Consider the following 60948-nt stretch of genomic DNA (forward strand, 5'->3'; position numbering starts at 1 on the left):
ACACACACACACTCACTGCATACTGGGGCAAGACAGATAGCCAGTTCCTAAATCATTCACACACAGCCAGTCAGCATAGTTCATGGACCCAGTTGGCTCTGAGCCAATAACACACCTGCTAGTTCAGAGACATTCAACATCAAACTTTCCTCCACTTGATGGAAGTTTGATGGCTGCATTCACACAGTCAGAGACTGACAACTATTTACTAACAGATGCAGCTCTCAAACTGTCCTGTTCTTCGTACAGCCTATACTGAAGCAGTATTTTTGTATAAATGAATAACCAAAGGCAAGCAACTTACGATAACTTACGATAATCGTAAATCATTTCTGTAACTATATCGCCAAAGAAAATAATACACAATGTGAAACTGTATCAAAATTGACAAAATATTTAATAAAAATTAGTTACAGGTTAATCTTTAGAGTAACCATCAGAGGCTGATAATAATAATATATCAATAATATATTAAAAACACAATTTTACTACCATTCAAAATAAGTTTGGGGTCAGTAAGATTTTAATTTTTTATTATTATTTTTCTTTGATCAAAAGTGACAATAAAGGCATTTATTATTTTACAGAGAAGCAGCCAGAGACTCAAAATAATCCAACTGAGGTGCGTAGACCAAAAAAAATTTCCCCAAAGGGGAAGAGCTTGAAAAAAGTCAGCACACTCAAACATCAAAGAGTCACAAGTGAGATGAAAGCAATATGAGCAATTTACTGAGTAAAAACAAGGCAAACGTTTCGGTCACATGTTGACCATTTTCAATAAAATTACATTTTAAAAAGTAAATTGCTCATATTGCATTTATTATTTTACAAAATAATTCTATTTGAAATCAGTTCTGTTCTCTTGAACTTTCTATTCAACAAGGAACCCTGGAAAAAATTTCCACAAAAACATTAAACATCACAACAGTTTTCAAAATTGATAATAATTAGAAATGTTTCTTAAAGGGGTCCTATTATGCTTTTAAATTTTTTAAATTTTAGTCAGTGTGTAGTGTGTTTGGGCATAATATGTTTGGGCATAAAAAAGATCTACAAAGTTACAAATCTCAAAGTCTACTCCAAAGGGAGATATTTAGTTTTTTAAAAAATCCCTTTGCAAGAACTACAACGAATGGCTCGTTTGGACTACAGTGTTTTTTTCCGGGTTTTGTGATGTCACAAAGCGGCCTATTCGAATATCATTAAAATAATTCCCGCCTACGGAAATTTGAATGGTTGAGGGTTGGAGAGGGGCGAGGTCGTGGTTCGAACGCTTGGTTGAGTGCATCAGACAAGACGATGATGAAGAAGAAGTGTTGGTGCATCAGAGAAAACGAAGAAGAAGAAGAGCTGCTATAGCGTCAAGTTTTTGCCATGTCGAAGAAACGCTGTTTTTTTCACCCCCGTGCCCAAACGTCTTTGTTTGGCATTCCTAAATCGGACGATGTTAGGAAACAGTGGTTGCAATTTATATTTAACTCTGTTCCTGAGCATTAAGCAGTTGTTGACATCGTATCTAAAATGTGATTTAGCCAAAAAAAAACAAAAAAAACAACAATAACGTTACCACTCTAATATGTCTTGCAATATCCGTGCGTGCAAAGGTTCTGCGATGGATTATTTTAACGATCTCCTTGCTATGTTTCTGGACCTTGATCGTGGTAATTACATTGCTGTCTATGGGAGGGCCAGAGAGCTCTCAGAATTCATCAAAAATATCTTTCTTAATTTGTGTTCCGAAGATGAACGAAGGTCTTACGGGTTTGGAACGACATGAGGGTGAGTAATTAATGACAGAATTTACATTTTTGGGTGAATTATCCCTTTAAGTTATATTTTTCATATATTTTAAAATAGAAGTTATTTTAAATATTATTTTAATGTTATTTTAATAATATTTCAAAATATTTCATGTATTTTCGATGATACTTCTTTGAAAAACATTTAACTTATTATTACAATTTTATTTATTTGTATTTGGCCCCCAGTTTGAAAACACCCTGACATATATTGTCCTAAACTCATTTCACAGTCATGTTTAAACAGGCTGAATCTTTACAGAAGGTCAAAGTGAACTAGAGATCTTAGCAAAAGTATCCAAATTGCTGATGAAGCCGGTGTTGGAGAGCACATTCATTTAAAACGATCGTCCAGAAGATACGATTTAACAAAGCTTGAAATTTTAATGCGCATTCCTTTAGCTTGGGCTGTAAATGTGGCCTGTAGAGTAAAGCTGGAGATAACTCTCTCTCATACCCTGATCTTTTGTCCTACTCTGTGCAATATCCAAACTATCTCCAGAGTAATACCCACTTATTTTTCTATAAGCCTTGGGATTTTATCGACGGATGAAAGAGAAAATATATCTTCCGTGCTCAATCGTGATATCAGGGTTTTTGATCCAAACAGGTACATTTCTTTATTATGTTCACAAATGTGCAGGATTGAAGTGAAAGATGAGATATGTGTTGTGAGAAAGCAGATACGTACACATCTGCACGCACACATGCACACAGCCCTGGTCCTCTTGTTCGTGGGTTTCACACCTGTCAACACTGCCAGTCCAGCCCTGAATCCTCCGTCTCAACTGAGAGTAGCATGAGACCTGTTGGTAAGGACCAAATATGGCATCATCTGTCTAAAGTTGCTGCAGGCAAAACATCCAAGAGAAACCCAGGGGCAATGATTAAATAAAGAATGGACCCTGCTGTAAATATCAGAGAAGCCTACAGGTACACACACACACAGTCCTGTATCCTGACGCTGTCTGTGGCCAGCCTGAGGGGAACCAATCATCAGCCAGCTTGCGGAGTACTGAATTAGTCGTATGTCAGTCACAAAATGACTTTAATTTGGCCTGTAATCCACAATGAGAAGAAAAGCAACTGAATAAAGACACAAGCTATGCATATACACACATATTTATTTTCCAAACTATGGAAGTCAATGTCTACCATCAACTGTTTATTATGCTTATTAAAATTCTTTAAAATATCTTCTTTGTGTTCAACAGATCAAAGAAAGTCATATAGGTGCCCTTTAATCCAAAATTCACTTTTACATGTTGTAACATAAATGTTTGAACATAAATGTGTGTTGACAGTGTGTACACAACCTATAATGATAAAAATCCACCCGCTCATTTTTTAATCCCCATAAATCATAAGCAGTGTCTCAGAACAAGCCCTTTGCAGAATCTGTCAAATGTGTCACCACATTTTACAGGCCCCGCCCACGACTGTTGACGGCATTTAAAAGCAGCATTCAAGTAAGAAATGTCTTCTTATTAGAGCTACAGAAATTATTAATTCAAGAGCAGTGAGTGATTTTCTGTTTTTATTTCATTGTTTGGGTCAGCATAGACAGCAGTACTGTATATTACGCTGCTATCACTTAATACACAGATCTAATATAAACATGCAATTTCTTTCCCAGCTGTTTACCCTCCCAGACATAACTGACTGTGTTTTTGTAACTTGTGTTTGTCTTTAACAAACTTGTGTGTATTTGACAGCTTAAGCGCAATAAGACATGAAAGAGAAACTTAGTTTAGTACTCACATGCTGTGTAACAGACGATTGTTTTTGTGCGTGCGTCGAATGTGTGCACTCAGAAAACCGTATAATCAGAAGTTCAAACTTATATGGCTTTAAAATGCATGATTTCAGCACGATAGACATGATAATCAAAACCAACCAGATGTTTTATTTTGTCAGTCAGAGTATCTGAGGTACCAGCTGTAAAGGCACATCCCTATTCTGGAAAAGGGGGCGGGGAGCAGCAGCTAATTTGCATTTAAAGAGACATGCATGAAAACAGCCTGTTTCTGCTTCCACTCAAAATAGGCATTTTCAAAATGATATAATAAATGATCTGTGGGGTATTTTGATTTGAAACTTTACAGACACATTCTAGGGGCACCTGATACTAATATTACATCTTGTAAAAACGGGCATAATAGGTGCCCTTTAACATTTTATTAATAATAACAAATTTTACATTTTACATTTTGGTCACTACATAATGCCAATATTTTCATTTGATTTACTTATTATTAATAATTTCTATGACTTTATTATTCACTTATTATTCACTTCTGGGTCAACATCAGCACACCTCCCACTCGCCTCCAATCATACACAAGCAAACATGCATACACACATCTAACACCATTACAGTTCATTTGTTCTTCAAGTGTGCTTAAAGCTGGTCAAGTGCACAGGACAGTCCCTATGGTCTATACTAAGTAAAGAACTAAAGGAATAGTTCACCCAAAAATGTACTCACCCTTCAGGCCATCCAAGCAGTAGATGAGCAATTTCTTCATTGGAACAGTCCTGGAGAAATTTAGCACTACATCACTTGCTCACCAATGGATCCTCTGCAGTGAATGGGTGCCGTCAGAATGAGTTCAAACAGCTGATCCACATGACTCCAGTCCTTCAACTGATGTCTTGTGAAGTGAAAAGCTGTGTATTTGTGCTAAACAAATCCATCATTAAAACATTTTTAACTTCAAACTGTTGCTTATGGCTATTCATAATGTTGCTTTCTAAAGGTAAAAAGTCATCTCATCTGAATCAGAAGAGAAATATGCACAGATCAAGTACCATTTATACTGTAAGCGAAAAGTTGTATAAATCATCATTAGTTACATCAATAAAAGTATACTTTTAAATTACAAAATGTATACATTACTAAACTATATTAATAAATGTCATAAAAGTTGTTCATTATTACACCAAATCCATGATAAAGTCATATAAGTTCCTTTAAACAGCGTAAGAAGCTACAGAATCTCAGTATAGTCAACTAGTGAAAGCTCTGAGACTACTATAAACACCCTGTTGAGTTTTCTCTGCGTTCAGTGCCCCGTGAGCACCACAGAGGTGTCAGGATATATTTGGATGTATTTAATAGCAGAGGTGGGTGTTTGATGAAGTGGTGGCCATTTTAAGAGATCAGGCCAGAACATTGGTGTGAACAAGCCACTCGTGCTTATGAAAAAAAGAGAACGAGAGCAGGTGGAAACCTCTGGTCAGCCCCATCATAAGCTCTCGGCTGCCGCTCCATATAGGCGAGTGGCCCATGCTCCAGTGCTTTTAAAACACTCTACCCGAGTCGGGCTGAAGAGGGCCGGGCAGACACGTGGCTCTCTAGCTGCTGTATTTACAATCAGCTCTCGTTAGCTTTGCACACCAGCTCTCTATATCTCACTGCCTCTCAGCCTGCCGGTCAATTATAATCAAATTGAACGAGCGGCTGAGGAGAGAGTTCAAATCTTGACCCCTTCTGTAGCACTGCCCGGAATCTTGATACGGGCGCTGGATTAAGAACACTACATGCATTGCTGAACAAGAGGATAGTTCATAGAGCAGTGGTTTTCAACTGGTGGGTCGTGACCTACAAATGGGTCACACAGGTCTGTTCTGATAGGGTCGATGGGGGGTGGGGAACAAATTGTAAATGAAAATAATAAATACTAATCATACAAAATAAACAGGCCTAGCCAGTTTTCAGTCTATTCCAAATCTAATACTATTCTGTTGATTCTAAGGTTTGCTTAAGATTACATTTAACGGTGTTATTGAATGAGGAGTATTTTTAAAGATTAACTTTGAGTGCTAGACGACAACAAAGGTCATCTAAATGTAAAATGAGCATATACAATTAAAAATACAATATTATTTGGAAAAAACACTATATGGTACCTTTAGAAAATTTATGGTTTCAGCATCACTATTTTAATTTTTTAACATAAAAGTTGAGTGCTAAACTCCCAAATTCATCTGTCAATAAGCAGAAGTTAATCAAATTAGACAAAGGGCAGTCAGTCAGATTATCTTTGGAGAAAAATTAAAACTAATGGATGAATTCATTTGATCAAAGTGAAAATAAAAGACATATTTAATGTTACAAAAGATTGCTATTTTAAAAAATGTACTTTTGTACTTAAGCAGTATGCATGATTTCAACATGCATAATAATGAGAAATATATATTAATATATATTTCTGAGACACTCAGGATACAAGTTATACCATCACAGGAATGTTAAATACATTAAAAACTAAAAATTAATAAAAACATTTTTTTTAATAATATTTCACAATATTACTGTTTTTACTGTATTTTTGATCAAATAAATACAGCCATTGTAAAAAAAAAAAGACTGCTGTGATTAGTTATCACAACTTAAAATTCAGCATTACATTATTACATTAATACATAAGTAATAATGTGTTGTTTCAACTTAAAAAATAAGCAGATAAATAAATAAGTGTTCATGCTTGACACTTGAGTTAAGTTGAGCTGGATATTCATAAAAAAATCATGAACAACACTATGCAAAGTAAAAGAAAATAGGACTCAGCTACGTTACATACATACATACTGTATATTGACTAACGAAACCATTAAAAGATATTTAGATATTTATAAAACTGGTAATTTTCCTTATTTTTTGCATATTGTTGTGCCTATGTAGTTAATGGCAATGTTAATTAATTTAAATGTTTGAAAATACATTGTTGTTACAGTTTTGGGTTGCCAACACCACCAAAAACCAACTGAGAACCACTGCCATAGAGTATCTGCTCAAAAAACCACAATCTCATAATATTGCAGGGTACGTACAGGGTTTCATCAACCGTCAACTACACAAGCGTGATGCCAAAAACATCTGGAGCATTCACGAAACACATTTCAGCTCACTCTCTTAAACACATCCTGGCATAACACGGAGCTAATTTCCTTTGGAATGAAATCGTCCCAGTGCCGAATCATTCAGAACCCTGTACAGCTGGAGGGCTGAGCTGGTATTGACGAGGCTGCTGTTACTTACAAAAGAAAACGCTTCTCTTGCATTCAGAGAAGCATCAGGCTCCAGTGCCGCTAACGCTGAGCACCGAGCATCTCATTCAGACCTTCACTTCAGCTCATGCCTTGCAAATGTAATCAAGATCCATTCGCTCGCTCCCTCGCTAGCTACTTCCTGCGCATACACAGACACATACGTGCAGAATCCAGCAGCCGATATATATCATCACACAGCAGTCGTCTTCGCAAGACAAACGGAGAAGCGCACAAGCCTATAAAAAAGTGTGTTAAAATAAGGGGAATGTGACTTTACGGTTGCGAGAAAACAGTCCGAATAAGGAACAAGTGCGAAAAAATCCTCATAGTACATTTTTAGTAATTCTTTTTTATGGTTATCTCAGTATCCCTGAATCTGGAAGGCATTTAGATCCAATTCACACATGCACAGCTCCCCGTTTTACATGCATGCACACAAACACACACACACACCCTCCTTTACAAATGGCAGGTGGAATTCTGCATGCATGGCTGGGCCTCTTGGCTGCAGCAGTGGTTGCTAGGCGACAACAGAGGGGAGCTGACATTAGGAAAAGCAAATTGACCACAGGAGGGCTAATCTAGCATGAAACAGCATCTGGCCAGCCACTCTCCATCACTGGGCCCCTGTCGGGGGAGACACACCCTGCTACCCCAGAATGCTAAAGCCTTTGCCGGAGAACAGTGAAAGAGTCCTTCCATATCACGTGATCTGAATCCATACTGGGCCGCGCGTCGACACCCCATTGCTAGACAGAGCCTTTCTGGACCAGGAATTCTCAGACGCGGATGATTTGAGTTTACAGTTTGTTGCTTCAAGATGTGCAGCTGAGCTGAAATGAGTCTGAATCTGTTGTGGCTGGCAGTGGAGCGCGGTTACATTCTGATCGTGCGTCTGTATGTGTATTAGGGTTACAGACAGCATTTACTGCAGTGCGATACAATCATTTAGCAAATTCTGATATCTGTCGTGGACAACAATGTGCTGCTGAGCACAGTTTGGCAGTACAGGTGTTATGCGTAGGACTCATTGAATGTGTTTTTTGACATAACAACTGTTCCATTCTGTCATTTATCTTATAAATCAAACCCAGATGGGATGTTTAACTAAATTGACAGTAAATGGTTTCTGTATACTGGGGATACACACATTTGGGTACTTGGCAGCATGTGACCTCAAGGTAAATGTTCTTATCTTCTAGATAATATTGATCGATTGATTGATTGATAAAGTGCAAACTGCAAAACTGAAAGCAATATTTTTAAAATAAACAATTATTTGAGTTTTGGAAAACTGCAGTAAATTAAATTTTCTCGGGTACTTCACGTTCCTTTCCTTCTGGGTTTAAGTCATTTGCAGAATTTAATTATCATCTAAGCTCAACAAGTATGAAACATGGGGAAGGAATATGAGAAACTGAACCAATTTGTGCATATATTCTGCTACATGTGTTGTCCAAATGAATTATTGAACCCAACATTTTTTTTCTTTCCTTAGACAATATACTCTTTATCTTGATTAATTCAGTTATTGAATCTATTGGCAGCCCTGTTATATAAATACATAAAGCAGGGGCGTAGGCAGCGGACGGGCCTGACAGGCACAGGCCCGCCCACTCTGATGAAAGGCCCCCCTAGTTTATTATACAAATATAATATTTGTTAAATAATTATTGTTTAATCTATTTTAACACAATTGGATCTCAAATAACTAAAATAAATAAAATATATTTTTGCATAATTCTAGATGAGTTTGATTGACAGCAGTGTTAGCCAATTGTTATCCAAGCTGTTTCGGGCATGTCGCGCATGTAAATTTGTGCGTGTTCACCCATTCAGATGGACTGTAATTTGCAGCTGTGTTAGAAAATGTTAGAAAAACAGCAGCAATGCATAATTCTGTAAAAAAAGACTTTTAAAAACTCACACTGACGATGGAGAGAGCCCCCCCCATCAGCCCACAAGTAACGGTAACTTTCAGTTCATTCTGTAAAGCCGGGTAACACTACTGTCAGGCCGATTATGAATGTCATTTGAGCTCAGTCAGCGTTTTCAGTCGGTGTTCAAAGTCGTTTGGTATGCAGTGTCTAAAGAATTTAAGACCAGCTGTTGCCAGTCGTCCTCAGATAGATTAGCCTATTTTTTATTTTTTATATATATATATCAATTTTGTGACTGACGCCGGCGATTAACTGCATCTGTTTCCTAATTTGTAGGCCTATTAATTTAAATAACGAATTAACAAATAAAATAAAAAATCACAAACATGACATTTCTGAATAACATAATTTTATACACTTTATATCTAATTTGGCATTTTCAATTAACATAGGCCTGTTACATTCTTCTTATTAGCATATTAGGCCTATTATTATTATTAAGTTACTTTTATTATTAAATTAATATAACAATTAATTTGCCCCGCAATAATTTTATAGCGCATCACCGCATAACTGACGCGCTGCGGGGATAATAAAAATTAGGCTATAGCCTACTCCTCATTGAAAATGTTTTTAAAAAGGTCTTTCAAAACAGGTTTATTATACAATGAATTATAGGCCTATAAATGATTAACACTGCAATCAGTGAAAAAGCTTTTTTTAGGCTATTTCAAGCACCGACTTTTTTAAAAAGAAAAAAACAACAACCTGTTTAACACGAAATAGCCTACGTTTCTTCTCTCTTTATTTATTTATTTTTCCCCACTTGCCTATGTTCGGGCCACAAGAGAAATATTAAGGGAGTAAATTAAAACATTGGTAACACTTTCTATGAAGCCCATATTTATAATACATTATAAGGGTATTCTTAAGGCATTATAATGCATGCATAATGCATTATAAAAAAAAACTTATAATATGTTGTATCATCTCATGAATATTCATAAGAACAGTTTTAATGTATTATAATATTTACTTATTTGTGGTTTTTTAAGAGTTTTAAGAGTATGATGATTTATAACACAATGAACACGTTGCATCCACTTTTGGATTATATTTCTCATAGTTATAATGTATTATAAGTCTCATATCTTGCTATTTTTCTTATGCTACTTTACTTAAAGCGGTAAAAGACCACTTATAAGTAGTAATAATAATAATAAAAAAAATTCTCTCAAACAGCTATAAGATCAGATATCAGATCAGATGAATGTGTAATATGACACATTTGCTTTGAACTATTTTTATTGTAATATCAGTTTGATTATTTTGATAGTACCCTTTAAACAGCTGTTGATAAGTGACTCTGCGACTACATATCAACTAGCGGTCATTAGAGTATTAGTATGTCTGCTACTGTAAATATTTGCTAACACTTTATTTTGATGGTCAACCAACAGATAAACTGACTATAAGTGTCTTTGCAAGTACGTCAACTTATTCTACCATACTAGATTCTACCATTCTTGAGCATACTAATACTCTAATGAGAGTTAGTTGGCATGTAGTTGCAAAGTTGCTTATAGTCGATTGATTAAGGGGACCATCAAAATAAAATGTAACCATATAAAACATTGCATTTTTTTCAGTTGGAGTATAAAGCTCACATCAATTAATTAACATTAGCTCCACAGGAAACACTCAAATAACACTCAACATCTAACCACTCACAAGCTGTAGTAAGATACTGTGCAGATCTTAAATAAACAATGTCAAGATATGATAGAGTCCATTATTCTGTAAATGAAGTAGATTTAATATGGTGTTCATTGTGTGTTATAAATAATCATACTCTTAAACTTATAACCACAAATACGTAAGTATTATGATGTATTATAACTGTTGTTATGATTATTCATGAGTTGATATAACATATTATTAGTTTTTTTATAATGCATTATGCATTCATTATAATGCCTTAAGGATACCCTTATAATGTATTATGAATACGGGCTTCATAGAAAGTGTTACCAAAATATTTAGCTATATAGGCTACCATTATCCGCATATGAAGTAGATTAGTCTCTCGTCATCTCTGAGAGAATATGTGCCGTTAATGCAGCGTCAGATGCCGAAAGCGCCATCAGTTTTTACTTTCACTTTCTAGTGAATCGACTGAGGTTCACCCAGGGCTGTCCGTAGCTGACGCGGGGCCCGGTGCGAGGTAGGGAGCGGGGCCCCCCTCGGTCCGTTCATGATCGCGTTCTGGGGGGGGGTTCTGGGGGGCCCCCTCGGTCCGTTAGCCGTGGGGCTCCCTCAAAGAGCGGTGCGACCGCACTAGTTGCACGGCCCTGGGTTCACCGCATAACTCTTGCGCAAAGTTTGCACGTTGCTTATGTGATATCCATCACACATCCATGGCTCGCCTTCCTGGTTTAAAACAAATATTTACAATATTACGATAGCCCCCCAACCCCCCCCTGAGTTCGCGGTTGGGGGCCGCGGATTTGCACAAAGCCACTGGACTCCGTCCGTTAGTTAGCCTACTGCCCGCTCACTTTTGCCCAGGCCCGCGCAAAAATAAAATTCTGGCTGCGCCACTGACAAAGTATTAGTCTCTCGTCATCTCTGAGAGAATATGTGCCGTTAATGCAGCGTCAGATGCCGAAAGCGCCATCAGTTTTTACTTTCACTTTCTAGTGAATCGACTGAGGTTCACCCAGGGCTGTCCGTAGCTGACGCGGGGCCCGGTGCGAGGTAGGGAGCGGGGCCCCCCTCGGTCCGTTCATGATCGCGTTCTGGGGGGGGGTTCTGGGGGGCCCCCTCGGTCCGTTAGCCGTGGGGCTCCCTCAAAGAGCGGTGCGACCGCACTAGTTGCACGGCCCTGGGTTCACCGCATAACTCTTGCGCAAAGTTTGCACGTTGCTTATGTGATATCCATCACACATCCATGGCTCGCCTTCCTGGTTTAAAACAAATATTTACAATATTACGATAGCCCCCCAACCCACCCCTGAGTTCGCGGTTGGGGGCCGCGGATTTGCACAAAGCCACTGGACTCCGTCCGTTAGTTAGCCTACTGCCCGCTCACTTTTGCCCAGGCCCGCGCAAAAATAAAATTCTGGCTGCGCCACTGACAAAGTATTTAAACATTCTTCCAACATTCACACTTTTGCCCTGTGTGAGTCCTATTTGATCCCAAATTAGTATTTGTCTCTGTTCTGCACATATTTACACAACTTCTCAACACCTAAGTTAACACCAAGTTCCCCATTAACATTCCTTTGCCACATTTTTTATTTTTTACATTCACATTTTTGCCTTTTCATCAAATAACCTTAACTAATTAAAAACTAACTCTGTCAAAGGATTCAAATAATTAACAGCAAATAATTAACTAAGGATTATGTATACATTATGTATACACACACACAAACATATATACAGTACATTTTTATATGTTGATATTTTGACTATGTATTTACAATTATTTATTTACTAATGAACTGTAGGACATGACATTCATATTTTGATGAATCAAGTGTAAAACTAAGAGATAAAATGTAATCTGTTTTCTGGTATATAATGCTAAATTGCTTTATTCAATCATTTTATCCACAGAAATGGGGGGGGGGGGGTTAGTTGAGGTATTAGTATTGTTACAGTATCCTTGACATTTCTTTATATGTACATTAATAAACATAAATTTTTTTTATTGGTATATTCTGGTAACAGGATTTCTCACATTCACACATTCAAAAACCCAATGCAAAAATAACTTTTACCATTGTGTTATATTTCAATCAGAATAACTGTTCAATGCATAGCCAAATGTTTTCAAAAAGCACATACCTTATATAATCAATGCAGCACTTTCCCGATCAGGTACAGTAAGTGACAGCTCCATGAACTGGCCTGAAACACTCTCATGCCATCCCTTACTGTTAAAAACAAAACTGACACAAAATATAACACAATATAAGTCATTCACTCTAAAAAATATAATCAAAAACTATATTTAAAAAACTGTAGTGTCTCTAGTAACGGATAGGTTATTTTTGGGCTTCCCAAAAGTATGTGTGTTTACTATCTACCTTTTTTGTTACAAGTGATTATTGATGTAGTAAGAGCATGCGCGTGTGTGGTTGAGTGGTTAAGGACTGCACTCTGAGCCACAGAGCTCACACAGTTCACAGACAGAGAGAGAAAGAGAGAAAGAGAAACAGAAAGGGAGGAAAGGCAGTCGTGAGAACGACTGGCTCTAATGAGGGACTAGCTCTACCTCCATGACAAAACAACTCACTGTAATGATGTGGTGGGCTTCCCTGGCTGCTGCCGCTGGGTAGGGGGTCTCCTTCCAGTCAACACACAGCCTGGATAATCACAGGTCATCACACCAACGCCCCACAGTCAAACAAAGCTCCCCAATCAGCCTCCCATTACCTCTATTAAAGGCCTTCTGTAATAACATTAGACAACGACTCTGAGCCTTATCTGCTCAACTTTGTATATCCAATAATTACAGCACGAGCAGGATTTCACAAGGGGATGGAAGGGGCAGGAATGCTTTAAGGGCACTTTTGGGTCAGTATGGTTACGTAATGTATATATTTTGTTACCAGTACAATGCAAAGTGCAAGACTCTAGCATATACAGTAGGCTAGCGAAAGTGACATTTACTAGGCTTAAGTAATCATTCTTAAGTAGCCAAACATTGCTGCTCATTCTGACCTATTTAGAAAAGAAACAGGCTGTTTAACCAACATTTAAATCCATGATCCTTTGGTAAGCGCTTATTGTAGTACCATATAGAGATGGCTGGTAGCATTTATTTTGTTTTCAAACTGATATCAAGCACTATCAATGATAATGTTACAATGCTCATATAACCCAATTTCTGTGGATAAAATTAGTCATTAAAGCTATGGACATATTTTAAAAACATGATTTTAAAGATTTTAGTAGACCTAAACTACAAAGCAGTATACATTTTAACTTTTAATTGTAAACTTTATTCATAAATTTTTTTTATAAAATGTTTTTATTACAATTTTTTTGTAAACAGCTATTTTTCATTTCATCAAAAAAGTTACATTAATTTTCATGCAAAAGAAACAATTCTTGGGTGCAAATGTAGCTACTCAGTTTATAGGCGTAAAACTTAGGAGAACATTTTTCAAGACACGAGTCGCTAAATATAGCTACTACAACAATGTGAGTTTATGTTGTTGTTGAATCAGACTGTTGTAGGTACAGTTTTCAAACCAATTTTGGGTATGCCTGCATGTAATTTATGTTTTATAACAAAAGTCTCATCATGTAATGTTAACCACAGGTATCATTTTATTAAAAAACCCAAAACCACTATTCTAAGAAAACATTAGAAAATCCTGATGAAGCTAATAGTGAATCAGTAAGACCAGATTCTATTAGAGGCTTCTGTTTCTGCCCAAGGCACATTATTCTGTTCAAGGCCACAACTACTACATTGCATCAACAACATTAATGAAACTGTGAGCTGAAATAAGGTGAACCTGCCAAACTGGAGCTCTTAGAGCAACAACACGTCAATACAACAACAGGACTCACCGCTGCCTTCAGAGGACATAGTGGATCTCGATCCAAACTCAGAACGGTAGCAATAGGATCCAATGGACTTGTCTCACATCCTGAGGTTTCTGTACTGCAAATGTCTAGTTATAAATAGGGTAACACTTTATTTCGATAGTCCACTTTAGACATTCTATTAACAGTAAGTAACTTTGCAACTACATGTCAACTAGCAATTAGTAGAGTATTAGTAGACTGTCTGCTTAATATCTTCTAACACGTTCTCAAATATGTGTAATGTATGTAAAATAGTTATGTATACTGTATAATGAAGAGAAGCAATTGATTAAGATGAAGATCATACCAGTTGGTGCTACTCCAGTGGCTGTTCTGAACAGTTTCCATGATCGGACTCCTTATTGATTCCCTCTTTAATTCGGATAGGATCCCAGCAGAACTGAAACCACAAACTGTTATTTTTACTCAGAGAATTGGCAAAAAAAAAAGTCAATCTATAAAGAAGGTTCAGATAGTTCTGTAAAAAATAAATAAAAAATTAGCTTCAATTGCAGTATTAAACAAAGATCAAAATAAAATAAATACATAAGAGAAAAACAAAACGAGGTAAATAAATGAAAAAGATAAATAGAAAAACAAGATAAATACAAAATAAATACAAATAAATAAATAATTAAAACAAACGTAAATAAATAAAAGAAAATATATAAAATAAAACAAGTAAATAAATCTATATGTGTGGGGAAAAAACTCATGTTTGATTTGGACAGAATTAAAAATCACTAAACATTTAAAAAAATTTACCTGAGCTCTTCCTACAAAAATGAGTCCATCCAAATAAGCCTTCAGATACCAAATTAGAGACCTGGTGAACATCATGCACTCGCTGCCATTTTCTCCTGTATTTCATAGCAGCACATCAACTTCGACCTACAGACAATATACAGTATATACAAGTGAAAATATGTGTAATGTATGTAAAATAGTTATGTATACTGTATAATGAAGAGAAGCAATTGATTAAGATGAAGATCATACCAGTCGGTGCTACTCCAGTGGCTGTTCTGAACAGTTTCCATGATCGGACTCCTTATTGATTCCCTCTTTAATTCGGATAGGATCCCAGCAGAACTGAAACCACAAACTGTTATTTTTACTCAGAGAATTGGCAAAAAAAAATGTCAATCTATAAAGAAGGTTCAGATAGTTCTGTAAAAAATAAATTAAAAATTAGCTTCAATTGCAGTATCAAACAAAGATCAAAATAAAATAAATACATAAGAGAAAAACAAAACGAGGTACATAAATGAAAAAGATAAATAGAAAAACAAGATAAATACAAAATAAATACAAATAAATAAATAATTAAAACAAACGTAAATAAATAAAAGAAAATATATAAAATAAAACAAGTAAATAAATCTATATGTGTGGGGAAAAAACTCATGTTTGATTTGGACAGAATTAAAAATCACTAAACATTTAAAAAAATTTACCTGAGCTCTTCCTACAAAAATGTTATTATCATATCAGTTCAATCTGTGAATGAAACAACCAATTAACTCAAAAGATTTGATGCAAGAGAATTTGTTCTTTTCACTAATTGGACATTGCTTTTTTTGCATCAAGGAGAACTACAGTAGGTCAGATTTCAACATATTCAAGACTGGAATGTAGCACACAGAACTACTTTTATGGTGGATTTTTGCCCATTTTAAAGCTTGAAATGCTCCAGACTCCATTAATTGTAAACTAATGAAAACAACAACCAGCACATATACGAGTTTGAAGGTGAGTAATGAGGATGAGTAAATGATAATAGTAGTTTCATTTTTGGTTAAACTATTCCTTTTACTTACAGTCTTTGTGGTATTTTGTTAACTTACAGTGGGGCCAATCAAGAGTTTTGCTCATTCGGGTGTTCTGTGACCGAATTACATAAGAGAATTACATTTTTAGATGTATAGGGCTAATCCATCAAAGAGACAGTCATGTGATCCTGCGTAATGGTGTTCAAATTACCCCTCCAAAACGCAGAGAAAAAAAGTGGACAATTTTGCAGATATTTCATTTTCCCGGTTCCAGCAGCTGTCATCTCTTTCACTCCATTACCCAGGCTTCCCTGTGCAAACCAATTCCCGCCATCCACCATTTAACCATACATTTGCAAGAAAGCGCCGTTCATCATGGTGCCTGGGAATAATACGGGATGTAAAAAAAGCTTTCGCACTGTACAGACGAAAGAAATTAACATTTCGATATAATTTGCCATGTCTGTTCCTCTCCAGGGATCTCTTGTGTGGAGGAAGAGACTAGAGTGGACTCAACAAGTCCCTCTGAAATCACCCCAGCTCTCGCACTCACCGTTTCTGCCTCCACCTCATCGATGTGCCTGCAGGGGAAGCGTGGAAAACAGCCAAAACGAGTATTTAATATTCACGCCCAGATTGAGAGACGTTGTGGGTATTAGTCGAAGAGAACTTTGATGTGGCATTAAGCATGTGCTGAAAAATACATAGCTAAATAAATAAAAAAGCACACATGGACTCTATTTTTGTCTCTGTTTCTGGCTTCTCCTGTGCGCACACCCTTCTTTGGAGAGGGAGTAAAAAGAAAAAGTCCCTTCACTCGACTTCTTTCCTCTTTTCAGGAATGTGCTGGGCCAGCTGGTGAGTTTTTTATGTGTTTCACTTTAATACCGACTCTGACTCCTCTCCTGGCTGAGATTCTCTCTCTTTCCTTCTCTTTATCTCTGGTGCTCTCTCTCTCTCTGTCTGTCTCCTTCTCTTTCTATCCATCTCTCTTCCTCAACGCCCAACAAAATCCTTCTGGGTCCCAATTAAGACTCAAAGCTGCTGTTCTCTGTATGATAACAACACCAAGCGCTGACAACATGCTACCTGTCAACGAGAGCATCAACACCCACCATCTGTTCCTGGGCAAATTGTCTTCATTATACACAAACTGCACAATACAACACACACACATTCACTCAATCATATATATATTTATATACCCTAACAGGAAAGCGCCTTCGATGTGCACAAATCTAATTACAAGATAATCTCACATAAATTACGCCACTATATGTCTCATTTGTATGTTTCGGTTCTGTTTATTTGTACAGTTTTTTTTTGTTGTTGTTTTGTTTTAGGTGTTGCGAACTATAGGAAAACCCCTCCTGATCTTGCTTCTCGATTGTTAATACAACAACTAATTAAAATACAGCCTGCTGTTGTAGGTAACCACATTTCCACTCACACCCCTGTTACTCATAATTGTTTTGTCAGTCGGAGCAAATTATCCTGAGGAGGTGATGATAGATTTTCTTTTCTAATTAAAACAAATTTTTTTCTCTCACCGGTCTATTAATCAGAGGATAAAACTGCTTTGTCAGGAAATATAGAGGTGCAGTCCTTTCCAAATGGGAACGTTCACCTAGAGAGCATTCGGAGCGTGCACAGACCGATTTTTTTCTTTCTCTTTTGCTAAAGATTATAGACTAAATTGGTTTCATAAGACTCGTTTTACTAAATTTTATCCCTCCGTTTACCATTTTACAGCACAAAAAGTGCTTACATATCCAATGGGACAGCGACACACTGTCTGCAATGAATTAGCTGGTTGCACTGCGCAGAAATGTGGGATGTGACGGTTATTGCGATTGTCAGCTTTGTCATTCAGGTCCATCTGTGTTGCTTTATGTTGTTTAGCTCAGGGCAGTGTGAGACGATAACAGAGTTAACTTCACCTTTACTACCGCTGTCACTCCACTCACAGATTCTCATTAGGTCTTATCTTAAGAGCTTCCAACACAGCAAACACAGCTTGTGTGTACGCGTGTGTGCTCCCTGTCGCACACACACTCGCTGGTAAAAGGCCCACAGGCATCTCTCATCCTGCGGCACTGACAGGAGGGCTAAATATAAACAGTGTGGGCAGCTTACCACACAGCGGCTTGTGCGACCATCTGAGGTGCATTATGGGTCTGATGGGCTGATGACAGGATCTCTGCTATCAGGCTGTGAGGGCCCACACTGTTTGAACGCGGTAACAGTGAGAGTCGGACGAGGGGAGTGGATGAGAGTGCTCTGGACTGTCTCACACTGAGAGAGTTAATGAGAACAGCACAGCCCCCAGCAGATGTGAGTTCAGCCGCTCAGTCATTTCTTCTCACTCGCTCGGTCAGCGCTGTTTAACCACCGTGTGTCTCGTCTGCGTTTAGCCCACACTAAAAAAATGCCCTCTACAAAAGCGGCTTGGCATGGCTGAATTGTGTCAGATCTGCTCCGATGACTTTTCTTTGCATTTAATGTCCAAGTGCAGTCATTACGCTCCCTCAAATGAAGCCCTCTAAATTGCTCGGTCGAAAAACTTATGAGCTGCCTATGGAGGCTACATATTAAGGAGAGGCACCAGGGGTGGGAATCAGCAGGGACCTGGCGATGCAAAATGATACTGTTATCTGGCTCATGATATAATAATACTGTGACTATCAGTTTAAAGTTATTCAAAACTGGGATATATTGTGATGTTTTACTCAGTTGTGTGTTTACAACAGTTACGTTTTGCATTCTCACGATCTGCACCAAATTATCTTTTTTTCTAAAAAAAAAAATATATATATATATTTCTGTGAAAAATGCAAAGAAAAAAACATAAAATAAAATAAAATGCGCAATTCAAAATAAAAATAAAAATCGTGCTGTCAAATGATTAATCGCATCCAAAATAAACGTTTTTATATATCTGAGTGTACTGTGTATATTTATTATGTATATATACATACAAACACATACAGTATATATTTAAAAATATTTACATGTACATATTTATATTCATATAATTTATACTATATATAAATATATTTAATATATAAACGTAAACTAAATAAATAAAATACAAAATAAAATGTATTATATAATCAAAAAATATAAAAATAATCTTGGCAGCAAAATACTGGTAAACATTGCAATACATCACCCCAATCATAGATGCACTCCCAACATGAAGCCTGCCCAAGATATTTCTTGGGGCCAAAATCTGAGGCAGTATTACATTTATCCCATGCTGAGAAGGCAAACCCAGAAGGCACTGCAACAGGCTCTGTGAAAAATAAATACAAGATGAATGATGTGAAAGAAAAGTTGCTAATATATAAAAAATAAAAGTTCAATGTGATTAAAAATGAATAATTTACCCAATATTTATGTTATGTATTTTATTTTACGTTGTTAGATTTGCAGCATGTCAAACTCAATTGAAATTTACTTTGAGTTAAGTGTCCCATGTGAAGCTGCTGCCTATGTATGTAAAGTGTTCCAAATCAATCACTGGTTCCATAATGTTCAGGATGCCACATTAGAAAGCAGCTGTCTAGACAGACAGTAGACGGCGAGGCAGCTCACTAAGTTTTGGAACAGATCTAATGTCTATAAGAAGGCAGAATCCATCAGAAACTGTCAACTCAGGAACAGATAACCATTTTCCTCAGGAGAATGCTGCAAGTCGATGACAATTTATGAGTCACCTCAGTCTTTTTTATGATTTTGTCTTCACTTAATGCCATTACTTGGCGTTCCATGAAACCTGCCTTATTGTCAGAGAGATGGCAGCTATGTCATTGTGAAGAATGTATGGGAGTTTCCAACATGAGATGTGCTTCTGAAGTTTTATAAGATTCTACTTGCTGTAAATTTATAAATGCATAGGAATCCAGACAGACTTCCTCTTTGAGTTCTTTATTGCAGGCTTTTCAATTGTGGGTTGTGTGACAACATAATGCTTTGGAATGATATTTATTGAGAAAAGTGTTTTTACAAATACATTGAACTGAACTGAAACTGTTTCTGTACTGCTAGGCAGAAAGAAACAACAGTACACTCTTAAAAATAAAGGTGCTTCACGATGCCATAGAAGACCCTTTTTGTCTAAATGGTTCCATAAAGAACCTTTAACATCTGAAGAACCTTTCTGTTTGACAAAAGGATTCTTCAGATTATAAAAAGGTAAGAAAGAGATGGTTCTTTAAAGAACCTTTGACTGAATGGTTCTTTGTGGAACCAAAAATGGTTCTTCTATGGCATCGCTGTGAAGAACCTTTTGAAGCACCTTTATTTTTAAGAGTGTATATTGGGAAGAAAAAGTAAAGTAAATACTTTCCCAATAATATTTAAAATATTTTACAAATTTTTTATATTTAAAAATGTTTTGGCTTAAGTACAATGGTAAATCAAATATAATAATTTATCATTATATTTGGGGCTCTGTTTTAATTGGAACTACAGTCTGTTTTCGAGGAAAAAATAAACTATTTAAACTCATCAGGGCACTGAGATGAGCTACCTACCGAGGAGTAATAACTCACAGAACAGACGAATGATTTCCACATTAATGATTAAAACACTGCACTCTTGTCTCAGACTCTTGGATCTTGGATGGTGTTAAATGCATTCTCACTGCATTGCCGCAAGCAGGCTCTTGTGCCTGAGTCCCATCAGCAGTCGTGGTGCAGAGATGAATGGACTGAAATTCTCCCTCGGTATAATGTCATCTCTTCACCCCATCTCTCTGCCTATAATCTCTGGCCCACAGGCCAGGTGAAGACCATCCTGCACGCAAACACCATATCATACATTATGCATTACTGCACAGCTAATGCGTTCAAACATCGTCCGCTAGCCGCCCTTGTTATTGGAGACCTCCTCACTTGAGTAATGAGAGTCTCCGTGCCCAATGTCCCATACAGCAGACAATGACTGCGTTCAGAAAAGAGCAAAAAAGTGTTAAGGAGAGAAAGAGAGAGAGAGCACATCTGCCAGGCACAGCCGTATGGTCTGCCTCCTTCAGCGTCCTTGCAAATCTCTTAACTTTAGTCGTTCTTAAATGCTCATTGTCCCAGCATCAGGAATTAGAAAGGTCATTCATAAAGTAGAGGATGCACATGACTGATAACTTGTAACACACTCTGCAAGCGAGTCGTCTGGAGGCCGTTCACATACTGTAGAATAGAAAACGTTAAAGTAAATTCAAACTATTTTCGGTACACAAAACCTTGACTAGCATTATAAGTAGACTTGGTGGAAAGAGGGAATGTCACAAGTGTAGAATAAGGCACCTTTGGATCTAATCGCTGATGACAGTAGATGAAATCTTCAGTTCTAAGGACATCTGATTATGTCATCTGTCATTGATTTCTGACAACCTTACAGGGTGCAGGGAATGAAATTACAGATATTGCCATAAGGTCAAAGGTCCAAACAATTACTCGAGTGAAATAATGACAGTGACTCGTCTGGAATAACAAGCGGACTGATATATTTGACTAATATTGATTGACAACTCTGACCAGCAGCCTGTTTGGAGTGTCAGACTCTCCTGAGCTGAAGCACAAACTCTACTGAAACAACCCTAATCAAAGTCCTTTCTCATTACCAATCAAACTCTCATCTGCAGGCAAAACTGTCAAATGGATGTACCCAAATGTGTCATAAAAATAAGAATAGAAGCTGAGGGAAGGGAAAAAATGTATGTGCTGACAATTTCATATTAAAGGGAGGATTCGTGGACTTTATGAATATTTCCGAGCTTGGGGCCAAGATATATCAAGGTCATTTGCTTTTCAAAAGTTGTTGGGCAGTTGTAGTTTAAATATGCTGACTGTGGAATGTATTAACATTAAATGTTTGGTTTTATTTACAAAAAATAAAAGTGTATGTATTTATATGCAATAATAGTTGGATATTAAACCAAATTTTATATATATATTTGCTTATGCGTTACCATTCAGCAGATTGGGTTCAGTAGTACCATTTTTTAAAAGAAATTTATGCTTTGAATTTTTTAATTACCCTTTTGAATTGTCTTTTCAATGAATTCTACGAAAATATTAAGCAGCACATTTGTTTTTTTAAATTGATTAAAAAATGCAACTAAATCAGCATTTGAATGGTTTCTGAAGGATCATGTGGCACTGAAGACTAGAGTAATGGCTGCTGAAAATTCAGCTTTGCCATCACAGGAATAAACTACATTTTGAAATGTATTAAAATTGAAAACAGTTATTTTAAATTGTAATAATATTTCATAATATTACTGTTTTTACTATATCACCGATCCGGATCTTTTATCCTCCCATCAGGGCATCTTTATTGTTGAGTTCTACAGTTTGGATGTACGCAGATAAAAATAGACAGATAAAAACACTTAGAATATTAGGAGCAAAAAAATGCCACAAGAACAATCAAGAGGATTCATTAGCGTGTGTCAGCCTTGGTTAAAATATATTACGACATGAATAATGAGCTAATCAAGCTAATAATCCATTAAACACCCTTTCAGCAGCTGTTGAAGATTTTGAATTTTGTGTTACAAAAACTGTAATCATTAATGCACAAGTAAATAAAATGTATAAATTAGCCAAGCTGCATCAAGTGATTGGGCTCTAGAACGCAATCATTAAGAAAAATATGTCTGCACAAATAAATTTCCATATAATAAGGTTGACTGTCACAAAGACAAAGCAAACAAGCATTTCATCTTGACCAAAAACATACATTTAGCATCTGTTTTCAACGGCAGAGAATACCGCCTAAATACAGAGTATGAAGCAATAGATACATCCAGACACACAACAATATCATACTCCCACATAACCTTTCACCGCACAGTGGGAACATCTGGGACCCGGGCAGATCTGTGACTGCGTACCGTAATAATTCACCAGCTAGTAAATGTAAGACCCTCAGTCTCCCATCCCAGGAGTCTCTCTTTACTGCCATGTCATAAAAGCACGGGTACATGTCATTGCAGAGGAATAAAATACTTTGTAGATGGCTGTAAAAAGCAGCAGAATGTCCTGAGCCCCCCCCCCCCCCCCCCCCATCTCTTCCTCATGGTCTGTGTTCATGGTGTTTTTTTAATTAAAGGGAATGTACTGCAGTAAGCCTCCACTAGCTCACATACACCCACATTATTCTATCACAACTACTGCGGGGCTGTAAAGCTGCGGTTAATGTCTGGTTGTAGCTCAGTGGAGGGGAAATGGGAGGATACGGCACAGCTAGAAATAAAAAGCAGAAACACCATTTATTCCCCTCCGCCCCCTCGCCCCGCTCTCGCCATTTCCTTCTCGTTCCCCCTTGCGTCTGTCCAATCTCTACGATCTGTCATCCGCTGGCATTTACAGTGCATTTCATTCACTCGTTCCTTAAGGACAATTGGTTTTCTCCCCTCATTCCATTAACATGAAGGCAAAGAGAAACGAGAGGCGCACGGACGCTGGAAGAACCCCACATTTACCACCTCACCCGTCAACACGTACACAACACGCTACACACGTGACGCAAAATGCCATGGTGCACAAACACATTCAAGTTCCTGAAAAAGGAACCACATTTTCAACCTGATCTTTTACATTATACTGTAAACGAAAAGGCTCATGAAGGTCAGGTTTGAATGCTAAACAATACATCCCACCAAAAGCACAGCCGGAGCCATTTCAATGCACCAATGAAAGAGCACGTTGCTAGTTTCTAAACATTGGATGCATGGGCCAACTTTTCTTTTTATTATATACCATGGCAAGAAGATGCTTAGCAGTGGGGAACCTAGCAGGATGGGAATAAAGAGCTAAAGTTAGCCATTACTCAATGGGAGACTGAAATTTACATGAGGTGTCAAATCGCTGTTCATTTTGACATTTATCCAATGATTTCTGTAATTAAAGAATTACATAAATATATGAAAAATTTTATAGTGAGAGAAACTAAGTAATACCAAAAGAAAACATCACAGAATTCACTTAATCTTTTGCTATAACTTGATTTTGTGGTTTTCCAATCAAAAATAATGTCACTTCCTGGAGGATGATGCTATTAAGGACTTGCTTTCATACTACTATGAAAAACTAAAAGAATGGAAAGTGATATTAAGGACACGGGGGGAAACTACAAATCAATTACTAATTTTAAAAAATATTACCAAGAATAAATTAAAGGACAAAATGAAGAAACACTTGGAATATTTCTTAATAAATTTGTTTTTCCATGTTAAACGTTATTGCGGCTGAGCTCAAATCCTCCTGGAAAGTTCCTACTTACAAGTTTAGAAGTCTTAATTAAGACATTGTGTGTGGTGTGTCAGTCCATTTAGTAAAATAACAAACACATGTTTCTCTCTCTTTTTTCTCAACAAATACTTTTTAGCACTAATACAACATAATGAAAATCAAAAAATATTGTTTGGTTTCACAAGTCTGTCTCCTCCAGGCTAAATGAGTAGCTTTTTGTGACTGTAAGCATACATTTTACTCACAAACTAGTGTTATTTTTGTGTTATTTACATTATAGTATTTATTCATATTTTTATTACCTTTTATATTTAAATTCTCCGTTTTAGTAATTTCATTATGTGCTTTTGTCATTTTTATTAGTTTTTTTTATATTTCCATTTAGCTTTAATTTATTTTTATTACAGTTTAAGTAACTAAACTGATTTAAGTTTAGTTGCCAAGGCAACATTTCTAATTTTCATTTAAGTTGTTTAGGCTTTCAATAAATGAAAACTTTTTGTAACAACACTTCAAACGCTCCACTCACTTAAATACAATTGTTACCACCTACGTCAAAATTGCACCATTAATTCAAATATGAACACAAATAATGAATACTGTTTTTACACATTGTGAGTTGAATGTTTTATACAATATCTTAAAATGATATTAAGATTATGATGAGGACATAAAATGTACTGCACAACAGAACCGAAGGAGCAACCTTATGATTTTTCATGGACCAACTGTACCTTTAACAGTCAGCGTGTTTTGTGCAAGGTATACCTGAGTCTCTCTGTTTTAAGAGTCTTCAGCAGTAGGATTGTGAGTACGGGGCACTGTGGATCACGGCAACTATGATGGAGGTAATTATTCAAGAAAACAGAGCTGTTAGAACAGTCTTAAACACCACAGCTCTCCTTTCGTTCAGCCTCACTGCATAGACAAATAACAGCCATCCGCCATTCGCCTGATCCGGTGCCTCAAGGAGAAAATGGACTTGTGGGGGGAAAAAAAATTATAAACGATACAGCTTTTTATTTCAGAGGGAGAAAAAAATATCGTGACAAATAAATTGCTCACCATTGTAATGGTCTTTCTTTGCTCCGGCTCCGGCGTGTGCGGGAGAAATTTCAATATACTGGAACATCTTAATACAGAATTTATCAGCGAGCTTCACTCACAGGGCCACGGTAATAATCCTTGTTCCTGCAGAGGGATGCAGTAAACCCACTTTACTCCAGGTTTTTCTAGTTTGATGCTAAATCCTGCACATGATTACATAAAGACTTTTTATGGTTGGACTTGTTCTGTCAAATTAGGTCTTTTAGCACCCTGCCCTGCTGGAATTACATACTTATTTCCTTCTTCTGAATACAGATAATCAGGGTCTCACTATGGGTTTAGAAGAAACTCCCAGCCTAGAAAACTGGAGGAAAGAGCGAACGTGAGAAGAAATGGAGCACGAGCAAGACAGGGAGAGAATGGGATACAGATAGAGTGAAAGGACTGGAGAACGTGAGAGTGAGAAAAAGAGACGGAGAGAAAGAGATGCTCTTCTCGACTCTAAGAGATCTGAACATATGAAGAAATTCTCACCTTCTCTATAATCATAGCATGAGATGATTCTTCCCTCTGAGAGATTACAGATGGTAAGCACCGCAATTCCTTCCACTTTGAATTCTGCCCTTGCCCTGAGAGAGAAGGAAAATGTGCACACTCAAGGGCTCTCTATGTTTCTCTGATTCCCAAAACTATAACAGAAATAAAATCACTCATTTAACACAGTGCAATGAATTTATTTTAACCTCTCATATTCTGTTCGGTGTCTGAGTGACACCATTTTAATAGCCTAAAAAACCTACTTAACATTAAAGTATGAGCTTGAAGTCACTTATCACATGTCTCCCATCAATAAAAAAATTGCGTTATGATTGAGGTCTCAAATATAAAACATACCTGGGACCCCAGATATTTACGGTGCCCGGGAAGTGACATGTTCGGTTCACTTAGTTTTGTCGTGGCCACGACATAATAACTCGTGGGAACGTGATAATATGTCGTGGCCTCGAGATGCTATGTTGAGGGAACGACATCCATTTCTCGTGGCCACGAGTTTAATGCGTAAACAAACCTGCGTGACCATAGCAAACCGGGATTATCAGAGATGGATTCATTAATATTTTATTTTTAATTAAGAAATTATTATATTATTTATTATAGAAATTATTACATTATTAAATTATTATATTAACCATAGGCCTTGGCTTCCGGACTGTATTACGTGCGATAGTCAGCATTCAAATGAAGTTTATCATGAATAAATGTTACATAAAGTGCATAATATAAAATAGGCCTACAAGAAAACATTTTTATCCATCCTACAGTCTTGTTAAGTCCATTAACTGATCATCTTTTTCCCGTAATATTTGTATATTATTATTATTATTATTAGCCTATTATTATTGGTTATATTTTTATACTCGTTTACATTCATTTTTTCCCCTTCATTTCGATCTCTTTACTAACGTTCTGAATACTTTTGTAAATAATAGCCTTTCCCAAAACTATAACAGAAATAAAATCACTCATTTAACACAGTGCAATGAATTTATTTTAACCTCTCATATTCTGTTCGGTGTCTGAGTGACACCATTTTAATAGCCTAAAAAACCTACTTAACATTAAAGTATGAGCTTGAAGTCACTTATCACATGTCTCCCATCAATAAAAAAATTGCGTTATGATTGAGGTCTCAAATATAAAACATACCTGGGACCCCAGATATTTACGGTGCCCGGGAAGTGACATGTTCGGTTCACTTAGTTTTGTCGTGGCCACGACATAATAACTCGTGGGAACGTGATAATATGTCGTGGCCTCGAGATGCTATGTTGAGGGAACGACATCCATTTCTCGTGGCCACGAGTTTAATGCGTAAACAAACCTGCGTGACCATAGCAAACCGGGATTATCAGAGATGGATTCATTAATATTTTATTTTTAATTAAGAAATTATTATATTATTTATTATAGAAATTATTACATTATTAAATTATTATATTAACCATAGGCCTTGGCTTCCGGACTGTATTACGTGCGATAGTCAGCATTCAAATGAAGTTTATCATGAATAAATGTTACATAAAGTGCATAATATAAAATAGGCCTACAAGAAAACATTTTTATCCATCCTACAGTCTTGTTAAGTCCATTAACTGATCATCTTTTTCCCGTAATATTTGTATATTATTATTATTATTATTAGCCTATTATTATTGGTTATATTTTTATACTCGTTTACATTCATTTTTTCCCCTTCATTTCGATCTCTTTACTAACGTTCTGAATACTTTTGTAAATAATAGCCTTCTGTAAATGCTCGACATGCCAATAAAGCTTTGATTTTTCTGACTGGAATTTTTGCTGGAATGCAGTTTAAATTTAACATGTATTTCATTTTATTTCGGCTAATTACAATGAAAACAATTATAAACGCAACACTTTTGTTTTTGCCCCCATTTTTCATGAGCTGAACTCAAAGATCTAAGACTTTTTCTATGTACACAAAAGGCCTATTTCTCTCAAATATTGTTCACAAATCTGTCTAAATCTGTGTTAGTGAACACTTCTCCTTTGTCGAGATAATCCATCCACCTCACAGGTGTAGCATATCAAGATGCTGATTAGACAGCATGATTATTGCACAGGTGTGCCTTAGGCTGGCCACAATAAAAGGCCACTCTAAAATGTGCAGTTTTACTGTATTGGGGGGGCAACAACAAAAGTGTTGCGTTTATAATTTTGTTCAGTGTAATATACCATAGTTATAAATAGGCCTACTGTAGTGTTTCGTTGAGGAATTAATAATTCACGTAGTTTCATTTGTAAATGAAAACACAACACGCTCATTATCACACATGGGCATAAATACAATCATAAAGTCAAAACTTGATTGGCATAATTGTCAGGCGTTTATTTGCAAAATATATGGTAGGCTAGCAAATGCTAGCATACTTACTCAAAACGTTAACTAGGTAAAGCAATACACAAATTGAAAGGGGAAATAAGTATATATAATAATAAATATAAAAATATAACCCTAATAAGTTAATGTAATAATAATAATATTATACAAATATTAAATTAAATGTTTAATGTTAATAAAAATGTTTTATCCATCTCTGATAATCCCGGGTTGCTATGGTCACGCAGGTTTGTTTTTCGCATTAAACGAGAAACGGATGTTATTCCCTCAACATTGCATCTTGATGCCACGACATAAGGATGTCGTTACCTCGACAAAATGATCTCATGGCCACGACATAATATCACGTTCCCACGAGTTATTATGACGTTCCCATGAATTAATATCTCGTGGCCACAACATATTATTACATATTACACGAGTTATTATGTCGTGGCCACGACAAAACTAAGTGAACCGACCATGTCACCTCCCGGTAGGGATGGGCGATACCCCTTATTTTGTTTTCGATACGATACCGATATTTTTCAAGGCAGTATCGTCGATATCGATACCGATTCGATACTTCTGCACTAAACTTTTAAATTATGAAATTTATTAAATTATTAAATTACTAAGAGTAAAATGGGTAATGAAAACCACTTAACTTTGTTTAAAACGCATTTTAACCCGTTTAATCCCAAATTTTTCCCAGACATGAAAATATCCAAATGATGTGTCATTAGTAACCCTTTGAAATAATCAATCATTTGTTTTTGTTTTTAAAAGTGTGTGAAAAATTATATTTTATGGTCAGTCACAATTGTATCCGGTGGGATAATGTGTATACTGAATTAACATATTTCTGCAGTCTTAAAAATTGTTATATATCTTAGCCCTGCTATTTTAAACTGTTTGATCACATTCTAGGGTTACTATTATGCATAAAAAACCCTTATACAACATTGATAGGAATACTGAGATCAAATACAAAAAAATACAACCATCAATTGATTGGTTCTGTCTTGCAACATTTGCGTGTGTTCAGATGAGCAGGAAAATAGTTCTATCCTACACAATTACTTGCTAACAAAGGTTATTCGTCCAATTTAATGCATTATTATTATTATTGTTATTGTTAAATAAACAAAACCACTGGTAAATAAAACGCACGTTAGTATCGATATTTTTTGTTTGAGTATCGATACTTTCGATACTCGCATCAGTATCGATAAATCGATACTTCGGATCGATACGCTCATCCCTACCTCCCGGGCACCGTAGATATTAAACATGAATAAATGCAATACAATTTTCTAACTGGTTATACAGAAATAATATTACTATGTCACATCTATTATTAAGTAAATTATTAATCATCAAGTCACATTTCTGAAAAGCACATGTAGGCCTAAACTTTGTGATGCAACAGAGGTTTAAAGCTTCAATAATATCTGACAACTGGGTTCTGATTAGGTCACAATAAATATTCTAAATCCAAAATATGAGGTTAATTTTCTATTTTCTCCGATTGTCTAAAAAGTCTGCAAATAACTGTACTTTGTTAAAAGTCTAATCTGCATACTTAAGAAAGTTTTCTTCAACTATCTACTGAGAAATGAAAGTCTGGTTATGGGATTGTTAGACTGCAGAATGAAACTGCATGCATAAAATTAATACATTTGATGATATTTAACAAATATCAGTTTTACAATAGGTCATACGTGTTATAACATGAAATAACAATAAACAATATTTGTAAAGCAATTATTAATCTTGGTTTAATTCTTTGTTTATTTTTACATATGCTAATACATTTTTAACATTTAAAATAGTATACATCAGCATTAATTATAAATAATGAACATGAATTGACAGAAAAAACAATAGTATAATTATAAATTAACATTAACCACGATAAATTCTAAAACAAAAAGGTGGTCACACTTTATGTTAAGGTCCAATTCTTGCAATTAAAAAACCATTAACTATCACTTTTGCCTCAATAAACAACTAATGTGCTACTTATTAATAGTTAAGGTAGTTGTTAAGTTTAGGTATTGGGTAGTATTAGGGATGTAGAATACAGCCATGCAGAATATGTGTTTTATAAGTACTAATAATCAGCCAATATGTTAATAATAAGCATGCTAACAAGCAACTAGTTAATAGTGAAAATCGGTCCCTATACTAAAGTGGTATTAAAAACGTGATCCCTAATGCATTAACTTGCTGTTAATTGTAAAGCATTAGCCATTTTTCTCACAAGATATCAGACTGAATATGGCAGTCTATTTAAAATGAAATTTAAAAAATGCAAATTTAACTGCTCACATTTTTAGAAGCAGCTACAGTGATGGCATTAACTTAGATGTCAGGATAAAATGTCATCAGTGACCTCTCTATTATTTAGACAATTTCCTTTCACAGAAAGTAAAAAACAACAAAGAGTGGAAAAGTACACATCGGACATAGCGATCTATCAGTTCTTACTCACAAATCATCTATCTTTGTGTTTGTGGTCAGTGGCATGTCCAATGAGCACTAAACAAACCTCACAGAGTAGCCCAAGGTCTATCGACAGATCCTCTGTGGATTTGATTGAGTGTGTTGAAAAGCTAGGCTAGCAATATGAAGCCATCGATTTCCTGCCATATTAAAAAGGATTAAGGTAGCCATAAATGCAACTGGAAAAAGACTTAATGGGCCATACTTGTGTGCTAAACTTTAATGTCTGTTATTTGTTCCCTTTATTCGACACCATTAATCACATTTCAGCTGCGATGATGGATGGCTGTCAGTGGAGGCCAATCCGTCTTATAGATCTCAAAGGTCTGGCTTCTTTCTGTTAATGTGAAGAAGACGGCAGATGGAACTAGAGCGAGACATTGGTCTTTTCACATCCTCAGGCAATGGATTACCAAGGTCAAGTATCCTTCATCTATCCCAACATCCAACTGGCCCCTGCCGATTTCTGCAGCGGAAGTAATAGTTAAATGTGGCATCCCACACTAATGAGACTCTTTAGTCTTGAGTATTTAACGCACCAATAATATCGTCCTGAAGATCCATGCTGTGAAATGTACTACATAAGCAGCATATCGCTCTAAAGCGAGGAGGATTTTCAGTGTGCCGTGACACACAGGAAGTGCAGTCACCAGCCTCGACGCTGGAACGTCTAATGCTCTGTGAGAATTCTCCAAGAGTTTAAAACGGCTTTCGATTGCAACGTGATGAATCTGGCCTGCTTTCCCCCCTCGCAGTGACATTCACAGACAGACTAAACTTCTCCCAACATGACTCTACTGAACAAGATTGTCCCTGACATTTCTAGCAACGGGCTTCTAAGAGACAAATCACACACCCTCTCTCTGTCGTACAGCAACCAGGAGCCCAGCATACCAGAGTTTATTACACCAAGACCAGAGAGGTGAAGATACAGTAAATCCATTCAGTTGGGAGGAAAAAGTAGGTGAGAAAGTGAGCGAGCGTGCGAGAGCGAGAGAGAGAGAGAGATAGTGGTAGACAGACACACAGACAAAAAGCAGGAAAATGAGGGAGAGAGGCTGCTGCCAGACCCCAAGCGCTCCCTGAAGGTATGCTGTATATTTCATACTGTTATGAGACACTCTGAATGGTATTGTTTAATTCAATCCCAGCCGCTGCTGCTCCTGTCAGCTCTCTTATACAACAACCACACACACACAGAAACCACACAGTAACACACTCAGGCACAAACAGAAGCAATACACTGAAATACACAGCTATGCACATTCACACACACTTAATACATTCACATACAAACATGCACATATAGAAACACATCTGGGATATATAGGTATATATCCACATATGGAAAACATGGGTATGAGTATACATTCTGATTTAATGCTGATTCATTTTACAATTGATCTGGACAGTTATTAATGTCATATTTTCTAACAATTCTCTCAACTGTTGCTATAAACGACACAGGAGATCCTCAAACTTGGTATATTAATGTAAAATTTACCTTAAATTGCATTTAAAACTATTATACTATAAATTATAAATGTTTTATATGAGCTATATAAAGAGAGAGAGCTGCATATACATGTAACAGTGACAAATGATAATTCATGAGTTGGTCTTTCTAAATGACTCATTAAAAAATATAATCTGAAACATTTGTTCAAGAACTGAGCTGCAAAGTTTGATTCATTAAAACGAATCAGTTCATAAGACTCATTTGTTCACAAAGGTGAATATGTGAGCACGGATCCCCGGTGACATGTCAAAAACCGAACGGGAAGTAATTAGCATGTTCAGTGAAGTTTCCCATGCATTTGGCGTGAAGCGTCGGGGGGCATACATGCAGGATTCATGCCATGAAAAATTATATATTCATCCAGGTCTGTGCTCCAGATTTGCTCACATTTCAAAACACGTAGTGTACATATTTGTGCTTTTTTAAACAAAACAAGATCTAGACATTGGAAATCTGTAGGGCCTGAATTCCATTTGAATTCCTCCTTTAATCTCCCTGCATTATAGCAGAGCTAGAAAATAACATACATTCTCACCATTTTACAGAACATATAATAATCTTGTAATGGTACTCGACAATATCCACCCCGCCTCCCGCTGACAGACATTTTGAATATGTTTTGACTGCAGGGAAATCACATGGTCTTTAGTAAAAGCATTAAAGGCCGCCTAGTTTGCGCTGCTTAAGAGCATCTCACTCTCCGTCGGCCCCTGAGGGTCGCGAGACTCATGGTCCCCAGCCCTCCTCAGGTACGACTCACTACAGAAAATGGTAAGACTCGGAGGCAGCGCTATGGCAACAGCAGAGGCCAGCATTAAGATTCTGGTGGCGTTCCGATCGCGAGCATGCTAGTCGCAGGTTTCTCGGGGAATCTCCTCCAGGCTGTGCTTCCAAGGTGAGTGCGCACGCTCCTTAGGAGTTGGGAGCGAGAGATAGCGGACAGAAGCTATTAAAATATGGGCAGGAATTTCTGTTATCTGCCTGACGGGAGGCTGTGACGGCGGCTTTGTGTTATTACAGAGATAAAATGCACAGCCGCTTGGAGAGCACGGGGGAGCAAGAAAGGGAGGAGGAGGAGGAGGAAGAGGGTAGTGGTGGTAGAAGAGGAGGAAGCAAGGGTGTTGGAAGCTCAGATTTATAGAACTAGGAAAGCTTAAGGTTATTAAATCTGAAGATTACTAGAGTGCAAAATTGTTGGAGTTTTTTTTTTTGATGAGAACTTAAGGGATTTGGTCCAGTATTTAGCAGAGGGCTTTAACGTCCAATGATATAATTCACAATTATTTTCCCTTTTGTCTTTCTTGCTCCCTCTTTTGTCTATTTCTTTGTTCAATAATACTAGAATTAACCACTTATGAAACTGTTTCTCAATTCTCTCTGTTCTGCTGTAGGTCTTTCTGCAGTGACGGGACCACACCTGCAGCACGTACGTCACAGATACTGTAAATACAACAGAGATAACAGGTATAAATACACAAGTGTATCTCATGAATAATATCTCAGCTGTATCTCCTCGACTGCAATCTGAGAGTAAACGGTAAGCAAATAGACGCTTTTGCTTTGTGATGAAACATTAGTAGTGACAGATCTCTTCCTCCATATTCTTACTTACATCCAAGTGAAATTTATTATCGTAAAGAAAAAAATAGAACAGGGACTTGGTTCTGTCCATTGGTCGTTGATTGGATGGAAACTGGATGGCTGAATGTGAGCTTGTAGTTGATTGTAAGAAAGAAGCAAGGTTTAGGCTGATCAAATGATTTGAGAAGTGCAACATAAGTCACCAGAGACAAGAAGATCACGTTGTAACATTTTGATTAAGAATTATTATTCCTTTTTTTAGAGTGAATTTTAATTTCATGTTGACTTTTAAAGGTGTTTTTTTTTTTAGCAAGTTAAATACTTTATCCTAGAGACAAATATAAGTAAGCCCTTTTTAGGTTAATTCAAGGGTGTTGGAAGCTCAGATTTATAGAACTAGGAAAGCTTAAGGTTATTAAATCTGAAGATTACTAGAGTGCAAAATTGTTGGAGTTTTTTTTTTTGATGAGAACTTAAGGGATTTGGTCCAGTATTTAGCAGAGGGCTTTAACGTCCAATGATATAATTCACAATTATTTTCCCTTTTGTCCTTCTTGCTCCCTCTTTTGTCTATTTCTTTGTTCAATAATACTAGAATTAACCACTTATGAAACTGTTTCTCAATTCTCTCTGTTCTGCTGTAGGTCTTTCTGCAGTGATGGGACCACACCTGCAGCACGTACGTCACGGATACTGTAAATACAACAGAGATAACAGGTATAAATACACAAGTGTATCTCATGAATAATATCTCAGCTGTATCTCCTCGACTGCAATGTGAGAGTAAACGGTAAGCAAATAGACGCTTTTGCTTTGTGATGAAACATTAGTAGTGACAGATCTCTTCCTCCATATTGTTCCTTACATCCAAGTGAAATTTATTATCGTAAAGAAAAAAATAGAACAGGGACTTGGTTCTGTCCATTGGTCGTTGATTGGATGGAAACTGGATGGCTGAATGTGAGCTTGTAGTTGATTGTAAGAAAGAAGCAAGGTTTAGGCTGATCAAATGATTTGAGAAGTGCAACATAAGTCACCAGAGACAAGAAGATCACGTTGTAACATTTTGATTAAGAATTATTATTCCTTTTTTTAGAGTGAATTTTCATTTCATGTTGACTTTTAAAGGTGATTTTTTTTTTAGCAAGTTAAATACTTTATCCTAGAGACAAATATAAGTAAGCCCTTTTCACACTTCATTGGTACTTTGCCCTGAATGCATGCATGCACAACCCTGTATATACACCCTTGTGGGGGCTTGTTCCTAATATATGCTAATTATGATAACTATAGACTAACTACCACCAACCCTAAAATAAACAACAAACAATGAGGTTGTGCATTAAAGTCATTAGCTGTTATTATTATCAAACAGAATTTTAAATTAGAATTTACTTAATAATAGCAAAACCCAGACACACACAAATGTGTTCAATGTTGGTTGTATTTGTAATGTGTAACGTTCAATGTGTTGTAATTTGTTGATGTTTGTTTGTGTTTGATAATTGTTGTTATTGATGATTGAAGGGTGCTACAGATGCAAATTTTTTCTGAAACAACAATAAACTAGACTAACTAATATGTAAAGCTCACAACCGCGCCATATTTATAATAAAGGCTGATACTGATGAGACAGATAATTATTTTTTTAATGTTAATCAATAAAAGCATGATATTAAAATTCTATTATAAAACGGATAGTTCCGGTCCTTGATTCTGATTGGCTGAGCCATGTTCGAAGCTGTTGTAAATTACTCTACAAACACACACCTTTGTTTACGTTTGTGTGTTGCTCGGCAACCACTTTGTTGCAACCACAACTGATTCTGAGCAACTACATTGTTTGGTTGAAGAACAATGTTTTTATTAATATCATTACATTTTATTTACTGTTTTATTTTGTGAAACCTTACTACGTATATGGAATAACCGTTTTATAAAAGCAATAAGCCCCGTGAAGCCGTTGTTTACAGTGAATTTATAACAGCTAAGGAGGTTTTAGCAACGCCCCTTAGCTGTTATAAATTCACTGTAAACCACGGCTTCTTGGGGCTTATTGCTTTATTAAAATATAAATAAAATTTTAATAATATTTTGTGTAATTAAATTAAAAATGAAACCCTAAAAATAAAAATCAGTCATTTTAACTGCTACAGGTGATTTGAGGCATTACAAAATTATAACGTACAGTATGAAAAAAATGGAAATTCATTGTAAAATTTGCTTAAAAGAGTGCTAAGGAATTGTTAGTGTTTAAGATAAACTTTAATTAAGCACTAGACAACAACAAATGTAATCTAAATGTAAAAATAGTAAAAGGAAATGAGCATGCACAATTAAAATTATAATTAATGCAATGATTTATATAACTATCAAAAATAATTATTAGATATTAGATATTGTTTATTGATTTTTTTAAATTATATTATTATTTTTAGTGTTATTATTAATGCTATTTAATCTCTAATACAATAAAATCTTTAATAATCAGACAATATATTATGCAACTCCACTATATGATGAAAATTAGGCATTTAGTAATGCCCATGGTCCTCCAGCAAAAGAATACAACAAAAGATTGTATAATGTGCATTCATTTAGCAGACAGGTTTATGCAAAACGACTTACAAATGAGGAACATTGCAAGTAATATACAGTAACTAATGCAACAGGTGTTTCAAGTAATCCCTGTTACTTTACTGCAATCATGTATTTTAGTTAACTTTAATGTAGTGGCCAATAAACAGGCACTGATAAAAAAAAAAGGATCTGATTCCCTCAAGGCTTTTCCTATTTTGCCTCTTTTACTCTCTTTGTCTTCCATTCCATAAAGGTGGAGGTCAGGCGTGGCTGTTCCTGGTCCAAGCCTTGGAGGCTAAATCTCTCTAATGCACTTAGAATCTGGCACATACACCTTCCTCCCACACAGGAAGTCCTGATGGGGCAGAGAGCACACACTGCAAAGAAGAAAGAAGGGAGAGAGAGAGAATCCACTGAAGCATAAACCCCCTGGAGACTGACAGTACAGTGCATGTATCTGTGATGAGGGTGTGTATGTATGTATGTGTGTGTGTGTGTGTGTGTGTGTGTGTGTGTGTGTGTGTGTGTGTGTGTGTGTGTGTGTGTGTGTGTGTGTGTGTGTGCGCGTGTGTGTGCACGCGTGTGTGGGTGTATTTCGGAGAGGAAAGGACATGTGGCAGATTTAAGAGCACTTGTGTGCAGCACGAAGGTGTTTTCCGCCAAGTCGGGAAAAAAAATTTGGTCAAAACACGGGCTGATTGCCATGGTTATAATTACACTAATGGCTTCATTACGGGCATTAATTCAGCCCTCATCAGTCTTTTGCCAGTGATTAGTTCAAAGTGGAGGAGGGGTGAAACGTAGAGTTCTCAAAAGAAAATAATTTTCCTAAACAGGCAGAATCTACCGGATCAAGATCCCACAATCCCTCATGGTTTTGTAACACACAGAGACTGCGGCCAATATCATCAGATGGAGTTTGTCAGATGGAAACTGATATAATCCTGATTTACTGTTATGACACCAACTGAAGGTGCACTCGAAAGAAGAATTCTTCAGCTGAACTTAATTCAATTGTGGACAGCACTTCCACACGTTGGAAATGGGTTTTCCTGACATTAAATTAAACTGTGAACCTTGTGAAGTGGAAACCTAACAGAATTGAGTAAACGCAATAAAATTAGACATATCAAATTAGACCAACCAAGGAAGTATTTACATCAGACTCCATGCATTTTTATCATCAGGTAACTATGAGATCAGATTTCCATGAAGAGGAAACTAGCTGATATCTGGACCAGCAACATGTCTTTTTTTAATGCAAACAATGGCCCCTTTTCACATTTCCAAGTTTCAAAAGTCATCATAGTTGCATAAACTTCTATAGTTTATATGGTGAATGGTAACTACAACAAATCAAATGTTTATGTTACCATTTGAGCCAATATCAAAAATAAGTAAATAAATAATCCATGATACAGTGTTTCTATGACTTTCCAAAAAGTAAAAAAAATATTAAATTAATAACAGTAGTCAGAAGCGAGAACAATGTCAAATTTGCTGTTACTCCCTCAGCTGAACTGGCAAGGTAATATAATACAAACTTTAGTGTTATAAATGTACACAATTTTTGTAAATATACACAAAAAAGAATGTTAATGTTAATAACTTTGCAAATGCATCTGAACTCCAACCAGGGTTATAGTTAACTAAAACTGAAAATAAAACTAATACCTTTAAAAAAAAATTATTACTTGAAACAAATTTAACAAAATCACTTTAACAAAAATTTAAATATGATATAAAAAATAATGATTAAACATATTAATAAAAACGTATCTTAATGATATTGAAATAGCACTGATCCCCACATAATGAACACTAAAAACCAGCAAATGTTTCTCTTTTTTCACTTTTTGTGCAAAAATGCATATAACACTTAATTTCAACATTCAGGCCTACTCTCTAGGGCTGTCGACATGGCTGGAAAACGAAATTCGAATTTTATACTTAAATATTATCAAAATTCGAATTATATTCTAATTTAAAATGCATAATTTCAGTTAGGGTGAAGAAAAGCTTTTGGCTTGTCTTCTGAGGCCACAAGAGGGCGCATCGAGCAAAATAATGCACATTTATTCAAAGCATAAAATAACATGACTATCTGTGAAAAAAAGAGCATAATGTTTAAAATAATGTTTATAAACCAATTATAATTAATTAAGTTGCTTAAACAACTATAAACAAAACAGAATCATGTATGTATGCATAGTTTAATACAAAGGGCAGAAAGCCAATCACACAGAGTACTTTTCTCATTTAAAAACATGAGAGGCAGGGCGATGGGGAAAAACCCCGCCTCACCCCATCTGTCTCCATTGGCCGGAGCGTTGCTCTCTGCCTGTATAGATCATCATTTGGGTCCCTATAATTGCTGGTCAGAGGGAGGGAGGCCATTAAAGACAGTATGGCCACTGGCTCTTTCTTTTCCCCTCTCTTTGACCCAGTTCAGACACTTCTTGGCTTCTCTCACACCACTTTTCCCCACTCTCACTGGCCAGAAAACTCTAACAAATCTATAGATGAAGATGTCAGCAAAGGTACTAAAATAAGATCTGCACTTTGTTTAGAGGGGACTATCAATATTAACAATTTCATTTAATTTTTAATGCATTTAATTGCATTTTACATTTATTTTATGTTTATGCTTTGCTATTTTAGAATTGATTTGAAGTGATAGTCAAGATTGTTGTAATGTTAAACTAAAAAACTGATAAGAAAAATGAAATGTCCAACATAGGCTCACTGGAAAAACAACTTCTGCAAAATAATATTGCATTGCTTCTTGCACAATTCACAACACTTTTTGCATTGAAATGTCCAGTGAGTGGCGCTAAAAGTGCATCTAGTTTTATCCAGCTTTATCCAATCTTGTAACATTTAATGATGTTGATTTTTCCATGTATTGCATCATTTCGGAAATGAAATGTCTGGTGACTGGAGCTAAAATGTTAACTCTCTGTTATCTTTGAAAATAATATTCCACCTACACTAAACCCTAAACTGACAGTGTTAACAAAACCAACAACTGACATTTTAGCTCACTTCTCCAAGTCTTTCAGCACTTCTATTATGACTCATGTTTTACAGGATTCGTACCCGAGTCCTTCGCATCTCAAGTGCAATGCTGTACCAGGTGGGCTACCAAGCAAGTTTAGCACATCAGAAAAGCATACATATGTAGCTCGTTATGTGATGCGAATTTCAAATTGTTCTAGTAACAAATATGGTAAAAGTGTTTTGAGGTCATAACACAGTATTGTGCAAGGTATCATGCAAAAATAAGTCTTTATTAATTGATAATATGCCCCATAATCATAATTTGTGTGAAGAGCAATAAAAGCTGATGTTGTTTTACTGCCTTAAGTGTCAGTATGTATGTATAGGTATTAGGGCTGTGCGATATATGATAGTATATGATAGTCTATGATAATATTGTAATTGTTGTTTGAATGATATGCGATTTGACATTATCGAGTATATTGCAAAAAAACTAAATAAAACACACCCAGAGAGTGCATGCATACACTATGAGATATAGGTTATACTGCGTGAGCACATTTAGAGTTCACGCTTTTACTGCATGATTTAGTCTTTTAGAATTTTATGTCTTTTATATTTATATCATCTGATATATTTAATATCACACAAAGAGCACAGTTTTTTCTCCAAATATTAGGACTATTGCAGATTGAACGAATCGGTTGAACGAATGACTCAATGACTCAATGACCGCAATCTAATGGTGAAGTTTATATTTAAAGTATATTTTCCATTTTTTCCCAAAATCATTTCAAATATTAGTATCCAACTTTTTTTTAAACACCAAAACATTATTTATGCATTTGTAACTTCAGGTTAAATGCATTCATGTCCTGCATTAAAAAGACTGTGTAAATGCATCTAGACGCCACTTTAGATGCAGATTCTGTGCCACCTCTGCATTGCAAACACTAATTTTGTTCAAAATGATTTAATTCGATTGGTAACAGCCCTATAGTGTCTTACTATTTGAATTTATTGATTTGACACAAAAGATGATGCATACATTTAATTAGGTTAAAAAAACTGACTTACAAAGGTAAAAATGCTCATAAAAGGTAAAATCCATTTAAACTTATTGAAAAAGTTCATTTCTGTTATTCCTGCAAACTAATTAATGAACAGAATATGAACATCAAAAGTTTTGGGAGTCGGCTGTCCAAGGCAGTCCTAAACCCACCAAATTACCAGCACAATAAGCAAAATATTGTCTAATTATCGTTATCAACAAAATTCCATAAAATATTGAGATACCATTTTTTTGTCATTTTCGCACACCCCTAATAGGTATGTTTTTTTTTGGGGGGGGGGGGGGGGGGGTTAATTTACAGTCAACGACGAGGAGCGGCGCCGGCCTCCGCGATTCCTCCGACGCTAATTGGCTGCTTGTAAAAGATCGCCCTGGAGGAAAACAAAGGGCTCTTGAAATATTAATGCCCTTAACAACTTTGGAAGAGTGCCCACTCCAAAAGCCCCTGCTGTGCGACTCCTACTTGTTGTTGTTTTTTTCCTATTTCTTTTAAAACTCTCCCACTCTCTCGCACAGCAATGCCGAAGAAGGCCTGTGAGTCACAATGCATTTGTGATGGGCTGCTTACAGCACTGGCAGACCAACATATGCCTTGTCAGGGCACAAACTGCCCCTTTCAGTAAGTCTGCTATCTGCTATCTAATGGTGAAGAGAGTAACTGACAATGGCTATACAAGAAGCTGTCTGTACAAGAGAAAACCTGTTAGCAGCTTATCTCTGTCCAAGAAACTGACATGGCAAACTCAGTTTTGAACTTATATTTTTTGTGTAGGGATGTCAAATGTACCGGTACTTTGGCGCCAAGTGAATAATAAAATAAAAAGGGAAAAAGTACTAGATTTTTCGTCGTATAGTACAGAGTACTGACTCATCTCGATAACTGTGCAATCTGACTGATTAATATTATTTAATCAACAACATTGACAAGAAAAATAGGAAAACACCAACTGTTCTTAATTTTTTTCTTCCTGAATATTTTTTTTGAATAATTAAAATAATTAATAAATTATGAAGTATAAAAAACTTCATTACGTCATTAAGAATAATTGAAGGGTATATTACACTATTTTAATTTGATTTTATAATATCAATGTGTATATCAATTATTAATAATTATTAATATGTATATAATATTGTCAATAATGATAATAACTATTAGTAGTAGTAATAGTAGTAGTATTATGAACATGAATTTGATTAAAAAATATATTTTCTTAAGATATTAGATAATAATAAGGACAATATAGATAATATTAATAATAGCAATAAATATGAATTATTATTATTGTTGTTGTTGTTGTTTTGCTGTTATATAATTTATTATTAATAATATTATTATTATTGATAATATTGTTGTGTTATAAATAAAAAAATCTATTATTAACTAAAGCAACATTCATATTTGCTGTGGTAATAACACTGGTATCTAATTATGAAATTTCACCCATACTAGCACTGACTACAATGCTTTGTATAGCATACTGTTAAACGCAAGAGACAACTGATGGTATTCCTGGTCAGCTAAACACTATAGTCTCTCAATCCCTTCAGTGGGTGCCTATAACTTCAAATTATGAATTCAGGCACGTAACCAAATGGTGAGAGCTTCAATTCTTTTTTTCATTCTTGCTGTTCCTCATCAGCACTTTCTGCTGAAACGTACTGTTTGCAATATGCAATTAATGAGTTGTTCAATGCTTTGAACGAATCCATTTTAAATGTAATTGTCTCTGTTCCCTAGAGGCGTAAGGACAGGCCCAGAGACGGAGCTGTCAGAGAAACAGGGCTGTCTTTAATCTTCATTTGATGACTCTCATACTTGTACGCTGTGCTATAATTTAACATGAGAGAGAATGAAAGTGTGTATGAGGTAGTAAGTGACAGAGGGAAAAAAGTGGGTGAGTGCATGCTTGTGTGTGAGAAAGATATCAAGAAGGTACAACATAGCAGACTCAACGTTTCAGACAGACCTACTTCTGCCAATCAGACGTCGATTGTCTCTCATCTTAGGTACAGAGACGAAGCGATTGCTTTGAAAGCGTCCGACGCTACAATGGACTGAGACGGGGGAGTGTTGTGGAGGGTAATAGAAGAGTTGGCACAGTCATACTTAGAGAGCACTTTGTGTCTCATCTTTTATGTTTAAAAACATCAAAGCTGCTCACAATGACGCATATCAAACTGATCTAACAATCACACACTGTGAGTGAGAAGAATGTCTGCTATGTGTCTGCTAAATCTGAGAATATTTGAGGGAATACAGAGCGGAGTAACAGGAAGGAACTACAGGAACTACAAAGTTGGTGAAATGTGCATATAGTTCAACAGAGATACCAAAAGTGGTTCAGGTGGCTGCCTTAGCAAACTTTCAAGGGGCCTGCAAAATGATTTCAAATGATTTTAAAAAAGCAAAACAAGTTTTAAAAAAAGATCAAACTCACAGTCAAGATATTTCTTATTTTAATTCATCCCTTCATATTCACTTAAGAATAAGATTCCTAAGCTGACAAACCACAGATATATGAGGGAATTTCAAAAGTGTGATTCATTTATTTCATATATTCTTAAATGATTATAATATTTGTGAAAAATCCTTATCCAGTCAAGTTCATTGGTCATAAATCAGTGTTCTTGAAACTTCTGGAATCACAAAATTGAACAAATTTTAAATGTTTCATTAAATTATAGTTGTTTTTACCTATTGAAAACATCATTACAGCAGTAACAGCAGAAATTCTGTATGTTGACCTACCTGCTGATAAAAAGGTTATCATTAGGTTAATATTACTGTCCATTCTCCAAACTTTCCTGTCCAACCAAATGATACAATGATGATGCATAAAATGTGACACCGAGGTTCTGCTTCCACTGGTAAAAAATGCCTTACTTCACTGAAAACCTGGCCAGCTCTTCTGAAGCCAACTACCAGACACCTTCAGGGAATTATTACCACCACGCATCCTGACCGAATCAACTGGCCACAGCAGCTCCTGTTACTAAATCAACATGCCAAGTCATAGTATTACTCTCTCTGAGTGAGGACTTTTTGTGGTCAGTTTTTTGGGAGACAAAAACACCATGTTTATGTTAATGAAAGATTCAAGAGCAATAGCAAGCAGTGCTTCCTGCTCCAAAAACTTCCTGAGGCCGAAAAATGCAGTGAATAGACTGCGAATCGTTCAGGTAAAACTGAGTGGGAGAGGTGAATTGTGTTCCTCCCGCTGAGATTCTGACACTTCAAAACCAAAGAAGACGGATCACACCATAGAAAACGCCACCAAAAAAAGCACAGACCAACTGTTCAGATATAATTTTATAATTTTATCTTTTTCAACAACTTTTGATTTGTTGAGCAGTTTTGGTTTAACAGTATTTTATTGTGTATTTAAAAAAAAATGATTGCTTTATATATATATATATATATATACACACACACACACACACAAACTATTCAACTCTAACTCTACACAAACTAATAAGTTCATTAGCATATATATATATATAAACATTATTATAATTATAAAAGAAATATACAAAATATATTACACATAAATACATTCAAATATAATTATAATCTTTGTGTATTTATTTATTAAATGTACATATAAAATAATTACATATAATTATACTATCCTCATATAATTATAATTAAAATGAAATATACAAAAATATTATACATAAATATATTCAAATATCATTAAATTAAATGTGTATTTTTTAATAAATATAAATATACTATCATCATATAATTCAAATGTAAATATATAAATAATATTATATACAAATATAAAATATATTAATATTATTTCACATTTACATATATAACATTTACATACATGTATAGCCAATATAATTGAGCAAACAATTAGTAAATAATACGTAAAATTCAAAAATCAAAGTATTACTGTACAAAAGATGGTTATATATAATGATAGTTTTATTACATATATTTACTTTTTACATATATCAGGAATTATATAATTATTAATATATTTCAACTTCACACAATCACGCGCGTAATAAAGTTAAGAACAAACAAATATTATTTTAGATTTTAAACTGTATTTTAATTTTATATATACACATATAAAAAGTAAATGAATTCTATGTACACAGTATATTGGACTGCACATGATTGAAAATTGACGTTGTGGGCAATCACACAATCAAAACTGGACTTTGCCTACAATGTCCTGACATTTAATCCCACTAGACACAGGACAGCAGGTTGGCTGTGATATGACACTGACCACGTGGGTCATGAATAGGGACTGAAAGGGCAGATGCCAAGGTCACATGGTGACATAAGCCCTCTGCAAACCTTCCCCTCTACAAACCCGCATTCAATTACTCTTAAATCAATGTATGAAATGACGCCCCTAAATCAATAATCCTCAAGGTGTTCCTTGAAAAAATGCACAGTTTGCTGACCTCCGCCTGCCTCTGATCTCCAATCCACTCCTGCTGGCTCGGGTCAGACCCCTTACCTTGACCCCCGCATAGGTAATGCACAGAAAGCCATCAACCCAATGCTAAAGTGTGTCACCCTTCCACCCCCCGTGAGACTGCATCCCCTCTTAACCGAACACCATCCTCGCACCCCGGAGACAAGGAGCGTTCACCAGCGTTCTCTATTGAGCGGAAAAGTAATTGCCTTTCTTTTGTTTGTTTATGCACTTTCTATTTGTTATTCAGCATGGACAGTAAAGGCAGCTCTTAGAGTGAAAATGAGTTTTATGTAAGGAGTAATAACCTAAATGGATTTCCTCAGTAGCAGGAAGCCCCATGGCTATTTATCTTCTCCCTCCACTAATTATTCATTACAGCTCAGCCAGAGGAAACTCGCAAAAACACACAGTCAGATAACGGCGGTGAAGCGCTCGCAAAATTACTTTCTGCTTTCGCCTCTTAAAAGATTCTCGCACTTCAATGCGTTTCATTCCAGCCGAGCTTCTGGAGGAGACGCCCACCGTAAGCAGCTGATAGCTGGGAAAATATTCAGAAACACTGATTTGTAAACGCACAAACAGCATCAAGGAGGAAGCGATGAACTGAATGTTTTTCATCACAGGTGGAGGTTGAACTTGTGCATTTTGAGAGAAGCGCGTCTCCTGCAGTGTGCTAAAGCATCTGCATGTTCTGTAATCACTGCTGTCCGCCTCGTATTTGTGATTCCCAAGCAGAGGACTACTTACCGTTGACCTCATATTCATAATTAGCCTTCACCTTTACCTGACTGATGTCACAGCGGTGACATTTGTGTCCAGTCGTGCCCCTTTAGTGACTCCACTGTGACTCTCTCTAATCGCACGGGCCCCAACTCATCACACAAACCTATCAGCTCACTGCAGGATAGCTGTCACGCTGACAACAACACAATTGAGGCTAAGCACTGTGAGGTAGTAGAGGGAGAAACAGACACATTTCACTGAATAAAGAAAAAAAAGAGCAGCCACATTGTCATGTTTCTAATTTGAATTCATTAAATGTGTTTGGAAGTTTGGAAACATTAAAATAATTAGAAAATAATTTTGGGGAAATGGCATAGTAATAAGTAAGACTATTCAGCAAAGGTAATTTTTCACATACTCATGAATAAAGCAAAATACTGACATTTTATATATATATTAAAAGTTAAAAAAAATTATTGTAAAACCCTGCTAATTTGTTAAGTGTACTTTACCTTACAATACATTAAAAACATGTAATTTAACTGCAAAAACAAAACAAAAAAGCCTGTTCAGAGGCTTGGGGATCAGTAAAATATTTTAATGTTGTCTATTATGCTTACCAAGGCTGCATTTATTTGATCATAAAATTAAGTAAAACTCAAATATTGTAAAATAATATTACATTTTAAAATAACTCTTCTATTTTTTATATATTTTAAAATGTAATTTATTCCTGTGATGGCAAAGCTGAATGTTTTCAGCAGCCTTTACTTGAGTCTTCAGTGTCACATGATCCTTCAGAAATCATTCTAATATGTTGATTTGGTCATCAAGAGACATTTCTTACTATTATCAATGCTGAAAACAGTTATGCTGCTTAATATATTTGTGTAAACCATGAAACTTTTTTTCCGAATTATTTGATGAATAGAAAGAAGACTATTTATTTGATATAGATTTTTTTGGAACAATGTGAAAGTCTTTACTGTCACTTTTGATCATTTTAAAGGGGTCATATGATGCGATTTCAATTTTTCCTTTCTGTTTGGAGTGTTATAAGCTCTTGGTGCATAAAGAAGATCTGTAAAGTTGCAAAGACTAAAGTCTCAAATTCAAAGAGATATTTTTTATAAAAGTTAAGAGTCAACCACGCCTACCTAAAACCGCTCGTTCTAACACGCCCCCTCATGTGGGAAGAGTTGCATAACACCGCCCAAATGTTCACACAAAGAAGGCGTAACTTTTTTATTCTTGCTGTAGTATTGTTGCTGCTGTCATGTCGTGAAGGCACTGTGTGTTTCGTTGTGAAAGTGAAACTACTTTGTTTGGCCTTCCAAAAGAGGACGATATCCGCTTCGTCATGCCTGGAGCTGATCCGTGCTGGTCGCTGAGGAAATACATCAACTTTGCGCTGTGGATCGCCGGATCGGCTTTCACCGTGGACGAAGTGGAGTCCAGCCCGGGGTCGTCACATGTGGTTGCTGCAAGCCCGTCGGCCACTCCTTCGTCGAATCCACCTGCCGCACCGTTCTCAAGCCCGCCGGCCATACCTCGTTCCTCACTCAGACTACAATGCTGGCTGTTCTGACTCACAGACTGTAGGTACGTTTTGATATTTAAAGGATTTGCCACTGACGATTCAAACGCGAGTTTTGAGCAGTGTAGAGTAGCACTTGTTGTTTGTCATTTCTCCGATCACAAATGCAGACATGGTTTTATGTTTACGTGGTGCGATGCAACAGATAAAAAGACAGTATAAGTCATTATAATCCGTAATTATGTCCCCACTGGATGCAACAAATGCCTAATTTGTAATGGTTTTAATGTTTTTGTCTCGTCTCTCTGGCCAGACAGGGCATCACAGTATGGTGAGGGGCATAACATTTCCGTCACACGCTTGAGGTATTCGGCCAATCACAATGCACTGGATAGCTGGCCAATCAGAGCACACCTCGCTTTTCAGCTATTTTTTTATATTACTGATCCCAAACTTTAGAAAGGTACTGCATAGCCATATAAAGATTCATTTAAAAAATATACAAAAATGCATGATTGCTTTTTAATTAAGAAGTAGACTATGAAATATTTTATAATTTAATGCAACATACAAAAATTTAAATATTGCTTTTTATAACAAAATAATGAAATAAATAGGCTTTCCAAGTTATATTAACATTACATAATTTCATTAACATGTACAGTTAGGAACTTAAATGCCATTATGCAAAACCTGAAACAGCATCACTGAATTTTTTACAACAACAGCACCCTTTTTATTTTTTTTAACAACAAAATACAGTCTTCTTCACACAGCACCTAAAAGCCTGTTAAAATTACAACTGGCTAATACATACTCGCATGCATCAAATTTCGAAAGTCAACAAAAACAAGCGATTTTTATTTTGCTTCTCTGATCGGTCCAACAGGATCAGAGAAACACTGCAGCAGAACAGCTTGACCTTGTAATAGTGCTATGAGCATTATGGGAAACATATGTGTGGTAAGACTGCCATCTAGTGTAAAAGACCACCTGATACACAACCTAAACCTCTGAACTCCAGCTACATGGTCTTTACAGGGTCTCTTAGCAAGCTAACACTGCTAGCCAGGCCAAATGAATATCAATGCTTGCTTTCGAACCTAACCTAAAATATATTAACACTTAGAAACACTGATTTCACCTTCGAGTTCAGAGGAATGTTGTAGTAAATTCTACTCTGTGCTTCCTGAGATAGCAAAGACTGGGTGAATGGATGCAGTGTACTGAATAAACAAGTTACGCCTAATTAATTTGACAAGTGATTAATACACACTCAGACAACAAAAACAAATGGTTGCTGCTCCCTGGGTCTGCATAACCAACAAAGAGCCAAGCAAATAATTCATAGGAAGGAAAATGTTTTACAAAGAGTGCAGGTGTAACAGAGCAATAACCCTGCAACACAGCCCAAAAGCCCTCCAGAGACAAACAAAAATGAACACAAGCATCCATTACGCATTTGCTTTCAGGCTATAATTCAGTCATTTCAACAAATGAATGAGTATTATCCTCTGTCTTCTGAATAGGCCACAGAGGGCAGACCCTATGACCAAATTGCTTTTGAATAGTGTCATTATTCACATACATACATGCATGCATTAATTTAAGGAATAGTTCACCCAAGAATAAAAAATTCCTGAAAATGTACTCACACTCAGGCCATCCAAGATGTAGATTAGTTTTTCTTCTTCATCAGAACAGATTTGGAGAAATTTATCATTACATCACTTGATCACCAATGGATCCTCTGCTGTGAATGGGTGCCGTTAGAATGAGAGTCCAAACAGCTGATAAAAATATCATAGCAAGCCACAATTAATCCACATGACTCCAGTCCATCAATTAATGTCTTGTGAAGTGAAAAACTGCATATTTTAAGAAGTTTTTTTTTTTTTTTTTAACCATCACTTTTGGCCAAAATAGTCCATAATCCATAAAAACACTTCCTCCAGTGGAAAAAGTCATCTGTTGTCCTCTCACACCAAATCTAGCAACATTGTTTTTTTTAGAACAGTTTTGGACTGTTTTCGCTTGTAAACGGGTCTCGATCTGTGCATATTTCTCTTCTGATTCAGATGAGACAACATTTTCACTGGAGAGGACTCACAAAGAACTCATATTTAAAATTCATATATAACAGTTTGTTAAAACATCTTAATTATGGACTTGTTTCTCACAAATATGCAGCTTTTCACTTCACAAGATGTTAATTGATGGACTGGAGTCTTGTGCATTACTTGTGAATTATTGTGATGCTTTTATCAGCTGTTTGGACTCTCCTTCTGACGGCACCCATTCACTGGAGAGGATCCTTTGGTGTCCAAGTGATGTACTGTAATGCTAAATTTCTCCAAATCTGTTCGGATGAAGAAACAAACATTTTCATTTTTGGGTTAACTACTCCTTTAGGAAAACACATTCTTGTTACTTGTTACTAATCTTATGTGTGTGTACAAGACGATACACATAAAGGATATTAAAGCACCTACAGGTGCATCTCAATAAATTAGAATGTCATGGAAAAGTTCATTTATTTCAGTAATTCAACTCAAATTGTGAAACTTGTGTATTAAATAAATTCAATGCACACAGACTGAAGTAGTTTAAGTCTTTGGTTCTTTTAATTGTGATGATTTTGGCTCACATTTAACAAAAACTCACCAATTCACTATCTCAACAAATTAGAATACTTCATAAGACCAATAAAAAAAACATTTTTAGTGAATTGTTGGCATTCTGGAAAGTATGTTCGTTTACTGTACACTGCAAAAACAGATGTGTCAAAAACAACACACATGGTTGTGTTGACAGCATTCTGACACATGTTGTGTAGGATATTAACACACAAAGTGTAATAAAAAAAAAAGCCTTTGGACAGATTGACACAATAAATGTGTTATCTCCTGGGCCGTCAATTTGTGCTTATGGAAATAAATAAAATAAATATATTTCATATGGTAGCACATAAAAAGCTCTAAAATGACTAAAAACCATTAATAAAATAAATATACAATATATACATCTCAATTTATTAAACTTAAAATATTAACGGCTATTTTTTGTCGGCCAATCACGTCGTGCCTCTCGCCTTTTTAAACTGCGGCGGATCCCGCTCTTTTCACTCTGGCTGGTCTGGTTTGAGGGGAATCAATATGCTGTCGGACTCACATCTATCCGTAAGTTACAGCAGATACTCTTTAAAATGCATAGTGCTAAGCAATCATTTTTTTTTAAATACACAATAAAATACTGTTAAACCAAAACTGCTCAACAAATCAAAAGTTGTTGAAAAAGATAAAATTATAAAATTATATCTGAACAGTTGGTCTGTGCTTTTTTACCAATTTGGACATTTTTATCTTGTACCTTACATTTTATGTTACATGTTAATCTTATGTTATGAGAAATGTTATCTTTTTTGTTAAATGTGAGCCAAAATCACACACACTACTTAAACTACTTCAGTCTGTGTGCACTGAATTTATTTAATACACCAGTTTCACAATTTGAGTTGAATTACTGAAATAAACTTTTCCACAACATTCTAATTTATTGAGATGCACCTGTAATACAATAATAATAATAATAATAATAAGCTCTCAGTTCACATGTAGCCACCAGATTATGTCAAAGATGTTTTCAAAGCATTGCAACAGGGGAATTTTTTGCCTCATGCCCTCCGACACAATACCTCTTTCTCCTCCAGCAATGTCTGTCTTCATAATTATTTCTGGTTACCACTCAGTAGTACTTTCAGGCTAATTTACTTGAAATCAATTTATAGCTGGTTTTAGTTTTCTCATGAACAATCACCCCATATTATCTATGCATCCAAAAACACTCACCTGAGAGACAGCGAAGGAGGATATTCCACAGCTAGAGGTTACTATAGAGTCTGGAAAGGCACCAAATCCATTTGTAGATAAGCCTAGAAAAAAATATGATAAAATATAACAAACGTTAGATAACTAACACAAGAAGAAGAAAAAGATTAACAATACAGCTTGTTTTACACAATAGTTTTGGGCCATTTGTATAAGTTTTATTGCATTTTTGCAACAAGCCCCAGTTATTTTCTGAGTCTGCTCAAGTAACAGCATTGCATATGTGCACAGTTACCATTTCATTGTGCTCATAATCTATTTTAGCACTTTTAGTGGTTTAACCCTATAAATCCTACTGTATCATATTTGATACACAAATTTCTAAGGCCTCTAAATTATCAACATGATTAAACCTTCAGGCACTGTTCTTTGTGTCTATGTCTTTTCGATGTGAAATCTTAAAAAATGTATATTGTTAGTCATATTTCGATATACTGGACAGCAGCAACATATTTGGTCTTCTTGATTTTCCACACATCATTTTTTCAGTAAAATCATGTTAAAATGTGAGCATCATAAATATGATATATCAGGCTTTTAAGGAACATTTATTTGTCCATCTCTCAATCATCATTGAATTGCATTGCATTGCTGCCCCCCCATATTAAATAGTCTGTAATACTGTTATGAAGTATAAATTATATCATTGATTTAGGCTACATTACAATCTGAATTTCACCTTACTTTCTGACTATAAAAATATCTGCAACTGTACACAATCACATTGCATATTTTTGCTGAATAAAACACATGCAATCCCTTTTTTTTAGATTTTGTTTAAAGTTTCAATAAACTGGTCCATTTCAAGAAAACAGACTATAATATAATATGTTGGGCTTTACAGGTTTAACCATTGTAGTAATCCATATAGACAGCAAATGTTGTATTGCACTACTGGTTTGCTCTGTAAACTTTTACTGTGTATAAGCATCATTATCTTTGTCACTGTTCAACACAAACAAGACAAAGAAAGAAGCAGTAAGATGGAATCAAAAAAGGCAAAATAATATTATATCAGTAACAGTCCAGTAGATGGTGCTACAGATCTGTCTTATTGCAAATTCGTACCTGATAAACCTTGTAAAAATGAAAAAAGGTTTCTATAAATGATACAACAGAATGAAACAATACGTATACACACAAATAATCTCTACACTTACACCTGTCACTTTACTTGTTTCACCATTTCTCAAAGAGAAGTTGCTAGAGTTAACATCTAATCTTATAGTAGATGCATTTTATCTTACATTAGATTTAATATTAATTAAATAAGAGCTCACGTATAGTTTCCATGCTAATAATAATAAATCCTGACAGGGTAATCAGGACCCATACATGACTTGCCTTAAATGGGGACCGATGTGCTTCTGGCCATTTTGAAAACGTTTATGCTCACAATAAAATGAATCTTAATTTGACGTTTTTATTAGTCAGTAGCAGCACGATTTGTTTCTAAGCAAAAACATCAAAGCACGTGTGTCCAAAACTGCACTCTATGGCGCAAATCACTTGATAGACGCTTGACAAATTAGCATTGTAGTACACTTAAACGTCTCTTCAAGTGATGTTAACTATACATAAGCCTCCCTTCTTTTAACCTTAAATTGTAGTAGAACTCCATCATAAATTCCCGCGTGCGTACCAGGCCATTTATGGTTGTAAAGTTCACATTGTTCAATAAAGTAAAAAATAAATAAATAAAATAAAAATTCCTGCGTGAACTCGAGAAACGGTCTTCCGGTTTGGCCTACTAATTGACTTCACGACGCCTCTGTGTATGCTCTTCATACATTTCACCGCAAGGTGGCGACATAATCAAAGACAAAACTATTAGACGAGTCACCTGTGAATCCACTGACCGTCTCCGTTCATTTCCACATTCTACCATAAGAGGGCGACATACTCTCGCATTGAAGGTCAGAATTTTAACATGATTGCCAAATTCTGAAACAATTTCAAGACGAGGGAATTTCATCAGACAGTTTGTCAATAGTGTTATTTGTATTGGCGCTTTTAATGACTCTTTATATTAGTAATTGGTGTTCATTTTATTCTATTCTTTATTTTTAGAATCGTAATATTCTTCAAACTCTTTTCGCTTGATATCTGTAGCCTAACGGGTTTTGTTCTATAAGGACAAATAGAACCAAAACAAACGGTATCATATTTGTTTGTTTGTTTTATCATTTTGAAAATAATCAACTTTGCATTTTAGAAGCAGCCTTGCGTTACCTCTAGGACAATTTGAAATAGCCTATTCATAATAAGAAAAATATATAAATGGAGCTACCACATTCCTGTCTGTTCTCTTTCTGAAGAAGAGTAGCCTAAATGTAAAATTAAAAAGACAAACAGGCGTATGCTATGCATTTCAGTTATTCTTGTGCAATGTAAAAATAGATAGAAATAATAATAAGAAAAAAATAGATTGAAACTAAGATTAAACATGCTTGGCATCTGAACACGCACAAACAAAATCTGTCTAATAACATGTTTTTTCCATTTCAAAATGCAACGCTTTTTGTTAAACGTAGCAGCAAAAAAAAAAATAAGCACACCTTTTGAATGTATTTTAGCATAGGCCTGTATAGGCTATTAGGCTTTTTTATTTAGATGAATAAACTTGATAGTTTAAAAACATTTTGTCGTAAATCGTTTGACCTACGATTTCATTACTTAAAAAAAAAATAGACTAGGCTATAACATAGTAACACAGTATAGTATTTTTATTCGATTTACAATTAGGCCTACCGAAATTGTAATAATTATGTAGACTGTACAATAAATAAAATCACTGAACTAAATAAAAACTGAGTACAAAAGAAAGCACCCGGGCAGAGGAATTTATCTAAAACGTATTAAAACACTATCTATGTAAATATCAAACAAACCGAGAGAAGGGTCTGTGTTATCATGCACCTCATCAAATGTGCATTATGAACATTGGAGTGCTCGGTTTCTCCGTTAAATGAAGGCACACTGTCAGTCCGACACTGCTGTTTACACTTTTTTATCTGCGGGGAGAAAGTAAACACTTGAGCTCTGGCGAGGGGGATTATGTCTCCATGGCATCGCGTTTCAGTAGCGCAGCTATACACTCCTCGTGCGAATATACAGTGGGCTCCTGCTTTGAGACTGTCTCTGTTGAGAGGCTTTCACAATCTTTTAAAAGAAGAGAAGAGCTTATAATATCATCTCTCTTTAACTTGGACTGTCGATACGAAAAATAATAACTAGACATAGGCCTATTATTATGAAAGAATTAACAAATGTACTTTCTAAAATGTTTAGCAATTCGTTTATTGGAAAATACATATGGTAAAAAAAGAAGCTTTGTATTAAAATACATTAAACGTATTAATTTTGTTAAACATATTGAAAGTATGGAATTGTTTTATTTTTTAAAGTTTGTATTATATGCTAAATGTGTTTTGAAATAAGGCACAATGCGCCAGATGATAGAATATGGATAAACAAAACAAGCAAAACGTAAGAATAAAATAACATTTATTTATTTTGCAAAATTTACACAGAGAAATGTACACTTCGCAACGCAGCAAAATTTCATTCAACAAACAATCGTTTTACATCTTTTTTTTTTAGATCCCTTTTGATGTTTTTTGAGAAAATGACTTTGACAAATATGACTATCATCAAGAAATGCAATATACATAATTTAGTCGTGTAACACAATATATCACTCACAAAGGGAACACAAATGTCTACTTGAGCCAGTAACCATATTAAATCCAAAGAACTTCTGTTCTGTTGAATGAACATGGCACGATTTAACAGACACCGAGCAGAAAAAGAGTGAATAATAGACGTTCCACAATAACAATAATGCTAGAATATTCCCTTTTTTTTAATGATGAAGCAAATTATTATTCTAGGGATTGCACTATTATCACACGGGGGCTTAATCCGTTTGGCAAATAATCTAAATGGATTGTAACAAACGTGAAGGATTTTAAAATGCACAATTTACATTACTCGAAAATACTATGGTTACCCAGCTAAAGGTCTAAAATAATTCACCTCTGGCTCCTTTTGCGCTGAGGCAGTGTCAGTAACGCCAACCTGCAGTAAGATGGCTAAAAACTACTTTAACCTTTACATGTAACCATTTTCTTTTACACATAACCATTTTCTCAAACTTCAAAGAAGCCACGACCACCAAACACATTTTTTTCCTGGTGATTAAACTAGACATAGTTTATATACAGAAACACAAGGCCCGCGGGTCTTTAGGGATGAGGAATCTTTAAGCATACGAATCTTTAAAGACAAGAAACACTTTTGTCTACATTTGGGAAACACTATCTCACTGTTTCTCTGGAGTGTTGTTCACCAGAGGACCATAGAGTCCATTGGTGTAGCTCTGATCTTTATGCAAGAGAGTCCTGTCTCTGATCAAGTCACTGAAGGCATATTCCATTGGCGGCCGGAAGCCCAATGTTGGCATCAGACCCGTGGTGGAGTATGGAGCCATGAAGGCCAGGCCTCTGCTGTGAGCCGAGTACGCCAGCCGGAGTGGGTTCAAGCCCAAATGCGTACTGAGAGGATACGTGCTCGGATCGGAACCAAAGTGTGGCGCGTTGGGTTGCAAAGGAGAGAAGGCAGATCTATTGCTGAGCGTCATGGTTCCAGGTAACAGAGGCCGCGGGGTGGAGGACATGGGCGGCTGTGCGCTCTGCAGCATCCGATCCGCCGTCCAGGACTCATCTGGGCCCTTGGCTTGACCGCTGTTGTTGAGGATTTGCTCTATGGCCTGCACCACGTCTTTGCCGCATCCCTGTAGCACAAGCTCCAGGACGCTGCGCTTGTGGTTGGGGAAAACCCTCGTTAGAATGTCGATGGCATTCATCTGTCGCGATGCTGCGGAGGAAGGCGAGGGCTCCTGCTCGTCTTTATCCGTATCCGAGCCAGAGTCTGAGCCGAGCGGACTGATGGAACCTGGCGTTTCATCGCCGTCTTTTAATGGTTTGGCTATCGGGGAATTCACGACAATCTTTTAAAAGAAGAGAAGAGCTTATAATATCATCTCTCTTTAACTTGGACTGTCGATACGAAAAATAATAACTAGACATAGGCCTATTGTTATGAAAGAATTAACAAATGTACTTTCTAAAATGTTTAGCAATTCGTTTATTGGAAAATACATATGGTAAAAAAAAGAAGCTTTGTATTAAAATACATTAAACGTATTAATTTTGTTAAACATATTGAAAGTATGGAATTGTTTTATTTTTTAAAGTTTGTATTATATGCTAAATGTGTTTTGAAATAAGGCACAATGCGCCAGATGATAGAATATGGATAAACAAAACAAGCAAAACGTAAGAATAAAATAACATTTATTTCTTTTGCAAAATTTACACAGAGAAATGTACACTTCGCAACGCAGCAAAATTTCATTCAACAAACAATCGTTTTACATCTTTTTTTTTTAGATCCCTTTTGATGTTTTTTGAGAAAATGACTTTGACAAATATGACTATCATCAAGAAATGCAATATACATAATTTAGTCGTGTAACACAATATATCACTCACAAAGGGAACACAAATGTCTACTTGAGCCAGTAACCATATTAAATCCAAAGAACTTCTGTTCTGTTGAATGAACATGGCACGATTTAACAGACACCGAGCAGAAAAAGAGTGAATAATAGACGTTCCACAATAACAATAATGCTAGAATATTCCCTTTTTTTTAATGATGAAGCAAATTATTATTCTAGGGATTGCACTATTATCACACGGGGGCTTAATCCGTTTGGCAAATAATCTAAATGGATTGTAACAAACGTGAAGGATTTTAAAATGCACAATTTACATTACTCGAAAATACTATGGTTACCCAGCTAAAGGTCTAAAATAATTCACCTCTGGCTCGTTTTGCGCTGAGGCAGTAACGCCATCCTGCAGTAAGATGGGTAAAAACTACTTTAACCTTAACGCGTAACCATTTCTTGTTGATTAATCACAAACTTCAAAGAAGCCACGACCACCAAACACATTTTTTTCCTGGTGATTAAACTAGACATAGTTTATATACAGAAACACAAGGCCCGCGGGTCTTTAGGGATGAGGAATCTTTAAGCATACGAATCTTTAAAGACAAGAAACACTTTTGTCTACATTTGGGAAACACTATCTCACTGTTTCTCTGGAGTGTTGTTCACCAGAGGACCATAGAGTCCATTGGTGTAGCTCTGATCTTTATGCAAGAGAGTCCTGTCTCTGATCAAGTCACTGAAGGCATATTCCATTGGCGGCCGGAAGCCCAATGTTGGCATCAGACCCGTGGTGGAGTATGGAGCCATGAAGGCCAGGCCTCTGCTGTGAGCCGAGTACGCCAGCCGGAGTGGGTTCAAGCCCAAATGCGTACTGAGAGGATACGTGCTCGGATCGGAACCAAAGTGTGGCGCGTTGGGTTGCAAAGGAGAGAAGGCAGATCTATTGCTGAGCGTCATGGTTCCAGGTAACAGAGGCCGCGGGGTGGAGGACATGGGCGGCTGTGCGCTCTGCAGCATCCGATCCGCCGTCCAGGACTCATCTGGGCCCTTGGCTTGACCGCTGTTGTTGAGGATTTGCTCTATGGCTTGCACCACATTTTTGCCGCATCCCTGCAGCACAAGCTCCAGGACGCTGCGCTTGTGGTTGGGGAAAACCCTCGTTAGGATGTCGATGGCGTTCATCTGTCGCGATGCTGCGGAGGAGGGCGAGGGCTCCTGATCGTCTTTATCCGTATCCGAGCCGGAGTCTGAGCCGAGCGGACTGATGGAGCCTGGCGTCTCATCGCCGTCTTTTAATGGTTTGGCTATAGGGGAGCTCACGATGGACTCGCGGTCACCGTTCTCCGAACCCGAGCCGTGACGCATATCTGGAGACGACATTCCTGGAACGGATTCGGTGTCTGTGGATACGGACTTTCCAGGCGCCTGATGTGGGGTCATCGATCCAGATAAAGGTGTCAGCCAAAATAAGTTTCGTAATTAATTTATCTTTTAAAAGACAAGATTTTGTTCTAGGGTTTTGCTGTAGTGAAGAGCCAATTCCTCGTAGAATGACGTCAATATCGATAAAGGCAAAACGGTAAGTTGTTATGCTAGACTTTAAGGGCAGTTCGTTGTCCGTAATTGTTTACTGCATGTTTGTAATTGTTTGCGTCGTTTGAAAATGACATTAATTTGTAGCATTATACTGATTTAAACGCCGGCTATTACAGTCAAAAAGGTTCGACGTGCTTGCCATTTATCATCGATATAAACAAATTTATCATTGATTAATCGAATTATTTAAGATGAACTGAATGAACACTGTACTGATTGATATGGTATGTGTGTGGTTTAGCGCCATAGGAATAGTTATATCATTCTAGCCTTTGCAAGACAAACTATCGCTTCTGTTTCTCTGTATCTGTCGAACATTTATACTATTAAAACACTATATTTCTCACCGGCATTGTATTGTTTACTGTAAGCGTTGTTCTCGTTGCTTAACTAACAGTCTTCTTGTTTGTTTGTTTTTTCTCGAACACATTTCATGTGACTATTTGAATATTTTTTTTAGCGCTCTTCATACTTTTAAATTGTTCAAAATACGAACTTCAACAGAAAGTGCTATTATTACTACTACTACTACTATTATTATTATTGCTAAATTATTTTAGAATTACACGCAATTGTTTTGTTATGATTCGACACGTTCACAAATTAAAAGCGAGGATTAGCCTATTATTGTAAAACTAGTCAGGTTTTAAAATGTCAGTGCAGATGCCTAAAATTATTTTTTGCTTCAATGCTTCAATTTATCTACCCTTAGATTAGCGTAGTTTTTTTTAAACAACGTCCATATTTTTCTTTAGCCTACATAATTATCCAATATTTCAAGATTGTGGTGTCATAATACTAAAACGGTAAGTAATTGAATTTTCTAAGCACGTTTGAAATATGTTCTGGTAAAATACGAAAATACGAGTTTCTGGTAGCCTAGATAGGCTACAGGATTACTGAATGTATTCCTATATTGCTTACTTATTAAAGGATGCATTGTACATGATTACAAAAATAAAAAATGCAGTTTATCAGCTAAAAATGAACTGTTTGCTTGCATCTGCTAAACAAATCTGCTAGACAACAACAGACTTAAATCTGAACATTATTTCTTGTTGGTTCGGATTATTTTTCAAAGAATAAAGCAGATCGCCGTGGTTCTCTTTGGTACCTGGACTTTGAATTTCTCACCCCCTTCGATAAAGTGATGTGGGCCTGTACTGTTTCCCTGTCGCTCGGTTTCTTATTGTTTACACACTCAATCACAGTAAGCAAATGCCATCTGTCCCCCCTCCCCTCCCCTCCCCTCCCTCCTCCTCCTCATCTCCACCTTTAATTACCCAACCAGCACACTAATAGAGACGATATTAAACTAAAGCTTTTTGACATTCAAAGTCATTATCTCGGCAGCGATCTCACGCGACTGAAAATAGACATCCCGAGATCATTACAAAACCGCAAGCAAGCGTTGATTGTTCATAAACTGAGAGATGATGAGAGCACAACTCTGAACAATTGTGATCTTTTGACAGATATGAGAACTAAGCCGGTTTTATGTAAGCTGTTCTGTCGAAGACAGCCATATAGACACACCTTTCGGAATGTAACTAACTCAAAGTAAACTACTTTTATACAACCCACTTATTCAACGCAAAACATTTAGTGTATGCAGAATATCAAATGTATTTTAAACAATGTAAAGCTCATTATTTCTAATAAACTTGGTTTTCACAATTACTTTCTATCCATTCGAGAAAACGTTTCGAAACCAATGCACAGCTAAGTGTAGCTAAACATTAAAAACTTTTTGAATTCTCAGAATAGCCACAGAGCAAACTTCGGGAAGAAAAAGGTTCTACTCTGAAACCAAGACGCGCTAAAACCCCTTTGTTTTTAAGAGAGTACGCAACATTGACAGATTCTGTTCAGGCAGAACCTATATATATTTTATGAAGTTTAAATAATGAATCCGGCCCTCTACACACTTTACTTGAAAAAGAAAATCTCTCCATTGAATGGGCGTCTCTGTGAATTCCAATTAAATGCCCCCGGGCAATTAAAACTGACTGTGGGCACTTAGGAAATTCAACATTCTTTCAACAGTTCATCAGACCTATGCATCAAAACCCCATACAAGGCTTTCACTCCCTTTAGAATCTCCACCGCTGACTGAGTTTTACACCTTTTTAAAGCAGCACAAAAGAGATGCTTGACCCGACATATGTAACAGCATGTCTCTGTTCCTCCAGCACCCCGGAGCGCTATTGTACGGATCTTTCTCTCCGCTGATACCCGGCCGGAGCGCGACTGGATCCGAACTGCCTCTCTGCGGAACTCCTGCTGGAATGGTTGAGTGCGCAGAGCGCAGCAGAGGTTAGAGTAGCAGATAAAAAAAGGGGAATGAGGGTGCCGAGCGCGCGTTTTTTTTAGAAAAAACCAGTGTATTTACACGCTTCACCTCGTCTCCAAGTCCTCATTAGGTTGCTAACCTCTTGTTCACATGAAAAGCTGCCGCGCCGCGCAGGACCCTTGAGCGCAGCAACGGCATTCCCCTAAAGGCACAGAACAAAGCGCTTAAAATAACTGCGTTAAATTAAGCTTTTATTGGCTTACTTAGGATGGACGCTCGATGTGGCTGGCTTTAGTTATTCATCTAAAAAATATATATTTTTAATATTTATTCATTTAGCGTAGCCTATTATGTAATTAGGCT

The 60948-nt window shown here is 36.2% G+C and overlaps 2 protein-coding genes across 2 annotated transcripts; both read right to left on the minus strand.

Moving 5' to 3' along the window:
* Positions 1-55374: 55374 nt before the first annotated feature.
* On the minus strand, positions 55375-56805 carry LOC107599817 (doublesex- and mab-3-related transcription factor A2-like). The gene is made up of 2 exons (XM_016291508.1): positions 56731-56805; positions 55375-56186 (listed from the first exon to the last, which is right to left on the minus strand). The coding sequence occupies exons 1-2, from the start codon at positions 56803-56805 to the stop codon at positions 55500-55502; spliced, it is 762 nt and encodes a 253-aa protein (XP_016146994.1). The 3' UTR covers positions 55375-55499.
* Positions 56693-58148, minus strand: LOC107599828 (doublesex- and mab-3-related transcription factor A2; the record flags this gene model as incomplete). Its single annotated transcript, XM_016291517.1, has 1 exon — positions 56693-58148. A coding segment is annotated over one exon (813 nt), but the record flags the coding sequence as incomplete, so codon positions are not given.
* Between the last annotated feature and the right edge of the window lie 2800 nt (positions 58149-60948).

The sequence above is a fragment of the Sinocyclocheilus grahami genome, unplaced genomic scaffold (assembly GCF_001515645.1).
Source record: "Sinocyclocheilus grahami isolate Dianchi unplaced genomic scaffold, SAMN03320097.WGS_v1.1 scaffold272.1, whole genome shotgun sequence".
Lineage (NCBI taxonomy): Eukaryota > Metazoa > Chordata > Actinopteri > Cypriniformes > Cyprinidae > Sinocyclocheilus > Sinocyclocheilus grahami.

Bases quoted from the DNA above. Each gene is read 5' to 3' on its own strand.
- LOC107599817 (XM_016291508.1), bottom strand. From the start codon at position 56,805: ATGTTCATTCAACAGAACAGAAGTTCTTTGGATTTAATATGGTTACTG. The intron at 56,187-56,730 runs GTGAGTGATATA...TTCTTTTAAAAG, and splicing joins TAGACATTTGTGTTCCCTTT to ATTGTCGTGAATTCCCCGAT.